The sequence below is a fragment of the Canis lupus genome, chromosome 4, assembly GCF_003254725.2.
Source record: "Canis lupus dingo isolate Sandy chromosome 4, ASM325472v2, whole genome shotgun sequence".
Taxonomy (NCBI): domain Eukaryota; kingdom Metazoa; phylum Chordata; class Mammalia; order Carnivora; family Canidae; genus Canis; species Canis lupus.
This window is the reverse complement of record NC_064246.1, coordinates 13,751,686-13,814,900: the sequence shown is the minus strand read 5'-3', so window position 1 is coordinate 13,814,900 and position 63,215 is coordinate 13,751,686. Positions and strand designations below refer to the sequence as shown.

The window sequence follows — 63,215 nt, the reverse complement described above, 5'->3', positions numbered from 1 at the left end:
AAAGCAAGCCCTGACGGCAGGCAACTGGTCTACCCAGCAGCAGGTTTTGTCATCTTCCTGTAGAACACCAAGATTTCACAGAACATAAACATCAAGCAAAGCCATTCTGTGAATCTGATGGATCAAGAAAAAGATAGATAGGATCTGTAATTATGTCTGAACCCGGAAAAAGATGTGAACATTGTCTTAACTGACCTAACAGTTCCCTATCTAAATAAGGACTTTATTAAGACAACCCATCATAGAATTAAACCCAGTTCCTGAGCGCATCCAATTAGAGTAAAGCCCCACCTTCTGAGCCCTCTGTAATTAGCTAACACAAGGCCACATCCTTTCTAGTAAGCGCTTTCTAATCCTTCTAATGCCTTCTTCCTGAACTGCCCACAGTTCTCAATGGAGTGTGCTCTCTGCCTAACAGACTAGTAAACCCAACTTGTTCAGCAACAATCTGTTCCCGTGGTGTTCAGCCAGAGGGTTTGACAGGCCTTAGGAGTGTCACATTTGTCTTCTCCACTCCTAGTATTACTTGTCTTGGATCATCGAAGACTGGCTCCCCAGAACTAACTTTCTTGGTCCGGGCAGTCATCGCCAGTGTTTACCAAGTACTTAATACCTTCCAGGTACTTTATGTGGATTAACTCATTTGAACTTCACAATGACTCTATGAATTAACAGGCTTAGCATCCCATATACAGATGAGGAAACAGAGGTACAAAGTTTATAGCAATGCTAAAGTGGCTGAGCCAGGACTCCAAGGAGGTCAGTTGGCCTGGCTCTAGGGCTCCAATGTCCATACCACCCTGCCTCCCACTGCCCTGGTACACTGTGCTCTTGCATGTCACTGAATAGTGTGAGGTCACAATGAAAAGCACTATAATAAGCAGTCCTAGGAAATCACTGCTGGGTTTCCTGTAAGGTGTAGAAGAATGCACACCCACAGGGGGAAAAAAAAATTGCCCTAATGACAGTATCAGAAATAACTGAGCTTCTAAACAATTGGATTTTTTTTCACCTAATGAGCACATTAATCATATAATTCAAAGTTTTCAACCTACTTTTAAGAAAGGTATGAGATGATCGTAAGTTGAATACACCTAACCAATATATTCCTTTTGTGTTTTCCTCAGTTTTACTAATGTGGTCAAGAGAACATTCCTGCTTGGTAGTAATATGGCTGGTATGTCTTTAACTCTCCCAGAAAGGGATGGTGGTGGAGGTACAGAGCCTTAGAAGGCAATAATTAATATCTAGTGAGATTTCAATAACTTAGTTTCATTATATTTTATTTGTTTTTGTAATTACCTTCCATCTCCGGCCTACTATCCTGGTTTTCCATGTAGAAGCGATGTAAAGCTTCATTTAAAAATTATTTCAGTAAAGAATTGAGTTCGTTTAAAGAAAAAATGTCAAATAAATAGTGGTCTGGGCAGGAGGAAACCAAACAAGGAAAGGAAAATCATGAAGGTGTTTTGGGAAACCCCAACTTAGTTTCCTCTTTTCCTCGGATGCTAGGAAGGCCAGAGTTTAATTCATTGGTCACTGGCCTGAAATACGCGGTTCACATCTGCACCAATTGCTCCCCTCAAGTCCCACCTCTGGCTTTATCTTCTCCGTCCTCCCTCAGTTTCCCCATCCGCCTCCCGGCCTTGCAGAAGGAATCAGTGGCGGGCGCGACCCGAGCTGCCCGCTGGCCCCGCAGTGCGGGGACGCTCTGCACCCGAAGCCCCAACCCCGGCCTGATTCCTCTGGGTCCCCGAGGGCTGGATTCTTCTAACTGCCCCGGAACAGCGTTTCTAAAACTGCTTGGACAGCGGATTCCCCGGCGCTCCTCCAGCTTGGAGTCACTATGACAGTTTGTCCTCGTAAGAAGTGTGAGGGGATTAAAGGCCCTCGGTGGGAAAGCCAGGGGGGGTCCCGCCCCCTTGGGTCCCGTAGCACCGCGCCCTCCAGGCCGCCCCATCCCTCGGAGTCCAGGAGTTTCGGGGACACCGCTGCGGGGGTGGGATGGGGTGGGGGGCGGGGATGGAGCCCGGCTCCCGGGATTGAGCGCGGGGTGGGCAGCGCTGGGGGGGGGGGGGGGGGGCGGGCCCCGGGCCCCGGAGCCCCGCCGAGCAGCCCCAGCCGCCCCGGAAAGCGCCGCAGTCTACGCGGGCTGGGTTCGGAGACTCCCCTCTAGGAGAGTTGTCAGGAAGTTCGGGGGAGGGGCGAGTGCTGTCTGCGGCTCCCCCGGCGCGGGGGGCTGCGGAGGCTCGGCGGCAGCGGGGCTCGAGCTGTCACGTTCCCGCCCACGGGCGGGCTCCGGGGCTCCCCAGCGGACCCGCGGGGCGCAGAGCGCGGGGGGCAGAGCGCGGGGCGCAGGGCGCGGGGGGCAGGGCGCGGGGGGCAGGGCGCGGGGCGCAGAGCGCGGGGGGGCAGGCAGGGCGCGGGGGGGCCGGGCGCGGGGGGGCAGGCAGGGCGCGGGGGGCAGGCAGGGCTCGGGGCGCAGAGCGCGGGCCGGCATGGACAGACTGGTCCTGCTCAACGCCCTGGCCACCCGGCTGCTGTTCGTGCTGCACTCGCTGGTCGGGGTCTGGCGAGTGACCGAGGTGAAGAAGGACCCGCGGTACTGGCTGCTCGCGCTGCTCAACCTCTTGCTCCTTCTGGAGGCCGGGCTCACCCTCAAGTTCAAGCGCGGCAGAGGCTACAAATGGTGAGCGCACCCCGGGAAAGGGAGGGCGCGCGGAGCCCTGGGCACTGCTCCGGCCGCCCTGCCAGCGACCCGAGAGCCCAGCTCCCCGCAGCCGCCGATTCCTCCCTCCGCTTCGGACCCTCTTTGTCCCTGCCCGGAGCTTCCGAGGAGCGCGGTGCCTGCGCATCTCTGGGACCCGCCCGGGGACCTCGGGGTCCCAGGGCAACACGGAGAAGGCTCAGTCGCCGCCCGGTGTCACCCAGTCCCAGGTTTGGCAACTTGGAAGATGTGAAAAAGGAAGGGAAGCGCTTGCTTGCCTGCCCTGCAGAAGGTGCTCCGGGCACGGGGTGGGGGGTGGGGGGCGGTGGGGGGTCAGTGGGGTGTCCGCGCGCCCGCCGCCTGAACTTGGGGTGTGTGGGTGTGCACTCGGATTTCTGTGCAGGCAGGTGTAGGGATGCGTTTCGCTGGGCACAAGAGACTTTTGTAAGAGCCGGTGTGTATAGAACAGTCTCCCAGGGTGAGAAGCCCCTGGAAGCACTTCTGTAGCGCTTTGCTCCCTGCAGCCTGGCGCCCTGACCCGGCACCCGCTTCAGGTGCCCCAGGTTGGTTCCTTCGGAGCTTGGTTAATGGTGAGTTCACCCGGTCAAAGAAGGGTTGCCTCGCTGGTGGAGGACCGGCACAGAGGGCTTCAGAGCTAACCTCAACCTGCTCTGTGTGATGTGTTATCTCCTCCCCAAGACTTGAGTGGAAATAGAAAAGTTGAGAAAAAGATTCTCTTGCCATTTACAAAGAGTTTCCATCTCCATCCCTCCACTCCTGGTAGATTTTCATCCCGGACTTCTCCAAGTTAGGCCTCTTCTTATATTAATTTTTAAAAACTATGGTCACACAAAAATGCAGTAAAAGGTATACTATACATTGATTAAAAAAAAGTAAAGCAATATTTGTATATATGTCAATACTTTTAAAAATACCTAATACTAGAAGAAACTATTATTAGTCAAATCAAGAATTACATACACAATGGCATTATAGTTGGTCTTCATAAGGGAGGAAGACCCTTCTCTACTGTTTCATATATTAAACTTCAAAAGGCTATGTATTTTGTGAGAGTCTAAGGGTGAGAATGTGTTACTGTGTCTCTTAAAATGATATAAATCTTGCTTACATTTTCCACTATTGAAAAAATTCTTTTAATTATAAGTGAAAAAAAAATGATTCATGTAGAATCCTCATGTGATACAATAAGGAGGGGAATGTTACAGCCCCTCCTCCACCCTGTGGTCAGCTCTTTAAGCAGGAGAGATTTGAGGTACTTTCCAATATGCCTTTTAAAAACCTTGAAGAGGGACTCCTGGGTGGCTCTGCGGTTGAACGGTTCTGCCTTCAGCTCAGGGAGTGAGCTTGGGGCCCTGGGATCCAGTCCCGCATCAGGCTCCCTGTGAGGAGCCTGTTTCTCCCTCTGCCTATGCCTCTGCCTTTCTCTCTCTGTCTCTCATGAATAAATAAAATATTAAAAAAAAAAAAACCTCAAAGAAAAAAAATGGCATTAGCTTCCCCAGTAAGCCTCAGGGTTAAAGAAACATAAGGGGAGAAAAGTGTTCACCCAGCAGGTCAGATGAGATTTATTTAGTTTTTACTGAGTATCTTTAAGATGCTAAGGTAGAAAATATCTTCAGTAATACAACCATGAGGTCTGAGGCTGAAAAGTGTTGTGTGGAAGGTGATCCTGTCACTGACCATCATAGCTTCTGGGACAACTGTCAACCTAGGAAGGAGAACCAACTCAATGGGCGGTGAAATATCCTCCCTCATGCTCCAAGAGTAGACCAGAGGCCTGAGCTCATGTTTAGTCAAAATTCCTGTCTAGTTTTGTAGAAATGCTGTAGCCAGTTGGAACTTTACCTTCATGTCTATACCATCGTTGGCAGCTGATTCTGACTGGTATGTAACCTACAACTAAGAAAGGAAAAAAGATTGGGGCAAAAATGAGTGATCGATATGTCAAGTTAAATAGGGACCTGGGGACATATTCATGTGTAGAGTGTGGTCTCAACATTAGAAGGAAAATGGAATGATCTGGGTCTTCCTCTTTATTTATCCTGAGGCATTGAACAAGTTACTTAGCCTCCCTGACTGTGGTTTCTTCATCTGTAAATACTTATAGGTTGCTATAAATTAAATGAAATAATACATTTGATAGTTGATGAATAAGAAAGAAATTTTTTTCTTAGATCCTAGGATTTTTCTTTTTCTTCTTATTAAAAAATATGATGTGTCAACTCGACACATTTTCTGTACAAGTCCAACAACTTTACTTGAGGGACTGGCCAATAAACCACTGGCTCACAATCGAAAAGTCGAAAAAAATTCTCACCTTTACTTCAGAACAGCCATGTTATGTACTGTACAATATAGCATTTATTGAGAAAATTGTGCCAGCTCAATATCTAGACTAATATTTGAAAATAAGCAAAGTAAATAGTAGATTTGAGGGACACCTGGGCTGGGTGGCTCAGTGGTTGAGCATCTATCTACCTTAGGCTCAGGTCATGATCCTAGGATCCTGGGATCAAGTCCCTCACGAGGTTCCCCGCAGGGAGCCTGCTTCTCTCTCTATGTCTCTGTCTCTTTCTCTGTCTCTCTCATGAATAAATAATCTTTTTTAAAAAGAAAATAATAGATTTGGGGCTTATAAATTTTCAGGAACAAATGAGTCTTTGTAAATGATCTAAATAGAAATGTGATTAATAATGCTTTGTTCTACTGATGTTACTAAATGCTTTGTTCCACTAAGCCTGCAAATGTGGTTACTTTTGTGGTGAACAAAGTTCACACACTATTCTGTCATAAGTTTGAGGGAAAAAAATCATAAGATGGGATGCTGAAAAAATATATATAGAAAATTATTCCCGTGGTAACAATTAAAAAGGATTTGATTTGGAACATATTTCATTTCTGGGTTAGTGTTTTCTGAGTAAGGCAAGGCATGATTTTTTGTTATTCTTGAGTGTTAAAAAGATAGTTTCCATCAGGATATCATGACTGATGAAATTTAAAAAAAAGCTAAGTAAATCTTATGACAGTATCTAGAACTCTCTATAGGAAAATGTCAATATATAGATCTATATGCAGAACTATATATTATATACCTTTTGATCCATTGATCTTACATTTTGGAATCTACCCTATAGAAACCAAAGTGGTCATATGTAAAGACATATGCACAAGAATATTAATTTCCATCTTATAAGTAAAAAATAAACCTAAAAACAACCTGATTATCCATCAACAGACTGGTTGAAAAATTATAAAATATACACATACTGTATATATTTTGTTGATATTAAAAATAACGAGCTAGAGTTCAGCTATTGACTAGAGAGATGCCCGTGATATGTTGTCAGGAGGAAAAAAAAGTTGCAGAGTTATGCATATTATAGGTTAATTTCTAAAGGACTTGTCAAAGAATTATCTTTTGTATCAATTGAATACATTATCCATTTACAAGTTAAGAAGAAGAAGAAGGTGAAACCTTCCCATACTTAAAACCAATCAACCAATCAAATAATGCTTGAATGGTAGATCAAGCTTTGTACACACAGGAGGTGAGAATTTCTTCTCTGGAACATCAGATCCATGAACCTCCTTTAGACTACGCTGGTCTACTTTGGACATTGTTAGTTTTACTAACATTTGCACCTAGCCCCACATAAATCAAACCTACAGAAATCATGAAATGATACATTGAGCTATAGAGGAAAATGTGAACAAAATTTCCTGAAACATAGCAAACATATTACACTTGTCAAAAAAATGTTTCTTTAGCTATCCTTTGGAAAGGAAACATGGAACTAGTGCAGCTGAGCTCAGCTGTCCAGGGACAGCAACATTACCTCAACACTAATAACTTGCAGTTGGAGAAGTTTAATTTGTTGGAATCCTATAGGATAGAGAGGGTAAGCCAACAACACATCCCTTGTTAAGCCTAGTAAATGTGTGATGGTACAATTTGTTCCTCTTCACCTGGTGTTTATTAATTTCATGTGCATGATCACTTACTTTCCTATGAGATGGAGATTAGCATCACTTGCTTTATTCTTTCTTGATTTTATTTTCTGAATTATCATTTAGGTAAAGTCAAACACAAAATAATGTTTCTGTTGCCTATTTGCTAATACTGATAAAATATTCCTTGGCGGTTAGACAAATAACCAAAATTGTGACATGTTTGAAGCCTGTTCCCTTGAAAGCAGGCGGTATCTGAAAATAAATAGAAATCTAAGTTGAATTTATTGGCAAAAGTACAGAATTTTAAACACCGAGCCTTCTTCATCTGAATTTTAAGAATATAAAGTAATATAATCGAGTTAATAAAATTCCTCACCTACTTGCCTGACTTTCCTCAGTATACCTCATTCCTTTTTCCTTTATTGCGTTTAATCAAATGTCGATTTGTTAAATTGCCCAATAAGTACATGTGGTACTAGGCTAGATACTACATGAACAGGCAGAAAAAACAGAAAACATATTTGAAATTTTTAAATAAAGGGTAGTATTTTGATTAAGTGTTAAATGTATGGGAATAAGAATAATTGTGACTATTCAGCATTTGTTGATGTCCAGGCTCTCTCAGATGTCTTACACAGATTATTCCATGTGATCTTGACAGTAGCTGCAATGATTTTGTTTCTCTGTTTCCCCCTCAATTTTAGATGAGGAAACTGAGACACAGAGCCATGAAATCATTTTATTTAGGATCACTCAGCTGGTAATTGAAGGAGTCCAGCAGTTTAGAGGAGAAAGTATGTGAGGAAGTGTGGGGGGGTAGGATGGGAAGGAGGAAGGGACATCATGGCATTTGAGCTGGAGCAGGAAAAATGGGTAAGAGCCAGGAGTGCAAAGGCTTGTCCTGAGCGAGGTGGGTGTAGGAAAACTTCTCTGGAGGAAGCACACAGTCTTATCAGTCTTCATTCAACAAAAATATGTGGAACAGCTAATATGTGTTAGACACTGTTTGAAGGTCAAGAATGTGGAGGTGAATAAAACAGGTAAAATCCTGCCCTGAAGGAACTCACATTTTAGTCAGGGACTCAGAAAATAAAGAAGTAAGTAAGAGGGGATCCCTGGGTGGCGCAGCAGTTTGGCGCCTGCCTTATGGCCCAGGGCGCGATCCTGGAGACCCAGGATCGAATCCCACGTCGGGCTCCCGGTGCATGGAGCCTGCTTCTCCCTCTGCCTGTGTCTCTGCCTCTCTCTCTCTCTCTGTGTGTGACTATCATAAATAATAATAAAAAAAAATTTAAAAAAAAGAAGTAAGTAAGAAACAAGTGGACTAATAAGTGACAAATGACTGATCTGAACTCTGGATGCCTAAGTGGTAGAAGTTACAAAGGGATGAAGGAACAAGGGGAAGATTCTACTGGGTGGTCAGAGAGGCCTTGTTGGGGAGGGGACATCTGAACTGAGTCTGTTTTTTAGAGCGGAGAAGGAGCCAGTATGGCAAGAGCCAGGGCAATGAAAAAAAGAGAGGGAGGAGTCAAGTGTTTCCTGGGACATTTCTGACATAACCCCCAGAAGACAGATAAAACTGGCTTTCTTTTCTATTCTTCTTTGTCTCTCCCATGTCCTTTGCCTCCAAGTGAAAACTGCCTTCTACGTTTTATATTGTTACCATATCTCATTTGAAACCCCATGTGTTAGACAATGTCTGGATGGCTCCCAACTAAAAACAGGAAAGACAAATTAGGAATCAGAAGAGATTCTATCCTAAACTGATTTTAAATTCAAACCAATTTTGTAAAAAACAAACACACAAACAAATAAAAACTTCAATGAAATCTGTTTAAAATGTTTTTTAAGATTTATTTATTTATTCATGAGAGACACAGAGACAGAGAGAGAGAGAGTCAGAGACACAGGCAGAGGGAGAAGCAGGCCCCACATAGGGAGCCTGATGTGGGACTCGATCCCAGGTCTCCAGCATCACGCCCTGGGCCAAAGGCAGACGCTCAACCGCTGAGCCATCCAGGGGGTCCCTGAAATCTGTTTTAAATGCTCAATTATATTTAGAAAGTTCAACAGCAGAAGTAGAAACCTAGACTTCCCAGAAACTGTATAACTGACTGACCCTGAACAAGTCTTGGGTAGTATAGGAGAATTCCTTTGTCTGATGTCATTCTGTAGTGTTTGATAACATGTGTCTTCCTTCATCAAAATTGTTTACAAAAATGCCAGTGAGAAAGTTGGGAAATAAAAGCACTCTTCCTTTGCTGATCTTTTTGGATATTAGAGAGGATGAGATGGAGGGATTTAGAAGGAGACCTTGTGATTTCCATATGGCCAACTCGGGCAATGGAAATTCTCCCGGCAGATAGACTATTTCTCTCACTGTTCACACTTGCTGTCCAAATTTCCTGAAATCTCTGTTTAGCTTTTAAGTTATTCTAGTAACACTTTCCACCATGCATCAGATTTATCAGCCATGTCTGTAGTATGTATCCAAGAGTTGTATTATATTCATTGTCTTCACATGTTGTTTGTGTCTATGTGTTTTATAGCCTGAGCCTTGAGCTCAATGCACGAGGATGACTTAAGTTTGCATCTTTTTTGGAAGCACACATTGAATGTTACCAGTAAATGACTTGGTTTTTAGGGATCTGAGTCATGGTTTAGGAAGAAGAGTCTTACCTTGACTTGGATTATTACTATGCATCACTCCAGGAAATAGTTGTACTTTCTTCTTTTATTTCACAGTGGACTTGGGATCAAAGCAATAATTATGTCTGCATTTAGAATGAGACCCCCAGGAAACTGAACCGTTAAGTGATGTCCATGCTGTTTCCATGAGTATATTCAATCAAGACACTTAGAACTAAAAATTTAAGGTTCTAATATTTTGTAACTTCTTGTACTTCACAGGGAGGAAAACAAAGTGCAAAATTGGTGTGGGCAGCTCCCATGAGCCAGTGTAAATATATCCTTACTTCTAAATTTCATGCATTTCTCCTTCTCATGCGGTGCCATTATTTGCATACAGCACCAGGACAAATCTGAATAGTTTAACTTCTTTTCCAACAATGGAAAATTCACTTTTCCATCAAGATTTGTTCTCCCCATGTGCATGTTCCTCATTACTCCAGAAATTCTTCTGAAGTCCTGGTATCAGGAGAGTTAGATCTAGGGTATATAAATTATTTTGTTAAAGAAAACCACTGTTTTGTTTTTAAATAAAATAAGGGTTTTTATATGCAGATATCAAAGTTGAAATTTCTTCGAAAGTCACACCGAAGTAATATTAAGGACATACAGATTATTAATATAAAATGCCAGGATGGGGACTGATTTGGTGTCTTTTATCAGAATATGAACCTATGGTAGTTATTTAGGGGAGGGGTGTTATATTTTATCATCAGTTTGTCTGACGGATCTCTAAGAGACAGCGGGTGTGCGACTGACTTAATGTTGTATGCTTATTAGAGTAAAAATTAGTATTCCTTAGGGGGAAAAATCTTCTCTACCATTAGTGCTGCTGCCAGCCCTGATTGGGTCCTTCAGTATTCCTTTGCTTTCTTTTTTTAAAATTTTATTTAGTTATGGGGAGAGAGAGAGAGAGAGAGAGAGAGAGAGAGAGAGAGAGAAAGAGAAAGAGAAAGAGAAAGAGAAAGAGAAAGGAGAGATAGGCAGAGGGAGAAAACAGGATGCCTGATGTGGACTCGATCCCAGGACTTCAGGATCAGGCCCTGAGCCAAAGGCAGACACTCAACCACTGAGTCACCCAAGCGTCCCTCCTTTGCTTTCTTATTTCCCCGTTTGAGCCTCCTGTCTCACACACCTGTTTTAACCAACCTCAAATAGCCTCTTTATACATTGGCTGTGCCATTTTCTGACAATCTGTTAATAGTAGTGATGAGCATGATGATGAAGGTGATGGTGATCGTGACAATGGATGTGGAAACAGTTATCAATTACTGAGTACTGACAAAGCTCCAAGCCTGCTTTATATCCATTACCTCAGCAATCCTCACGATGACCCTATGAGGTAGTTTTCCTCTTTATCACCATTTTATGATGAAGACACTGTTGCCCAGCAAGGCTCTATCACTTGCTTAAGGTTGCAACTAGTTATACTAAATCACATAAACAATTCCTAGCATCCGGTGAGCACTCACATTTATTGAGCCAGGAATGTACATTGCCCGCATTATCTTATTCACTCCTCACTAGAGCCCTGAAGGTACTATTCTTGCTTCTACCTGCACAGGAGGAAGCAAAATCTCAGAGGCTGTCCCTGTCCCAACACTGAACTCTGTCAGCTGATTTCTTGTGCTCTGCATTCAATAATGAGGCTGGGTTTTGTCTGTGCGAATTACAACTACATAGACTTCTTGGATCACGGATTCCCTATAGTGGGGAAAGGGTCATAGTTTTTTGTCATTTTCAAAATTGGGGTGACCTGAAAATGAACACTGGAATGATTTTGCTTAGAACAGAATGTAGAAGAGTCCAGACTACACGTGGACATGGCTCAGAGATACTCTTGCACAAGCAGACATGCTTGTAAAGCCAAAACAGGATGTAAAACAAAACAGAAGAGGGGGAAAATTCTCAAGTGCCTTTATTTTTGGTCCTAAAGGGAAGAAACTATCTCTTCCACAGAACAGAAATAAATACCACTGTCTTTTATAGAATGAAATGAGGTACAGCATTACATAAATAACATCCATCATGCATTTTATCCTCTCAGAGACCATTAAAATTCCTGTAGTCATTAGCACTTAAGTTCACTTAATCATTAAACAATCATTTATTGTACTAAGTGCTATAACGATGTTCTTGAAGGAATATAAAATACGTGCAGTTATATGAGACAGGAAAAAACAACACCCTGAGAACCAAAAAATTTTCCACAAATTAAGTCCAAGACTGCAGAATGTCTGCAGAATAAAGATACAATCATTATGGTAGGCTCGTTAGACAAGGAAAATGTCTCAGGTAAGTGATTTACATACTGGCCCTTGTAGTAGCTGGGGGTTTTACAAGAGTGGAGAGAAGAGAGAAGGGTTTTTCAGGTTGTGGTAATAGGATGAAGACAACACTCAGGGTTTTAGTTAGAAATAATTCATTTAAGAAAATGTCATGATTTTCTTTGCCTCAGAAATTTTATGAGAAAAACAGTACATAAATCCTAAAATTGTTGCATATTTTGTTCCTATAACTTGTTTAGTCATATTGAAGCATACTGTTGAGTTTTGAATGTGAGCAACTCCAAATTTAATAGAGCTTGTTCTTGCTTTAGATATTCTTTTGGAAAATTCTAAGTTCAGTGAAATATCTGGTACTAATGTTGCTGCCAGTTTCCATCATAATTTGGGAATATGACTTTGTTAGAAAAATAATTGGCAATGATAAACAATGAAAAGTACAATGAAGAGCTCTACTATTCATCTTCAGAAGTATTTGCTTGGCAAACCTAACTGTGGGCATTTGTTAAGGGCTTTCGAAGTATAAAGACTGGGCATTCCCAGTCCATTTGAATTTCCTCCCAGTGTCTTGTGTTCTTCTTCTGCTCTCCCATTAGATCATAGACAAGTCAATCATCTGATTTGGGGACCTATTAAAACATGCCCACCCCTTATGCAATTTTCCTTTCAGAGAGAGTTCTCATAAGCTTATGTCCAGCAGTTGTGGCCTCCTCCCCTCTCTGATGGGCAGGCACAGGCAAAGGCTCTGGGAAGGAGGTGCCTGGGAGGGTGTACTGGTTAAGAAGACAAATGGCTGGTATCTGGGGTTGGATTCACAGTTTACTCAGGCATCCAGGGGTTCTGTGTTCTGCAAAAGCATTTTGGAGGCTGTCATACTGGCCACTCCTGTCACTGTGGATAGACACAAAGCCCTGGCTGGGCAGCCCAGATGGAAATTGTAGATGTTAAGGCCCACTTAGAGAAAGCAGTCCGTGTGAAAAGAGGACAGACAATCCTTAAACTGTTAGACACCATTTGGGGGCTCATGAAAGGGTATCTTGACCTAGTTTCTTGATTTCCATGAAAATAGGCTTATTATTATAAAGTGCTCTGGAAATTTTATTGAGGACCCTCAAGGCAGTTTAACGTGAGACTGTGAAACTTGGGTCTAGTGTCCTTACAACTCCAATCTCCCTTTCTCTCGTAAGAAATACTGAGGAATGAAGTGCAAATAAAATCATGATCCACACCAGAGTAATCTTGGAACATTAGTTTTGATTCACTGAAATATTATCTATTTTAAGATCTATGCATATGATTAGAAGACTAGAATCCTCACTGCAGAAAGAAAAGCCAAACAGGGGAGTGGGTCATATTATGATTAATTTTTCTATTTGCTTATTTATACTGTAAGATGTTTCTAAAAGGAATGAAGCTTACTTTCTCTTTTTTTTTTTTGAACCTTACTTTCTCAATAAAAAAATGATAGGTGTCATTTTTAGAAAAAATAAAATGGCATTCTAACTCTAGAGTAATGGTGAGCCCAAGTAAATAAGATCCCTTGTGGAACTAAACTGCTAAATGTCATGACATAATCATTTTGTGAAAAACATTGTAATTTATTGAAATGACAACTTGGTATGATAAATAATATTTTATTTTTGGATGAAAAAAACTGAAAAAATGAGAATAGCTCCTTAAGAGCCCAGAACAGTGTCTAGCATATAATAGGACCTATTAGCATATTTAATTAGTAAACAAATGAGTACGTAAACAAATAGAAAAATAAATCCTTTAAGATGGTGTCCCTGCCATGTACGTTAGAGAGAACTAGTGGGTTGGATAAGGGGTTAAAAAGCAAAAAAAAAAAAAAAAAAAAGAACAACCAAAAATAACAAACTTCTGTGGAGAGAAAGAATATCTTTAGGAAGGTTTCGAATTGAAAAAAAAATTCAAGTAGTAATTTTGGGCACCTTCGGTTATCTGATAGAATAGTGGTAATTGGTATCATAGTACATCTGAGTCTCTAGGGGCAAATAGCTGATTAGTAACAGGGTTTTACACATTTTATTAAAACTTCCCACTTGGGCATGCCTTATGAATTTATCATAAGTTTATCAGTTTTTGTTAGCTTACTAGTAAATAGTATATCTTATTTTTAAAACAAGTATCCAGGAACCTGATTTGGGTTATTTCTGGGATGGCTAGAACCTTCTATTATATTAGTATTTGGCACTGACTTACTTCTGATGCCATTAAGACATAAAGACTAGAGTAAAACTATTTGGTAACTCCTAAGAAAAGGCATGCAATTTGATTAATTACACAGAAAAAGGTGGGATAAGGCCTACTCTTTAATTTTTAGACTTCAGATTCTCCTTGGTTCCAAAAATGAATTGCACTGACAGTGCATGATCAAAAATATGGCAAATTTTCAAACTAATGAGTAATGGCTAGAATGTCACCTTGAAATATTAAATCTTTCATAGTAGCAAAATAATATTAAATTCATATAAGAACAGCATAATTAGTTTCCTTCAGTAAAGCTTCTGATAAGAGTCAGAATTATGGTGATATTACAAGAAGAGGTTTCTAGTCAAACCAGCAATAGAGTGTCAAGAAAATAGAAACTTTAAATCAATCAGGGCCTTATGAAATCAATAAATATTTGTGGGGAACCCACCTTGTGCCAGGTACTGTGGGTGGAGCTGAGGGTATAATGATGAACACACAATTTTTGTGCTTATACTACTTACAGTTGCTGGGAGACACATAAATTATAAATTTTGAAGATCTATAGGATAAAAATGAAGAGTGCTAAAGGACAAGCATAATAAGATCTATTTAGACCAGAGAACAAGGAAAGTTCTCCCATGGAGTCTCATATATCTTATGTGAACTATGAGAAGGAGATAAGCAGGTGAAAAGTGGGGTTAGAGAGATATTTTGAGGGAGAGATATATAGGTGTGAAGTCCTGAGTTAGGGAGGCATATAGGTTTTCTCCAGAACTGGATGGAAAACAATGTTATAGGAGCACAGTGAGAAGAATAACAAACAACAAAGCCCAAGAGGTAGGCAGGGCCCTGACCATGCCACATTTTATAGGTCATCATGGGCGATTATACGACAGTATGACAGGAATTGACTTAACATCAGTTGTGGAGTTAGGGATAATGATGTCCTCAGCAGTGCAAACAATTTCCTTAGATTCAAGATGTCCTAAATAGGTTTAGCTTGGGGAATTACAGTTTAAAAATAGGATTGATTGTTAGTTATTGGAAGACACAGCCTTCTAACCTGGTATTCTCTGGATCCTCTGTAAGTGTGGCTACTGAATACACAGCTGTAAGTTTACTTGCAGGGTAAGGCAGCAGCGTACACGCGTTGAGCTATATACAATCAGGCCTGTGACACACACTGTCTCCTCTCATCCTCACAACCATCCTATGATGTGGATACTTTAATTTCATCTTATAGATGAAGACATTGGGTCACAGGGAAGGTAGCAAATTTCCACCACCTTGGAAGAGAAAAGATTCAAATTTGGGTCTTCTAAGTTTGGAAATTTCTACTGCAGTGTAGTAATTCCTCATGGGCCACAAGTCCAGGAGCATACTTGCTCCTGGATCTCCTGAAATGGGAATAAAAATGGTCCTTGTAGATGCCAGTACCTTCCATTCTCTCCACTTTCTTAGTCCTCCCTTTATTCACAAATTCAGGCACTCAAGCATTTTCTTAATAACAATTTAGTAAAGACATAGTAAGACACCTGATATCACTGAGAAGAAGAAAAGTGAGAAGAAAGAGGGAAAGGATATAAATACATTTAAGACAGCATCTGCCTTCAAGGAGCCCATATTAAGAAAGCTAAGGCTTACATGCTCATAACCATGAAATACTGGAGGACGTATTGGGTCACAAGAGAAATATAAGCTAAGATTAATTCCTGCTATGCCTCTGAGATACAGGTAAGATGTTGATGGGTAGAGAGGTAAAAGGAGAGCATTCCAAAGCAAGCAGTCATAATTTGGAGGGACATTTGCTCTAAAGTCATTTCAGAACCTCTCTTCTCAGATTAATCAAGCTGACAGAGCATGGAGCACTTTGTTCTTAACAGGGACGCACAGTCAAACAAAACATATGCTATATATGGCTGAAATGTATTCCTCATATCCAAAATAAAATATATTTAGGTATGTTTTAATACTTCCCTAGATAAGAGAGACATCTATTTTCTCCATAAGGTTTGTTGTTTTAACTTCTGCTGTACAACGACCACAGCTTGCTACAGGGAAGTTAGAGAGGAAGGAGAGGAGGAAACTCCTGATGCTGATTTGCTGTTGATCACTTTGGGGTGCTATCCATTGCACAGTAACTCTCCCTGGAAGCCTCCTGAAATTCCAGAAAATCCTCTCGGGTGTAAGATTCAGGGTGCAGGACATTTGGGGAGAAAGTCTACAGACTGAGTTGAATATGATAAATTCCTAGGCTCTCAGTATGATTGCTTCTTTCTACCCCCTCCTCGCTTATGTCAGAAAAGTCTATGGAGACAGATTGAAGTGAGGGGAACTTTATAGAAAACATTTTGTTTGTTTTGAGGATGTGCCACAGGAAGAGAAACGGGAAGCGGAAAGACTAGAATATGGAGTCTTTGTCAGATTACCGAATTTAGATTTTCTGTAGCAGGCAACAGAGAGAATCTCGGATCTTGAAGTGTGTTGTTTTTGGTTTTGTTTTGACATAACCAGATTCTTAATTAAAGGAAAAGCCTTGAGATCGGATAATATTTTTCCAATTATAGAAATAAGTCTTATGCATAGAAGATGTTAAGGGTTGTTTGCTTCATGTTTAACCTCTTTCAAGAGTTATTATATGTTCAGTCCGTGGCTTCCCTAGGTATTATTGTAATCGTATTTTTAGGGGAGTCAATCCCAAAATGAATTCCAAGAGTCAACAAAATTGCAGTCTAGACAAGATTGGACATAGTGGAACAAACATTTACGTATTCCCAATGTCCTTGCAACTGGAATTCATTTCCTTTCTCAATCTCACAAAGGAAATACTCTCTCCTGGTGTTTCCCTTGATATGTAAGGTCAAAGAATTAATTTTCCCTTTTCTTTGTAAGAGCATGTTCAACATGGGGGCTTTCACTATCTCTCTGTCGCTCAGCCATCTTCTAAGCCAGATTTCAATAATATCATGACCCATAACCTTTTGTTTCAAAATTGGTTCTTTGCAGGAAATCAAAGGTGGAGGAGTGTCTATATTAAATATTGATTTTTTTTAAAAAAAGACTTCTCTTTCTTTTGTTCTTTCTTCCTTCTTCTCCCCAGAAGCTGAAAGGCAATATTAGTGAAAGGGTTTACAGCCTTGAAAAGTCCATTCTAGATGTTCTCCTTCATTGAACTTTGCTCACTTTTTTCCCCTGCATTATAATAACAGGGTTTTAATACCATTTCATCTCAAATAATTCTATTTGTTGAGCAATTAACATTTCTATTTTTCAGGTCATTTTAAAACATCACATGCTATACTGAAAGTAATTTATTATTTATTTATTTATTTATTTATTTATTTATTTATTTATTTATTTATGATTTGATTTATTTATTCATGTGAGACACACAGAGAGAGGTAGAGACATAGGCAGAGAGGAGCAGGCTCTATGCAGGAGCCCGATGTGGGGCTCAATCCTGGAACTCCAGGATCATGACCTGAGCCAAAGGCAGACGTTCAACTGCTTGAGCCACCCAGGTGTCCCAATACTAAAAGTATTTTAATAAAATTATATTAACTTACAATTTTTTTCTTCGCAATGCCCCTATAAAGCAATAGTTCAATCTAAAATAAAGCATAATTTGAAGAAATAAATTTGGGAAATATATCATTTTTATCTTATTTCAAACTTTTTTTTTATTTCAAACTTCTAAGGACATATTTTCATAGCATAATGTCCTATAAAATTACTAATAGTAGTTATCTATTATGGAATACTCATGTCTGCCAGACACTGCTTTATAGAAAGTATAATAAAAATCCCTATGAGATAAATGTGACCACTATGGACTGAATCGTGTTTCCCAGAAATGTGTATGTTGAAACCCTAACCACCAGTGTGACTCTATTTTGAGACAGAGCTTTTAGGAAGTTATTAAGGGTAAAGGAGGTCATAGGGTGGGATCTGAATCTGATGTGCATGCCCTGAGGAAAGGCCATGTGAGGACACACAAGAAGGTTGGCTGTATATAAACCAGTAAGAGAGATCCCATCAAATCTGAATGGTAGTGGAACCTTGATCTTAGACTTAAAACCTCCAGAACTGTGAGAAAATAAATTTCTTTTGTTCAAGCTACTCAGTCTTGATCATTGGCATGGCAGTCCGAGCTGACTAATACAGTGACTGTCCCCACTTTGTGGACTAGGAAGCAGACGAGTCACTGGAAAAACTGATATTTGATTCTGAATATGAAAAGCCCACTCTTTGGACTGCCCTCTGCTTTTGAGCCAGGAAATAATGAAGATAGATAGCCTTTAAAAAAAAAAATACCAAGCACTTTATCTGTTGTTGTGTGTGATTTTATTTTTACTAGGTTTAGTAGATATACACAAAGTCAAGTTGATTTTGCTCATTCCTATTCATTATCATCTGATTTTTGTGTTCTAGCAGGATGTTACTATTTGAGCTTTCAGAATTCTAGGTTAATATTTTAAAATGTAGCCAATCTTCCTGAAATTGCAGTGTTGAGAAACCCAAGATTTACTCTTGCTGTATTTGCTTGTTGTAAAACATATTAAATACAAAATATCCAGTATTGTGCCTGAAACTAGTTGGCAGTATCCCATTAAATCATATTAAAATTAACTTCTATTAATTGGATTAGAAATTCAGTGAGAATGACAGCTGCTAGTGCCTTTTGCAGTTACTTTGTTTCTCTATAATCCATATGGCAGAAATCACATAATGCTTTCTTCCCCATTGAAATAATCACTTGAGATAAAAAGGTTTGACTCAATGTGATCAGGGTACATGCATTTGTTTTTATTTCTTTAGAAAAAGAAGTTTTTGTAAAAACTGAACTTTTGGGATGCCTGCGTGGCTCAGCGGTTGAGCATCTATCTGCCTTTGGCTCAGGGCGTGATCCTGGAGTCCTGGGATCAAGTCCCACGTCAGGCTCCCTGCATGGATCCTGCTTCTCCCTCTGCCTGTGTCTCTGCCTCTCTCTGTGTCTCTAATGAATACATAAATAAAATCTTAAAAAAAAAAAAACCTGAACTTTTTCCCTCTCTTTTACAGGTTTTCACCAGCCATATTTTTATATCTGGTTAGCATCGTTCCATCATTATGGCTTCTTGAAATGCATCATGAGACTCAGGTATGTCCCTTTGGAAAGTAGGAAACTGGAAGATTTATCAGGAAACTCCTTTCATACTATAATCCAATTTATTTCAGAAATGCATTTCTCAAAGGAATTGGAGTTATCAAGAATTGAATAAGTAAGAGGCCATTAGCAAAAGAAAGTGAATTCACGATCTATCAAAACCCATAAAAATGTTACATCTGTTTAAGAGTTAGGATTACATAATTAATCAATGATTTATGTTAGAGATCTTGTTCGTAAGCACCCCACCCCTAATAGAAATTACCCGGTGTGTGTGTGTTTGTGTGTGTATGTGTGTGTGTAAAAATTTGGTTTAAAACTTTGCAGATTCAGTGAGTTTCTATATTGTATTAAGAATGGGAAGGGATCAATAATGTAGTATCCTATAAAATGACATTTTTAAAAGTAGCAAAAAACAAAAAGAAACCCCATCATCTAGACTGCTATGTAATTGCAATCAAACCTGGAGGGGCTATTTGAAATAGTCTATCTTAAAAATACAGGGCTTCCAGATTACATAAGATTCCTTTTTGAGGGTTCCCTAAGCTGTTTTAGTGAAATAAGAATTCTACTCGGAGCCAGATGTGAAGGATAAGGGAGAGGAGTATGAGACCCACCATTGGGAAAGGTGGGATGTATGTATTAGGACCAAGTTGACTAAAAAAATAAACAGTGGCTTCTAATAAGAGTCCCTAACCTATAAAGAGAGAAAGATCTACTTTTTTTTTTTTTTTTTTTTTTTTTTAAGTGAGTTGCTTCTTACCTGGACAACCCTAGGTGGCAGGTTGTAGACTGGATTCACAATCCATTGCTTTTAGTGCTCCTGTACAACACTGTGGAGGGCAGACTCCAGCAGATTCCAGCCTGGACTTCGCATCTTCTGGGCTCAGGTTATGGGACTATGTTACAGATAAACTGTAGTTATGATATAATATTATTTTAGTACTTTTCACTGATACAGTGCTTTAGCCGAGATAAGAATTTGCCCTTATGGATTTCTTTGCTACAGTTGGTCATTTTATAGTCAAGTTAAGACTCTGATGTATGTTTCAGATATTCAAGCCTTATCTGGACAATGCTTGCTCCAAATTTTAGGCGCACACAGGGGAATTTAGCTCTGTGGACTATTTTTGAAGAATTCCACAAGCATATACCAGTAAAATAGGCATGAAGAAAACATTTATTTGCCTTAAATCCCCTATTTAAAAAATATTAAAGTCACAGGCTATCTCTATGACTGTAGCAAAATATTTTTGTAACACTAGATTGGCTGGTTCAAGTTATCATGGTTTTTAAAAACCGTACCATAAGGAGTTAGGAGACTGTTTCAATTTCCTTACTACTTACTACTTTCAGGGGTATGGAAATAAGCTCTGGTGATTTGAATCATTTCTTTCCTTCACATCCAATTCTATAACATGACTATCATCCACAATAACAATTCATTTCCCCAAATGCTTTTATAATATAAATGCGTTGCACAGTTAATTGATATACAGGTCAAATCCCATTACAACAAATAGCATGCAACCAAAAGCTCTCTTTTTAATAAAAAAAGATTTTTGAGCCCCAGGCGGTATTTCTCTAATTTTCATACTACAAAAGAAATTGGACCTTAAGTAGTAATGGATTTGACTCATTTTGACACTAAGAATTAAAATGAATGCCCAAAGATTGAATTGGGCAGAGTGGGCAGCGATGGAAGTAGAAAAAAGTAAGAGAAAGAGAGACAAACAATATTGAAATTGCATTTAAAGAAATGAGAAACAGCAGAGTAAAGGGAGGTACAGCAATTCTCTTAGTCCATTCACTTAAACATTTTTGGTTGTGGTAATAACTATTTTTCTTTATGCAGTCCTTTCTTTCAAAGTACTTTCAAATACATTTCCTCTTTTACGAACTCAGCAACTTCATAAGTTGGGCATGGTTTATGTATTTCTATTTTATAGAAAAGGACCCCGAGACTCAGAAAGGTTAAGTAATTTTCTCAAGGCCACACAGCTAATCCATAACAGTTCTGGGGCTTAGCACCTAGGGCTTAACCCCTGCTCTTTAAACCACACTGCCTTTCTAAGTTATGTGTTCTATGTTTTAGAGGGGTTCCCATCAAAATCACCTGATTTTTTTTCATGACAGGAGAGTAATTTAATTTCCTTTCACATTTTCCATTTATTGTACATCCTAAATGTTCTAACCTATGTCTTGCCATTAGGAAAACATCCTGACTTGTTTCACGAAGACATTCCTCCTAGGTAATCAGTTCTTTAACTTCATTTCTGCATCGGGCTAGGGCTACATGACTGGAAACAAGATGGTTATGACAATAGTTATGACCATAACTCTTTATCTATTTATGAAGTGGCACAATTAAAACAATGAAAACTTTCTGGTCTTGATGGTATTACAGTCTGGTCTGGCCCAAAGGAAGATTTTTGAAGCTAATAGGAATTTTTAAGACACAGCCCATGAAAAAGTGGCTTGTTGGTACCCAGATCATCTACATGAACTCCTCTGTACAATGCTAAGTGGAAATAATATTACCATAAGAACAATACAAGTCAGGTTAGGCTGTAAGAATCAAACCAGTTCTCTGCAGTTCTAATGCAGCTGCCACTTATAGGAAATTCTCGTCAATTTGTAACAAGTAGAATTACAAGAATGGTATGGGACTCAGGTTGTAATACCATAGTATGACTACAAAGCTATTTGCCACTGCAGAGCAGCTGACTTTTTTTTAATAAGATGACTATGGATTTTTGGTGCTAAGGATGTAAAAGAACCATATCAAAGTCACCAATTTTAATATATAGTCTGCTTTCATGCCTATGAATAAAATGGTCAGAATTGTTTCTTATTGCCCATATGATTCTCACAAAGCTACTCTGCAATGAGGATTCGTTGCTTGGTTCAAAGATTTGATTTTTTTATCTTCATTATCTTTTCTCTGAGCCTTTGCTGTACAGAAAAAAAAGTGTGCTAACAGCTGGATTTTTGCCTTAGAGATATGGCACATGGCCATTTTTCCTAATTATTCTTGTCATTTCACCCATAACACTAGTTGTTTTGATGGGGAGTAGAAAAAATAAAAAAAAAATCTTGACGGAATTTCTTTTTACTTTTCCAAGTAGCTTATAGAATGATTGATGCAGTATCCAGAATAATTAAGAAAAATATACTTCTTACAATGTTAATATTAAAAAAAATAGTTTCTCTCTACATCCAAATATGTGACCTGGATATGTGGTGGTGGTAGTGGTGGTGATGATAGTGGTGTATGTATATGCATGTGTATGTTTCAAAAATATGTAGGCCTGCAGATGTTTAAAAAAATCTTTAACTTTTTGGAAACAGTTTATGAAATTATCATTAGCCACACTTACATTTTCAAGTGCCACTCTTTTTCTCTCTTATATACTTTTTCTTTACCTCAGGTTCCCATGCACAGTTAAAAATCATACACAGTTCATTTGTAGAAATCATGGATAAAAATCTGGATAAAAAACATGCATGGTTCATTTGTAGAAATTTACATGCAAAACAAAGGAACAAGAAAGGAAAAACATTTAGTTTAGGTCTTTGTCAAAGTTTCCATAAAACTAAGTTAACCTCCAAACTGACACTAAAATGTATATTTTGATAGAGAAACATGTTAATTTGGGGGGTTGTTTCAGTTCTTAACAGGCAAGATTGAAGTTAATTGCATTACCTACTAAACAAATGGTATTTTGGGTAAAGAGCCTTCTGGACAAGAAATAAATTCTTAGAATGAATGTTTTGACCAGGATCATACGTGCTTTAATGCTATCATTGACTGTTGATTTGTTCCACAACTGTTTCAGGGTTCAAGAAAGGAACCCCAACTATCACTCCATGAATTGTATAGCTCTCAAATACCAACAGCATTTTTCATAGAACTAGAACAAACAATGCTAAAGTTTGTATGGAAACAAAGACTCTGAATAGCCTAAGCAATCTTGAGAAAGAAAAGCAAAGCTGGAAACATTACAATTCCAGACTTCATATTATGTTACAGAGCTGTAGTAATCAAAACTGGATACATAGATCAATAGAACAGAATAGAAAACCCAGAAATAAACCCATAATTATATCATCAATTAAATCTTCAACAAAGCAGGAAGGAATATCCAATGGGAAACAAACATAGTCTTTTCAACAAATGGTGTTGGAAAAACTGGACAGCAACATGCATAAGAAGGAAACTGGACTACTTTCTTACATCATACACACCAAAAAAATTCAAAATGGATGAAAGACCTAAATAAGAGACTTTAAACCATAAAAATCCAGAAGAGAACACAGGTACTAACTTCTTTAACGTCAGCTATAGCAAATTTTTTCTAGATATTTCTCCTGAGGCAGGAGAAACAAAAACAAAAATAAACTATCGGGGAAAAAAACTAAACTATTGGGACTACACTAAAATAAAAAATTCTGCACAGTAAAGGAAACAACAAAATAAAGGGCAATCTGGATCAGAAGATATTTGTAAATGACATATCCAATAAAGTGTTAGTATCCAAAATATATAAAGAACTTACAAAACTCAATACCCCCAAAAACAAATAATTCAATTAAAAAACAGGCAGAAAAATGACAGGAAAATTTCATTAACATTTTAAGGATTCCTAAATGATATGTATTTTAGCAACAGACCTGAATGTCTTATTCCTTACAGTCTTTGTTTAATCATTGGAGGCAAAGCCTCAGAGTGTAGTCCAGATGCTGTCATTAAGTACTAACTTTGAAGGGTAAGAGGAATTTAATGATTGCACATTTAGGTAACTTCTTTAAAATGCATTGGATAGGGGCACCTGAGTGGCTCAGTTGGTTAAGTGACTGCTCTTGATTTTGACTCAGGTCATGATCTCATGGTCTTAAGATCAAGCCCCGCTCTCATAAGTAAGTAAGTAAATAAATAATGCATTGGATAGCATAAAGAAAGTGAATGACACACCCATATTTCTCAATTCTCAGCTAAATGAATACAGTAGTCCCTTCTTCTCCATGAGGGATAAGTTCTAAGATTCCCCTGTGGATGCCTAAAAATGTAGGTGGCACCAAACTCAACATATACTGTTTTTCCTATACATATATATTATAATAAAGTTTAATTTATAAATTAGGTACAGAAAAAGATCAACAATAACTAATAATAAAATAGAACAATTATAATGATGTACCACAATAAAAGTTATGTGAATGTGAAAAAAAAATGGGTAGAAGACATGAAAAGACATTTCTTTAAAGAGGACATCCAGATGGCCAACAGACCCATGAAAAGATGTTCATCATCACTTAGTATCAGGGAAATACAAATCAAAACTACAATGAGATATCACCTAAAAAAAAAAAAAAAGAGAGAGAGAGAGAGAGAGATCACCTCACACCTGTCAGAATGGCTAAAGTCAACAACACAAGAAACAAGTGTTGGTGAGGATGTGGAGAAAAAGGAACCCCTGTGTACTATTGATGGGAATGCAAACTGATGCAGCCAATGTAAAGAATAGTATGGAGGTTCTTCAAAACGTTAAAAATAGAACTACCTTATGATTCTGCAACTGCACTTCTGGGTATCTACTCAAGGAATAAAAGAAAAAACAACACTAATTTAAAGGAATACATGCACCCCTGTGTTTATTGCAGCATTATATGCAATAGCCAAGATATGACAGCAACCCAGCCCAAGTGTCCATTGACAAATACATAGATAAAGAAGATGTGGTATATATGTATACAATGGAATATTATTCAGCCATAAAAAAGAATGAAGTCTTTCTATTTTCAAGGACATGGATGGAGCTAGAGAGTATAATGCTAAATGAAATAAGTCATTCAGAGAAAGACAAATACTATATGATTTCATTTATATGTGGAATTTAAGAAAGAAAACAAATGATCAAAGGGAAAAAAGAGAGAAACCAAGAAACAAGTGTCTTATTTATAGAGAACAACTGATGGTCACCAGAGTGGTGGTGGGTGAGGGGAATGGGTGAAATCAGTGATGAGGATTAAGGAGTGACTCGACTAGGTGATGTATAGACTTATTGAATCACTATATGGTACACTCAAAGCTAATATAGCACTGTATGTGTACTAACTGGAATTAAAATAAAAACTTTAAAATTCTACAGCTCTGCACAATGAACTACATCCTCACAGATTTGTGGGAAAATAAAACATGTATAGTTGACTTTCTTCTCATATTAATTGAAAAGTGGTTTCTATTAAAACACAATCTGAATTTTGGAAATATTTGTGCATACTGTGTAAACTCCACATACCTACTCATAGTCTCTTAAATAATTGAAGCCATTTTAAATTATAAATATTGTGCCATTTTTTTAACATATTGCCTTTTTACAAAATTCTTAGTATTGCAGTAGCCACTCTGAAGGAATGTCACAAAATACCAGCAGCAAAGAAAACGTCAATCAAACTCTGATATCAGGTGAACAAGCCGAGGGAACAGAGGATCTCATTAAGACGGTGAGAGCTTTTTCTGCTGTATTTTAAAGGATCTAGCAACTCACCTTTTCATTTGGTGAGGATAACATACTCTACAATGTTCAGCTCATTCTTTCGTAAGGACATTTGCCAATTATTTGTTTGGCTCAGGAATTAGCAAAATAATTGTATTTTTATTTATTAAACACATTTACCATGCATAATAGTCATATACATCTTATATATAAATAGATATATTTAACTTGCAGCATTAAGTAGCCTTTAACACTTAGGTCAGATAATATATGCACAAAAAGAGATACATATGATTTGTGGAGGAATGATATACTTAAAAGATTGGGATCTGGCCTATATATTTTTAGGTGTTTATATTAATACAATAGGAAAAATTTCCAGCCAAATAGAATCACTTCTTTGTTCTTCACATGCCTGATATTTGTCAAACTAACCATGGCCTATTATAAAATGGTATATGGGAGATACTCAAGGCCCAGGCCCCTACAATGAGCTACATTTTCAACAATAAGACAGATCATTGAATCTAAGAGGTTTAATTGAATTAGCCTGGGATTCTAATTCAATCTCCAATCACAGCTGACTGATATCACTTTGAACAAATCAGTTAATCTCTCTGTATCTCAGTTTTTCATCTGGCAATTGAAAATATTAATACTTACCCTGCTAGTATGCTTCCTGTAAGAATTAAGTAGGATGTATGTGAAGTCTCATAGAAGAAATATGAAACTGTGTAAATGAAAGATCATTGATCTTCATGCATGGCTTCAATCAGGTTAACATCCTGCCTTGCCTTTTATCCTCCCTCTACCTTCACACCTGACATCAGTAAGTAATCAAGAGGGGTAAATAGGTTTTGCACAAATATAGTTATTTGTATAAATCAGTTGGAATCAACTGTCCAAGCCATGAGAGACCTACACTCCTGTAGTCTTTAAAAGACTATAGCCTCTAAGGGCAAATAATATATCTCAAAGCTTATTTAGAAGTTACATGAGCAAGAGATATCTTTCAGAATAAGGAAAGGGATATAAATTTTTCTAAGAGTCCGAGATTAAGGGCAGAATAAAATTTGGTTGCTAGTTAATGGATTTTTCAATAGTATGTTAAATATTCAGAATAAAAAAAAGAACTATAGTTATTCTCTTTCTTTGCATTTAGGTAATGAATAAGCATTATTATACATTTTCTCATTTGATGTAGTAGTATTTCAAAGCAATAAAAAACAAGAGATTTGTACCATGTTAAAATACTCTCAGATTAATAAATTCAGACTTGAAATCCCTGAAAGAAAAATACAGGGATTTTTTTGTGATTTTAATATGGTATTTAAAAAGTTTTGCTGTATGTAATACTTTGTTACAGATAAGAGTAAAATGAGAAATGATCTTTAACACATCATCAAATTGGCTATATAAATATCAAATGCTACAATCCTACTATCAAGCATGAGGTTTAAATTACTTCTTGTTATAAGGTTGCCCCATTTTAAGGACCATGTTAGCCTTTTCCCCCCAATGTTCAGTTGAAAGGAGTTTTATTTTCTGTAGTGAGTGAAAAATCATTTTCTGAAAATGACCTTCCATAAAAGTTAAGTCTTGATTGAAATCTATGGTAAAGAAGGCATATCTCTCCACGGTGGTAGCTCACAATCCTTATCTCTGTATGATCTTTCTGTTACATAGGCCAAAGTGTTTGTAAGTAACTTATCTACAGTATGTGAGAAGGTTTGGACTTTGGGACTCCATCAGACGTTCTTGTTAATGCTCATAATTGGAAGATGGCTTCTACCCATTGGAGGCGGGATCACTCGAGACCAACTCTCTCAACTTCTCCTTATGTTTGTGGGGACAGCTGCTGATATATTGGAATTCACAAGTGAGACCCTGGAAGAACAAAGTGTGAGGTAAGCAGGCCTGCAAGATCAGGGTTCCCACACTTGTCTATTTGTTCTATTATTTATATTCTGCACAAATAAGGATTTTCAGTCTATTATACTTCCAAAAATAGAAGCATAGTTTCCTAATGTTCAGAGACATATTAGTTACTATCCTAATATCTATTATCTATCTATCTATCTATCTATCTATCTATCTATCTATCTAATATATCATCTATCATCTATCTATCATTTTCATCTGAACTTCATGCTAGAGAAAAGGGCAAATAGTATTTCCTTTGGGTGAGGACAGAAAAGCTCTACACTTCTGCATGGCCCCAAGTTAGGTGAGGCCATGGTTATAAGAAAACCTTCAGGAGGTGGAATGATCATCCATAGCTCCTCTTTCATATTCTCAAGTAGCCAATCATAAAATTTTCTTCTAGCATAGCTACAATTCCAGGAAAGCACCTAGAAAAGACATAGAGAAATCTCTCTTCTACCCATTTGGAAATTTATATTCCCTGGTGTGAATGGAGAATGGAGCAGATTAGGTTTATTTTACTAAATTTTATTTTTAGTCAGTTTTGTTCAAAGTGCCTAAAGGCCTTCTGGTGTAGATGCCTATAAATTAAAACTTATTGAGTTGGTACTTTTATTTTTGCCACAAGCAAATAAACTCAGAATCCATGATCACATCTGTTTATGGAACCACTTTCTTACCTTTAGGGATTTAAGTCTCAGTGCCTGAATGTACTTTCAGCTTGGGTTGTTTTGCACTATGCTATAAAAATAAATTGCAATGAAGCTAGCTTTTAATGCTACAGTTTACTTTATGCTGTGTTTCTCAAATAACGAAACATAAAGCTGAGCAAAATACACTAACTTACTGAGTAAACGTAATATTCCAATTATAGCACAAAGAATATCTATAACCAGAGGTTACCCTTACATCATCATTTCCTGTTTCATTTATACTAATTTTTCTTATACTTTATTAAGTAGACAGAATTTTTAAAAGAATCCAATTTAAGTTGATCCATTGTCCAAAATATTGGTATTAAATTTGTAACTTTAATACCTTATATTTGGTCAGTGCTGTACATTATATAACAAATTTTCAAATACTTTCTTTTAATACAAGAAAAACATGAAGAAATCATGATCAAGCACATAAAAACAATAAACTATAGGCACAACGGGCACAACGACAGGGACATAAAAATATAAATATGACTAGCTATACCTATAGAAATAAACACATAGATGCTAAATATCTAGGGAGATGGGGGGAATTAGGGTAGGAAATAGAGTATTCAGGAGGGATATGTTTCATGGGGCTGCTAATAAAAATGTGAGAAATGCCAAAACCAGCTATCTTAATGGTCTCTATATTAGGTCCATCCACAAATGACACCAAGCTCATTTTATAGATCAGTGTTTGCCAATAGATGTTAAATGTTCAATAAGTTAGGCATTAAAATTTTAATGTCCCAGAAAAAAATTGAAAATCATGAGGTATTCATTCATTCAGCAACTGTAGATTGATTATCTAGTATGTACCAGGCAGTGAGTTAGGTGGAGATTGGGGAGCAAATGGTAAGTGGTGAGAGAAAATCTGGACACATCATATTCTCCTAACCCAGGTGATTTCAATTCAGCAATTTCTTCTGCCACCTACAAATTAATTGAATGTTTCAAAAATCTTTCTGTTTCTCATTTTATACTTGTATTATGTCCTTTGAAGGAATCAAATAAAATATACTATGGTTATCATTTGCTTGTTTATTTATTTTCCTTTTTAAAATTTTTATTTAAATTCAATTTGCCAACATATAGTATTACACCCAAAGCTCATCACATCATGTACCCTCCTTAGTGCCCCCTCACCCAGTTACCCCATCCCCACACCAGTCTCTTGTGGTTTGTCTTCCTCTCTAATTTTTCCCCACTCCTTTCCTTTATGGTCCCCTTCACTATTTCTTATCATTTTAACATTTATTTTTCAGGCTTCATGGTCTCAGACTGGTCGTTTTATTTTTAATATAACTGCATTGTATCAGTGTTTAGTCTACACTCCTGCATGTCTCTATCACTACTCAGTTTCCAAAGTCAAGGCCCAGAAAGAACCTAGAATTTTTTTCTCCTTAAAACCCACCTTCACTTTTGATTTTGTCACTGGTCTCATCTATACTGCAAGAATTGACACTGCAAATGTCTGTCTCCTCAAAGGAGAGATGTAAACCCTCCCACTGTGGCAAAGCTTTCCCCTTTGGACTCAAAAAAGACAGTCATGAAAAATAAATGTAATGTACTCATAAAAGATGTTCACTTGTGATAGCAAAGGAGGCTACTTCATTATAACCCATTTAGCGTTACCTATTTTTACAATATTTTATTTTCTATTTTATTTTATTCCGTAATTTGGCCCGACAGATTTAGGAGAAAACCTTCAATAATGTGTACGCTGCAATGATGTCTACCTCTCTTTCCTGCATCCTGGCTAAATACTGCAAATCTATTTTTTTTAAACTTAAATCAATTTCTTTCCATATGCCCACTTTAGGTTCATTTTGCTCATTCTTGTGGTTGTGACTAATTTACATGGACTTGTGAGATAATGCAAATTTTTCTTAAGAGCTTGACTTTACACACCCTAGAATTCACTATTCTAATTCTACGGTTCAATGACATTTAGTAACTGTATGTGCAGCCATCATGAGAATCTAGATTCCTTGTGGCTGTTTGGAGTCAATTCTCACTCTCCTATGACAAACCCTAAGCAACCCCGGATATGCTTTCTTTCTGTACAGTCTCCTTTTCCAGAAATTTCATGTCAATGGTATCATGAAATATGTAGCATTTCGCTTTTCATTTAGCATGTTTCTAGGGTTCATTCACGCTGCTGTATGTATTGATGGTTAGGTCCCTTTTAATTGCTGAATAGTTTTCCATGCATATACCACATTTTAGTTTTTCATTCAGTAGTTGATATACATGTGTATTTCTTCTTGTTATTAAGAATGATGTTATAAACATGCACTATAATCCTTTGAACAGGTCTGTTTCCATTTCTCTTGGGTCTATACCTAGGAGTAGAATGACCGGGTTTATGTTAAGTACATATTTAACTTTTTAAGAAACTGCCAAACTGTTTTTTAAAGTGGCTGTACCTTTCTACATTTCATTTCTTCACATCCTCACCATTTCTTTCGAGTACTTTGAATTTGACCATTCTGTTGGGTTTTTGGGGTATCATATCGTAGTTTTAATTTCTGTTTCCCTAATGACTAGATGAGCATCTTTCCATGTGCTAATTAGCTAATCCTTTGTGTTCCTTCAGTGAAGTCTATTCAAATTGTGTCCATTTTTTTTTGGTTGGATTGAATTTTTGGTGTTGAATTATAAGAGTTCTTTATATTCTAAATACAAGTCCTTCATTAGATACATAAATGTAAATGTATTTTCCCCACTATACAACTTGCTCTTCATTTAAAGACTATTTTTTAAATTTTTTATTTAAATTCAGTTTAATTCACCTTTACTGCATTATTAGTTTCAGAGGTAGAATTTAGTGATTCATCAGTTGCATACAACACCCAGTGCTCACTACATCAAGTGCCCTTCTTAATGCCTATCACTCAATTACCTCATCTTCCCATCCACCTCACCCTCCACAACTTCAGTTTTTTTCCTATAGTTAAGAGCATCTTATGGTTTTCCTCTCTGTATGTTTTAAAAAAAGAATATTTTAAAAAAAATTGATAAAGTTCCATGTATTAGTTTTTTTTTAAGTAGTATATTTTGGGTGTCATATCTAAGAAATATTTTCCTCAACAAAATTAGAAATATTTCTCTTTATAATATTCTGACTTGACTCTTGTGTAGTGTGATATAAGGATCTAAATTTGTGTTTTGTTTTATTTTGTTTTGTTTTTGGCATTGTCTCAGAACAGTTTTTGTTCTAACTAAGACCAATGGTCTCTGTAATTTGTTGAAAAGACTATCCTTTCCCTATTAAATTGCCTTGATATCTTTGTTGACCACATATGTAAGGGTCTTTATAGACTTTCTATTGTATTCCATTGCTATATATATCTATCCTTATGCCAGTACCAGACTATTGTGATTACGGGAATTTAATGGTAAGTCTGAAACTATATTATTATAAGCCTTCTAATATTGTTCTTTAAAAAAAATTTTTGGCTATTCTAGGTCTCTATATTTCCATTTAAGTTTTATGATCAGCTTGTCAAATTCTACAAAATAATCCTGCTGGAATCTTGATAAGGATTGTATTAAATCTAAGCATCAACTTGTGAAGAAATGACATCTTAATTTTAAATCTTTTAATGTGTGAAGATGAATTATCTCATCATTTATTCAGATATTCTTTAATTTCTCTCAGCAATGTTTTGTAATTTTCAATATATGGGTCTTGTGCTGCTTTTCCTAACCTTATTTTTAAGTATTTGATTCTATTTGATAGAATTATTTTCTTAATATCATTTTATGTTTTTTATTACTACTACATAGAAATACAATTGATTTTTGTATGATGATCTTATATCCAGCAATCATGCAAGTTTATTAGTTTTCTAGATTCCTTAGGATTTTCTACTTATAGGATAATGCCATTTGTAAGTAAGATAGTTTTCATTCTTTTTAATCTGTATGACTTTAATTTCTTTTTCTTACCTTATTAGACTGGTTAGGATTTCTAGTACAATGTAAATAGAAGTATAAGAGTGGGCATTTAGATCTCAAAGGGTAGCATTCTGCCTTTCACTATTAAGGATGGTGTTATGTATAGGTTTTGCAGATATACTTTGTAGATGCCCTTGATCAGTTGGAGGAAATTCTTATTTCTAGGTTATTGACTTTCTTTCTTTCTTTCTTTCTTTCTTTCTTTCTTTCTTTCTTTCTTTCTTCTTTCTTTCTTTTTTCTTTCTTCTTCTTCTTCTTCTTCTTCTTCTTCTTCTTCTTCTTTCTTCTTCTTCTTCTTCTTCTTCTTCTTCTTCTTCTTCTTCTTCTTCTTCTTCTTCCTTCCTTCCTTCCTTCCTTTTCTTTCTTTTCTTTTCTTTTCTTTTCTTTTCTTTTCTTTTCTTTTCTTTTCTTTCTTTTCTTTCCTTTTCTTTTCTTTCTTTTCTTTTCTTTTCTTTCTTTTCTTTTCTTTCTTTCTTTCTTTCTTCTTTCTTTCTTTCTTTCTTTCTTTCTTTCTTTCTTTTCTTTCGTCATTGAATTTTGTTCAATGTTTTTCTATTTTTATCAAGATTATTATGTGGTGGTTGTCTTTCATTCTATGAATATGGTATATTACATTAACTAGTTTTCAGATGCTAAACCAACCTTGAATTCCTGGGATAAATCTTATTTGATTATAGCGTATAATGGTTTCAATGCATTACTGATATGGGTTTGCTAACATTTTGTTGTTAATTTTTACATCTACACTCATGAGCATATTAATTTATAGTAATATTTTCTAATGATCTCTTTTTCTGGCTTTAATATTAGGATAATGCTGGATTCAGTGAATACCTCAGGAAGCATCCCTTCTTTCTTTATTTTCCAAAAGACTTTGTAAAGGTGTGGTATTATTTTTTCTTTCAATGTTTTATAGAATTTACCTATCAAGCCATCTGGGCCCAGGCTTTTCTTTTGGAAAGATATTTTATTACTAATTCAACATAAGTATTTCTTTATAAGACTATTCAGTTATTCTATTTCTTCTGAATTAGCTTTGATCACATTTTTCTTTTTTTATTTCTAGGAATTTTTCCATTTCAAATAAATTATCTAGTTTTTATATAAAGTTTTTAATATTAGTTTTTATATTATTCCTTTAAACTTGTGTCAGTTTCTACAGGGTCACTTATTATCCCCCCTTTTATATTCGGAGTTTGTCATTTGTGTCTTCTTTATTTTGTTTTGTTTAGATTTATCAATATTGTGATCTTCTAAAATAACTGACTTGGCTTCATTGATTTTTTCCCATTGTTATTCTGTTCTCCGTTTCATTGATTTGTGCTCTGATGTCTAATTTTTCCTCCCTTCTGCTTGCTTCAGATTTAATTTGCTCTTTTTTTTTCCTACTTTCTCAAGATGAAAGCTTAGATTATTGATTTGAGATCTTTCTGCTTTTTGACATGCCATTAAAGCTATAGATTTCCCTCTAATCATTGATTTATCTGTGTCCCATATGCTTTACTTTGTTATTTTTTTGTTTAATAAAGTTCAGAATATTTTCCAGTATCTCTTGTGATTTATCCTTTCACCTATGGATTATTTAGAAGTAACCTATTTAGGGATCCCTGGGTGGCGCAGCGGTTTGGCGCCTGCCTTTGGCCCAGGGCGCGATCCTGGAGACCCAGGATGGAATCCCACGTCGGGCTCCCGGTGCATGGAGCCTGCTTCTCCCTCTGCCTATGTCTCTGCCTCTCTCTCTCTCTCTCTCTCTCTCTGTGACTATCATAAATAAATAAAAAAAATTAAAAAAAAAAGAAGTAACCTATTTAATTTCCATATGGAGATTGCTCATATTTCTTTCTGTTGTTTTCTATTTTAATACTGTTGCAGTCTTTAAATTATTTTAATCCTTTTAAATATATTGAGACTTATCTTATTGCCTAGCATATGGCCTACCTTGGAGAATGTGCTATATATGCTTGAAAAGAATGTGTATTTATCTGTTGTTTGGTTGAGCATTCTGTAAATGTCCACTGTGTCATGTTGGTTATTAGGTTATTTAATTCTTCTGTGTTCTTACTGATTTTTTGTCTAGTTGTTCTACCAATTATTGAGAGTTGGGCATTGAAATCTCCAACTCTAATTGTTGAATTGTCTATTTCCTTTTTCAATACTGTCAGTTTTTGCTTCAAGTATTTTGAGGCTTTGTTTTTAGATGTGTATACATTCATCTTTTTAAACATCTTCCTGATGTAATAACTATTTTTCATCATGAAATGTCATTCTTTTTCTCTAGTAATACGTCTTGTCTGAAAGTCTATTTTGTTTCTTATGAACTTAGGTACTCCTCTCTTATAATACTGTTGGCATGGGATATTTTTTCCACCCTTGTACTTTCAAACTCTTTGTATTTTTGCATATAAACTGTGTCCTCATAGACTACATATAGTTGGATTTGCATCTTTTTCCCTAGTCAAACTTTGTCTTTTAATTGGAGCATATATTAGTTTCCTGGGGCTGCCATAATGAAATACCACAAACTGAAAGTCTTAAAACAACAGAAGTTTATTTTCTCACAGTCCTCAAGGTTGAAAGTCCAAATCAGTGTCAGCAGGGTTGGTTTCTACTGGAGGTTCTGAAGAAGAAACTGTTTGGTGCCTCTTTCCTGGACTCTGGTGGTTGCTGGCAATTTTTAGTGTGCCTTGGCTTATAAGCACATCACTCCAATCCATGCCTCTGTCTTCACATGGCATTCTCCCCAGTGTTTCTGTTAGGGTTTCCACATTTTCCACTTCTTACAGGGACACCAGTCTTTGGATTAGGACTCAAATTAATCTAATATGACCTCATATTAATTTATTTATATCTGCAAAGGCTATTTCCAAATAAGATTATATTCTGAAGTCTAAGCAGACATCACTCAACCTATTACAGTATATTTATTCCATTCATATACAATGTAATAATTGATTTGGTTGGATTTCTTTTTATCTGCCATTTTGCTATTTGTGTTTTTCTAAGCCTTAGTCTTTTTTATTCCTCATTTACTGCTTTAAAAATATTTTTAGGGGATCCCTGGGTGGCTCAGTGGTTTAGTGCCTACCTTTGGCCCAGGGTGTGATCCTGGAGTCCCAGATTGGAGTCCCACGTCAGGCTCCCTGCATGGAGCCTGCTTCTCCCTCTGCCTGTGTCTCTGTCTCTCTGTCTCTCTCATGAATAAATAAAATCTTTAAAAAAATAAAAAAATAAAAATATTTTTAATAAATAATTTTAATTGATTTTTGTATTATTTTATTGATGGTTACTATAGGGATTACAATAAGTATTCTAAATCTACATATGCTATTCTAAGTTGATAGCTCCATTTCTTCCCCCTCTTTTTTGCCATTGTCATTATATTACATCTTTATATGTTATAACTAAACAATACAGTTTTATAATTATTGTTTCCTAGCCTTTAAGTTTTAAAGAAATTAAGAGAAAAAATATGGCTGCATATTTATGTGTTCTCTTATATTTGCCCACAATTGGAAGAGCCTCTTTATTCCTTCTTGTGAATTTGAGTTACTGTCTGATATCATTTCTTTTCAGCCTGAGAGATTTCTCTTATATCTTCTAAGGCAAATCTGCTACCAGCGAATTCTCCTAGTATTTGTCTAGAAAAGTATTTATTTTGCCGTCATGTTTCAAAAAAAGTTCTGTTGGATAGAGAATTCATGGTTGTCAATTTTTACATCAGCATTTTACATATATCATTCCACTGTCTTCTGGCCTTCATTATTTCTGTTAAGATGTTACCATTTTTTGTTGTTACCCAATATAAGCTGAGTTGTTGCTCTTTTCAAGATTTTCTCTTTCTCTTTGACATTGAGTCATTTGACTGTGATGTGTGTAGGTGTAGTTCTTTTTGTCTAACCTTACTACAACTTTACTGAACTTGGATCTGTAAATTATGTTTTTCCTCAAAGTTAGGAATTTTCAGCCATTATTTAGTCAAACATATTTTCTGGTCCATTCTATTCCTCCTTCTGAGACTCCTATTACGAATAAGTATGCTTACGTGTGTTCCATAGGTTTCTGAGACTGTTTTTTTCTCCCATATGTTTCTTTTAATCAAATGGGATAACTTTCATTGATTTATTTTCCACATCACTGATTCTTTCTTCTGCCACCGCACGGCTATATGTAGACTCAAATTGTAGTGTATACCTACTGAATTTTTCATTTTGTATCCCATATTTTCAACTATCAAATTTCTATTTTATTATTTTACAGCTTATATATTTTTTATTTAGATTATCTATTTGTTAATAATTGTCATCATTGTCATGATATTTTTTTAATTTATGGAACATAGTTTTATTTTATTCTTTGAATATATATTTTATAGCTGCTTTGATGTCTTTGTCTGCTAAGTCCAGCATCTGGACCCCATTATAGTCAGTTTCTATTGATTTTTTTTCCCTGAGTATATATCAGTCATTACAGTTTTTTGCATATTTCATATTTTTGGTAGAAACCAGACATTTTAGATTATATTTTAAGCTTCCCCTGTACTTTAGGCTTCTTGGTGGTGGTGTTTTTGTTATCTCAATAAATTGCTTGAACTTAATCTAAAGAATCTCTTTCCCTTAGGTTGTAGCCACTGATGTTTCTGCTGTGTGTGTGTTTTTTAACATTTTATTTTTGTTTTATTTGACAGAGAGAAAGAGAAAGAGCACAAGCAGGGAGAATGGCAGGAAGAGGGAGAGAGAGAAGCAGACTTCCTGCCAAGCAGGGAGCCTGATGCAGGGCTCAATTCCAGAGCCTCGGGATCATGACCTGAGCTGAAGGCAGACATTTAACTGACAGGGCTACTCAGGTGCCCCTCTGCTTTTTTGAAAAAAATCTTTTTGTTAGTCTTTTTTTTTTTAAGATTTTATTTATTTATTCATGAGAGACACAGAGAGAAAGGCAGAGACACAGGCAGAGGGAGAAGTAGGCTCCATGCAGGGAGCTGGATGTGGGACTCAATCCCAGGATTCCAGGATCACATCCTGGACCAAGGCAGGCACTCAACCACTGAGCCAACCAGGCATCCCTGTTGGTTAGTCTTTAGCATGACCTATTAGGATTATACCTATAACTACATAGCTTGTGATTAGCCAATGATTTGGATAGGATTTGTGATCAAACACTTGGAGCCCTTATGATCTTCATCCTCTGTCAATGGATCTGTGTGTGGGTTGGATAGCACATTAAATTCATAAAGTTTTCATATATACTCAGGTTCTAATTTCCCCTGGGTTTTCTGGTTTTCTTGGCTCTTCCTGGCACATGTCTGGCATACATGGTGACTTATCCAGCCCTTCTAAGTCTCTCTTATTTTCTAAATCTCTCCATTAAAATTCAAGTTAGTCTACCATTCACCACAACTGGGATTGTGACCTCAGGGTAACAAGGCTTGAGCTCTCCCATTCATTTCCAACCAAGTTGATTACTCTTACTGACCATACATCTACGCATAAGATTTTACAATCCACTCTAAGTCACGTCAGCACACTGTGGCCATGAGGGGCCTCTGGTTTTCACTGTCAAACCAATCCTGGTAAAACTTCTACTCTGACTGGCCAAGACAGCCTTAACATTCCCTTCAGTTTAACTAAACATTAAGAGGTCTATTGCTGAGTATAGGTCTTTCACCTCTCTTTCCTTATGGCATTTACTTTAGAAAACTTGCAACTACAAATTGTTTCTCTCCCCCTTTGAGATTAAGTCTTCTCCCAGCTTTCTTGTTTTACTACTCAGGAATCTTTCTAATGGATGTAAGAATCCTCCCTTTGAAATGCGATCATCAAGAAAGATAGCACCATCTCTCCATCTCTTTGAGATGTTAGAAGCCTAACTCACATCAGTGTCATTAGCAAACACAAATGGTCTAATCATTTTTTTTTAAATATAGCAAATGGTCTAATTGTGTTGACCAATCTTTCCTCTAATGTCCTCTCGAACTTTTGAAATAACTTGCTCCATTGCTTAAAAACTCTCTTGCCTTTTGCTTCAGTAGGGGTGAACTCAGCATTTCTTTTCTTTTGCAATAGTCTTGAATAAAGTATTCCTTGCCTATTTAACTCTGTCTGATGAATTTTTCTTTGACATATTCAAGCTGGAGGGGTGTGAAAATATTCCATGGACAAGAATGTCTCAAACTCCTACTCTTCTTAACTGAAGTTCTACCAGTTTCTCATAAATAAATGTTACTCAATTTGTTATTTGCCTTTGGTTGATTTTCAGAGATATGAAGTGGTTATTTTTGACAATTTGTCAAGTATGTATGTTTTCATTCTACTATAGCCATCCTGCAACATTTTTAATAATTCTGAATTTCAGTATTGTTGCCAGTAGAGTTAACTGGCTATTTACACATTTAGAGATAATTTTTAATATGCAGTTTTTTTTTTTTGGAGCACAGATCATTTATTAAAGAGAAAAAAATCTGTTCTCATAACATTACTATGTTCTCATAACATTACTATTATTTCATTGTATTTGACCACCAAAGGAATTTTCCTATGTTTATACTGTGTTTTCTTTTCATTTAGCTTTTATTGCTTTTCTTCTAGGCTAGGTTAATATTTCATTAATATTTAATTTTCTCATTTTCTTTTTCTCTTCTTTAATTTTTTTTCCTTCTCTGAAGAGGTTCGTTGAATGCTTTTCTAAAAAGTAGGTGAATTAGGGGAGTCTGAGTGGTGCAATCAGTTATGCTTCCAACTTGTGGTTTGGGCTCAGGTCATGATCTCGGGGTTGTGAGATTGAGCCCCACATTAGGGTGCTACAGTCAGCATGGAGTCTGCTTGAGTTTCTTTCTTCCTCTCCTTCTCCCCCCCTCCCGCACTCTCACACTCTCTCTCTAAAATAAATAAATAAATCTTTAAAAAATAAATAAATAAATCTTTAAAAAAATAAAATAAAATAAAAGGTAGGTGAATTCTATCCACTGATTATCTCTTATCTACAGGAACATTTACATGTCCAAAAAGAAATAGTTAAGCGAATTAGCTATGACTTTATTTTTACCTTTCACCCAATAAATTTGGTACACTGTTACACCAAATTACAGTCTTTTATTCTCCTAATTTTCCAAGTAGAGAAGTGATACTCACCTGTATAATTATATTTGTCAAGATCTTTTGTCTCTTTATGAATAGAATTCATTGTCTGCTTATATGCTTCCCAGTTGACATTTATGAAGACACTACACATGAGAAAATGTAGTGAGAGAATTAGGGGAGAAAGTTACACAATGGAGATAATGTTGGATAAATTCACTCCAGAATTCCTTCACATTTTGAGTGATTGCCCTTTAAGCTCAATGATTTATTTGCTTTCTTTTTATACTTCCTGAATAACTTTTACTATCTGACTGAGTACAAATTTGTTTGCTTCAAAAACTTTCTGGCCATTTATTCCAGTTTTTTTTTTGATAAATTTACTAATATATTTCTCAATACTCACATTTTCCTATATTTTGTTTGTGCTCAAATATTTGCATATGCAGAAAATAGATGTTCATTATTGTAATGTTAAAATTTGGCTTTCTTAGCACTAGGGTTTATTATTTATCCTTATTTTGTATAATTATAGAATTAAAACATAGAGTTTAAGAAATATGTGCACATAATAAAAATACTACTGCTATCATTCCTGGTGCTGCTGCAGCTTGCTACTACTACTAGATAATGTTTATTTATCTCTTGCTGTGCTTCAAGTACTGTTCTAAGTGTTTTAGTTGTAATAAATTGTTATTTTTACAATATATAATGAGGTAGACTATCATTATCACCATTTTATAAGCTGAACTGTGGCAGGCAAGAGAAGTTGGGAAAATCTCAAGGTTACATGGTAATAAAAAAATAATGCCTAACTTGCATAATTAGTCTGTTTCAAGTGCTGTTCTAAGAGCTTTATATGTTTAACTTATTTTTACAATATACTAATACAATTATCATATAAAATCCAGTAACTATTATTATTGGTATCCTCATATTGAAGATAGGTAAACTAAAGCATATAGATGTGAAATTACTTGTTCATGTTCATGTAGTCAGTAAATATCAATCTGGGATTGGAGGCCCAAATCCTGTCTCTCTAGTGAATGTTGGAGCTGCTATTTGAACTCCAGCAACCTAACACCAGACCTCATGCTTTCTGCAGCCTGGCAGACAAATTGCGCATGAGTTTTTGGTTGAAATATTGAAGTTTGGGATTAGAAGAAACTTCAGAAGTAGCCATCTATTGAATAATCTATTTTACATCTGTTGCAAAATCCTCTCCAGAATTTTCTCAACAAGTTTTTGTCCAGACTTTCTTTGAAAATTTTCACTAATAGAGACTATACTAACCCTGGGGCAACTTATTCCATTTTTGAGTTGATATTATTAGAGAGTACTTTTCTCTATTGTGATAAAATATGCATTCTTATAGGCACCACTAAAATCCTTTGAATCTGAATTGGCCCTCTGAAGTCACAAGAAATAAGTTTAATGCCTTTTCCACGTGATGGTCTTTTAAATATGTGGAAAAAAGTTTTTAGGGACTCTTCTCTTAGTTTCTTGAGCTATCCCACATTTACCATGGCTCTGAGATCTCTCACCATCCTGGCCTCTCTTTGGACCAAAACCTTTATAAATTTTCCTCCTTTAACATGAAGCACAATACATAATATGTCAGATATATTCTGAACATTGTTAAATACAGCAGGGCTAAAACTTTCCATTTCCTTTATGGAAATAGTATAGTACAGTGGTTAAAAGGTTGAATGCTGAAACAAGCTATCTAGTTTTGACTTCTGCTTCCAACATTTATAACCACATTACTTCGGATGAGAGTTTTACAACTCTGCTTCAGTTTCTTCACTGGTCAAATAGGGATAAGTGTAGCTATTTTGTAAAATTGGTATGAGGATTGCGATCATAGTTAACCCTTAGAAAACTTCCTGAAAGAGTATGAGCTCAGAAACTGTAGGTAAAATTATTTACAAATTCAGGCACTCATTGATGATCTATTATATATAGACATTGACATTGCAAAGTTGGAAAAGTAATAGAATGCATTCCCTAGATATTCCACTTTAAATTCTAGACTTTATACTTCTTATGAAGTGACCTATGATAGCCTTTGATTTTGGAAAGTCATAAATCCATGTCATACTGATTAGATAGTGATAAAGGAAAATCCCTGAGCCTTTTTTATGGCAGCTTCTGTGAAATGCTACCTCTTCTCTTCTATTGTAGGCCATCTGGTTACATCTTGTCAAGATCTTTTGGGATCTTGATTATGTCTTCTGGGGTAATGGTTTCCCATCCAACCTCCATGCCATCTGTACATATGAGAAGGCTTCCAACAATTTGGCAACCAAGTCATTGGTGAAATGTGAAGTAGAATAGAATCAAAGGCAGAACCTGCAGCAACCCTTAGAGAGCTCCCTTTGGGGAGTCATTTACACAGTTAGGAATCCACCTAACTGTGCTTACACCCAGAACATTTCTTAATCTTGCTAATAAGAACACTGTGGGAGGATTTTTCACAAGCCTTATTTAAACCCAAATATCTAATATTAATTTATATATCATTACTTGCTTGATAGTCCTAACTCTATTGAAGAGAGAGAGAGAAGAAAATCTCAGTATGCTGAGTGTAATTGTTCCAAGTAAACTGTGCTAATTCCTAGTAATTATTGTCTTCTACAAGAGCTATCAGAAATATTCTAAATAATCACTTATATAACTTAACTAGGGATGAATAGTAAATGTGCCTTTTGTACTTTAAGTTACAATTCTGCTTCATTTTGAAAATTAAGACATTTTTTGTCACTACACTTGTCTCTACCATTAACTACCAAGATAATGATGGCTTAGAAACATTGCTTACAATTTCCCTCATAGTTTTTGAGATATAATTTTTCAGGGCCTCATACGTGAAGCATTTAAAGATATCTCTTAAAACCATCTCATTTATTTTGGTTTCAACTACTCTTCCCTGATTCCTTTCTATCCCACTTCAATCTGAAAATCCCTCTTGATGGAGAAGTTGCCAGTAAAATCTGCTATTATGCCATTAATCTCAAATTGATAACTTCCTTTGTGTTTTTATTTATTTTTTTTTTATTTATTTATGATAGTCACACACACAGAGAGAGAGAGAGAGAGGCAGAGACACAGGCAGAGGGAGAAGCAGGCTCCATGCACCGGGAGCCCGATGTGGGATTCGATCCCGGGGTCTCCAGGATCGCGCCCTCGGCCAAAGGCAGGCGCTAAACAGCTGCGCCACCCAGGGATCCCCTTCCTTTGTGTTTTTGCTTTAAAATATTAACTATGATATTTCTTTAATACCCTTTCAATTTTTATAACATCTATTTTATCTGACTTCAGTCTTCAAGACCATTCTCCTAGGTAGATGACATTTGCATATTCGTATATTTGCCAAGTACAGGCCCTTCTTTCATACATCCAGTAATTCCTTCCACAAATATTTGTTGAGTGTCTATTATTTGTTCTAGGCACTGGGGATACAATAGTGAATGAAGCTGTTATATTTCTTGACTTATATCCTAGTAAGTGGTGTAAATTTTTGATTGTTGGATTTAGCTCCCCACTCTTTTTCCCAACTGAAGATAATTTTCTTTTACATGCTAAACTTTTCATTGTTGAGCATCATCTAGTCCTTTTGTGACATAGTTTTTAAGTTAGGGTTTCCTGATCTTAGAAAAAAAGTTTTCACTTTTTCTCCTTGAAAATTCTTGAAATCAACCCTCTGAATTTTTCCTAGCATTTATCTCCAATAATGTTTCCATGATTTTGTAAAACTAAAGACAACAAAATGGGATAAAGAGGCTTTGCCATAATTTACAGATGTTGGCACATGTGGAAGTTGGATTTTAAGTCTTGGATTTTTATTTTTTTACTTCTTTATTATTCCATTATAATCATGAATGGATTTTTTCATGGGTTTCTTCTATCACCAACGTATATAATCTTAAGAGATTTATTATGGTGTACTCAAATATGAGAAAAAAGAGAAAATATTTCTTTAAAAATTATATTTTTATTACTAATTTAAAATTCTATCTGCATTCTAGGAATAGTCCTGCCCTTGTCTATGCCATACTTGTTATATGGACCTGGAGCATGCTGCAATTTCCACTTGACCTAGCAGGTAAATGTCTTGATGTTTGTTCAAAAAAACAGAAAATTATAACTCTTGATTATAAAGTATAATCAAGCTAAGGAAGCATTTGAGAGGATTATCATTTTTATCATTTTGATATTCCAATGTTAGTTCCAGTTCAGTTTAGAAGAAAAGTCGACTGAAACTTAGGAAAGCCACTAGTGGATTCATTCTGGGACATGGTGAGTCTGAGATAGTTGAATGTACTGGAGCACAGCTTTACATTCACTTCAAATCATGTATGAGTTGTAAAATCTCCTGCAAACTAGTTAAGACCTTTGTGCCTCAATTTTTCACCAATGAAATGGAACTAATTATCATAGTGGCTAGAGTTAAGTTCTTGTGATGACCAAATGAGATAGAGTGTGCAAAATTAGCACAGTGCTGGGATACAAATGTGACCTCCTGATATTTTCAGGGCTCATTTTCAGTCTTTTGTCAGATCTGTGTATTAGAACATCTCAGGGAATAAGAACAGTTTTGAAGCCACATGGAAAATTACAATTTTCCTCAAGGTAGTGGCCCTTCCAATTCCATTGATCTTATTTTAATAAATACATAAACTCTGAAGACTTTGTAAGAAGAAACTGTTGTCCAAGCATATCATACTAGTGATGATCTAGAGCTGCACTGTCCAATACAGAAATCACTAGTCACATGTGGCTATTTAAATTTAAATTAATTAAAATTAAAGAAAATGAAAACTTCAGTTCCTCAGTCACACTAACCACAATTCAAGTGTTTAACTGCCACAAATGGCTGCTGTAAGAGGCAGTGCATTAGGCAGAATGTTTTTACCTCACAGAAGGTTAAATTGGACAGCATGGATCTGGAGTCATCCTTTAACTTCTAGGAAAGATCCCTAGAATTCTTATTTGAGAATTCTCCAGGATTCCACTTTACTCTGAAGAAATTCTAGGATCTAATAATTACATATTCCTTACACCTGACTTCTTTCTATGGCACCCCACCCGATGGCATCAGAATTAGAATTAATCTATAATAGGGATATTTAATCTTTTCTGCATCTTTTTTTTTTTTTTTTGGTTTGCTTTAATAGGTCCAGAGCTTTCAGAGGCAATTTTAGAATTTAGCAGATACTTTCTGAAACAAAACTGTCACCAGAATAGATGGAAAGAGTAGCTGTGGCTTTTTAGAAATACCCCAAATCTAATTACTAGTTAATAATTACAAACAAATGTATGCCAATAACACACACCCCCCCCACACACACACACACATACAGATCTTGTCGTAATGTGCTCGATCTATACCGATTGATCAGGTAGTGTCTCCTAACAGAATATTGGTTACCATCACTTTAGATATTGAAGAACACTCTCAGGCGGTCCCCTTGGAACTATTTCCTGACCCTAACTTCTTAGGAGAGGCCACTACTGAGGTGCCTGGGTGGCTCAGTTGGTTAAGTTGCTGACTCTTGGTTTCGGATCAAATCATGATCTTAGCGTTGTGGGATCGAGCCCCATGTCGGGCTCTGTGTTTAGCAAGGAGTATGCTTGAGATTTCTCACCAACTCCCTCCTCTACCCGCTGACCTCTCTTTCTCATATAAATAAATAAATCTTAAAGAGAGAGAGAGAGAAAGAGAAGCCACTATTGATCGTATGTTGGTTTTACTCTTGTCATTCACTCTGCTGATCTTCACCCTCCCATATCTTGTGGTTTATAGCCTTGCTAAGAAAATTTTTATTTGGGAAAGAAATTTTGTAAACTTTCAGGGGTGATAATGTTATGCAGCTGTTTGAAAAACAAAGACCAAATGTTACTTCTGACTAAATCGCTATTGTATTTTCCAACAAACAGTACATTATGTTCGCCCATATCAAAGCAGCTTCATAATATTTGCAGGCTCCAGTAGACGAAGGCATCCTTTGTTTGAAAATTCCAAATGGAAGGCTTCATTATTATAAAAGATTATTTTATGCCCTTGACCTTGAATTAAATTAGCACTTTAGAAATTAAAACAAAAAGTTTGTTGATTGGGCCTCCTTTTGTTCAACTGGAAAATCGGTAATTATATCCAGTGTTTCTTATAAACTGTGAAATAAAACCATAAGGCGTTAGACAAAATAAAGTAACAATGGCAGTTATTTGGGCTTTTGTCCCCCTACCATTAGAAAAATATTTAACGTGAATTAAGTTTGAATTTGAATTGTAAACACTTGAATTTCCACAACATAATTCGCACGTATGGCTGAGTGAGTCAACCAGGAAACAGGTAGGTCCCAAAGGGAGGATACAGAAGGATCTGGGCCATATATTTATACTGTTCCATCTCCCAAACTCAGCAGTCACATAAGTCATTCAGTATCCCAAGGGAAAGAGAGAAGTGAGAAATCAGAGAGGAGCCAGGGTTTATGACTCTAATGGAAACAAAAAGATACAGTGAATAGGGGCCCCTCTCCTCACAGACATCACTGTTACCTCAGCTCTCAAAGAAAAACACTGGGGCCCAAGGAGGTGAAATAACTTGCTAGCATCTTGCTAGAAAAAATGAGGCAGCCAGGCTACCTGAGTCAAGGCCTTGAGTGCTGTGCTGTCTCTGTACCCCGCAGACCCCAAGGACAGACACAGTGGTTTCTCTGTTTCTTTATTCTCCCTAGCTGAGTTGATCATGCTTTCCCCAGGGTGGGGACTAGAAGGTGACTTAAAATTTGTGACATGGAAGGAAACCCCAGGGCTGGTTTTTTTTTTTTTTTTTTTTTTTGGTGTCTTTTACTGAACTTATAACAGAATCTTGATTTTAAATATACAATGGCCAAGGATGTGAAGTGGTTAAGGGGTGGCTAAGGGTGGTGTTAAATGTGAAGGGTGGTTTCACCTGTCTCCTGCCCCCCCGAATTAAATTATAGAATCCCCCCCCCGTGGTTAAGCAGTACCACAGCACCCACTGTTGATGACCTTTCCCCTTTTCATTCTGTCTTTCACATCTCAGAGGTTCGCTAACTGGTCTGTCTGTGTTCTCAGTGCAGCATGTCGTCTGCCCCTTGTCCGTGGCAATGAAGGGGTTCCTCAGCCTCTTCTTTTGCCAATACAGTGCCGACCTGTGGAACATTGGAATCAGCATCTTCATACAAGACGGCCCTTTCCTTGTCGTGCGTCTCGTGTTGATGACCTACTTCAGAGTGATAAACCAGATGCTGGTGTTCTTTGCGGCGAAGAATTTCCTGGTGGTGGTGTTACAGCTCTACCGACTGGTGGTGCTGGGGATGGATGTCCGGGCTGCCTTGCGGAGCCCGCCGGGAAGCCTGAAGGCAAAGCACCACTGCCCGTGTCAACCGGTCGTGAGTGGGCTCTCACCTGGAGACACGGAGAGTGACTCTAAGGGGAGCATGGATGTCCCTTTGCAGGCCTTGCCCGTCACCCGCGAGGACTCTCCCCTCACGCCGTAGCTCCTCACTGACAGCAGCAGGGAGCTAGAACATTCGACTCTTTGCTTCCTACAGACAGAACCTCCTCTCCCCCCTCCTTTTTTTTTTTTTTTTTTAAACTCTAGCATATCATAGTTTTCAAAAGAACACAGCATAAAAAGTGATCTTAAACCAAAGCTGAGGAATTTTCTTCCTTCAACTGAATGGAAAAAACTTTGATTAGTGGCCATCGCCACAACTCCTGTGCGATAGTATCAGATGTTACAGTTGTTCAACGACTAAGTGATTTGTTTGTCTTGAACCGTTTGAAAAGCTATGGACAGGGTCACAGTGACATGCCCTCAAAAGATTTAGTGCAGACAAACTGTCACGGCTGTTACCTGAAAATAGAGAAGCTTTGAACCTTGGCTCCATTGTCAGACTATCTCATCTGATCTTTTCTGCAATGTCCCTGACATCAAAAAATGTACATTCAGTGAATGCAGAACAAATGAAGGGAAAAGCGCTTTTAAAATTACCTCGCTGTGAGCTGGAAGCAGTGAAAATCTCTGCCCGGCGTCCATAGCACTGCGAGGCCTCCACGTGGCCGCACAGGCCTTCCCGGGAAAATCATTTTTCTGGGCTGATGCGGTCGTCTGTCCTGGCGCATATGCTCCTACAGAAATGTTATTGCTCTTGGCTCCGGCGCTGCAAACTTCACAGCAAGCCATTTCGGTTGTGAGGCAGGAAATCCTGGTAATGCTAGCAAAGTCACAATTTCCACTCTGAAACGCGATTTGCGGCGTTCGGCAGTATTTCTCTTAACTCTACCATCTTCTGTGTCGCCAAGTCGGAGGGTGCGACTCGATGCCCTGAAGCAGGAGGTAAAGGTGTTTCGGGCCCTTTCGGGGTTGCCGTAGTTGCTGGAGTCCGCCCCCACTTGGTGGGACTCCTCTGAACTGCCACTACCCGAGCCGGCCTGGCCTTCCGTGTCCAGGAAGGTGTCAGGGTCGGAGGCTGGCATCTGCCCGACAGCCCTTGAGCGGTGACAGGGCACAGAGTCCACCACGGTGGGGTGGAGAGCAGGCCGTTGGCTTTCCTTCCCTGCACTGACTTCACTTCCCCGGCGTGGAAATAGCCAGACTTTCCCCTTCCACACCTCTGTACTTTCCAGATGGAGGTCATTCGGACCATTTTAAAATGATTTTTGCTTTTAAAGGTACAATGTGAAAATCTCCCTGACTCTATAGTAGTGATTGCATTTGAGGCAAGCAGTTCCAGAACTGTTCTTTTAGGATTCAAAGCCTAATTCCAGCTTGTTCTTATGCTGACGGATCCAAAGGGACATGAAAGATTAAGACTGAGGATGACCTGGAATTGAGCGTGACCCTTCGACATGCAATCCGGACAATTTTATCTATAAATCTGTGTGACATGATATCTGTTCAAACTATCTGATAAAAAGTTTTTTAGGCAAATTCTATTTTCATACAGAGAAATTAATTTTTTTCCACTCCATGGCTTTTTCAGTGCCTGATGGCATGTTTCTATTTCTTCCTTTTCTTCCTCGTGTTTCTAATTTTAACCATATGATGATTGTAAAATTGCACATGAGACAAGTGGAATACATTTATAATTTTCATAATAATTTTACGAACGCTAAGATCAGGAAATTATATTTATATAAAGTAAAGAACTTGACAACTTTTAAGGGCATGTTATTTAAGATGCTTAGCAATTGGAAGCAAAATAATAAGTGCTACTATTTATAAAAACGCCTCAGCAGAATCTGTTTTTCTGTTGACTATTTTATGTTGAATGTTTTCCTCCACAACATGTATGTGCTGCTTATTATTGCAGATTTGCTCATGGCATACTTTTCATGTTTTAATTTTTTTCTTCCAGCAAAACAAACACTGAGCATCTATAAATAGATAAACTATAAAGTAGTACGGCTGTTGCAAGGATATTTTTAAATGCTTTCAAATCTGAGACTTGGCTTGGCTTCGTGAATGAGTTCCTAGTGTTTAAGTAAAGTATTTTGTAATTAGCACTCCTCCAAAGGCCTGGGAAATGGGAAGTCCAGAGTCTGGCTTTATTTAGCATGCCGGAAAGGCAAAGAGCACGGGGGACCATCTCAGCCAATGAATAGTGGCAGAAATAGACACACACACTACAACGTTTTCCAGGAAAATCTGCACAGGGCAGCATTTATTAACTTACTGCCGGTATCTCTACTCTCTCAAACTATTTTTATAGCACACACGCAAAAAAAAAAATCTATAGTCATTTAGCTTATTTAAAAACAAAACCTAAATCCAAGTTATATTCCTTGGACCCCTGATGATGAGAAGTGTTAAATTTGTACTCAGTTAATTGTCTGTTTTTATTATAGATTGCTAAGCATTGTAGTGTTTGAAAAAAGCCCAGCATTTTCTATAAAGTGGCGAGAGCAGAAGTTACAGGCACATACTGACATCCTGGGACTTGCTTCTGTGGTATGTGTGATCAGATAACTGTTCAGATCATCTGCACCATGTGCTGCCAGACATACCTCCCTACCGTCCCTTACAGACACACAACATGCCAATCCCCAGCCACGAGAGACAGTGGCTCGTTGGCAGTGCTGTTGTTATTGTTGGTAGTTGTTACCTAACTGCTTGATGAAAGTTCCATCAAATGTCCTTCCTAAAAATATATCCTTCTACTGGTGAGGAAACACAGTGTACACGTTTTAATGATGCTGCATGGAAACATACAACAACCGCTTGGGTTTTCTTTTTACCCTTACTAGAGGAGTCCCAAAGGACATGACTTCACGTTGCAAGATACATAAACTCTCTTTATCTTTTATTATTCTGTGAACTTTTATTTAAGACTGAACTGATAACATAAGAAAATAAAAATGTGTATGGGCCACTAACATTGTATGTAATCTTCCAAAATGAAGACTCTTACACAAAGTTACCAGTTGGACTTGCAGTGCTTCCATTAACATGTGGCAGCACTTCGGGTCTTATAAGATCAGAAAGACACAGCCAAGAAGCATTGGAATTCACAATTGAAATATTAATTGTGATTCCGTGATTTAATAGAAAGCTTCTAAAGCCCTGGAAAGGCATGCATTGTAGGGGCACATGGTTTAGGTTTCCTCCCAAGTTTCAGAGTCTAACACCTACTTCTATTCCCTTTGACACTGAATTTCAATGATTCTTAATGCATTCTCCTGTTAAAAGACGGAATTGCAGAAGGCCCAGTGTCTATCCATCCATCCATCCATCCGTCCATCCACTTTTGCTCTACTTTGGCACTGGGCAAGTGAAATGCTAAAACATGTTACAGAGCCTTAAAGATGTACATTTTTAAAAAAATCTTGAATTATAGGAAGAGACTATTATGTTTTTTGTTTTCATTTTGTTTTTTACTAATTTCTTTTTACTTAGTGACCATTTTGATCCACTCTCTCAAATATCTGATTTGGGGGTAAGGCAAGGCAGCTGGAGGACATTTATGGCATGAGCTTAAATAACATTCCATATGATGAGAGGAACTTTAAATAATGCTCGAATAATCAACTGCTGCAGCCTTATATTTTATATGTGTCCATCCTCCAAGTCATTCTTTCTAGAATATTTTGTAAGAATTTTTTTCTGAATTAATTATATTTATACTATTTGATATGAATGGCCTTTGTATTTTATTATATACATTAAAGAGTTTGTGTACAACGTTATCTTGATGTCTGTTTTTTGTCTGCATGTCTTTGTTCTCTACTGTCATTTGTTTCATTTTGTTTTTAGGCTTTGATTTTAAAAAAACAGATCTATTTAGAATGTGACTAAAGTGGCATTTCAAACTAGTGAGGAAAGACTGACCAATTTTATAAATGATGTTGGGGAATTTTGTGAACCATCTGGAAAAAATAAAGTTAGATTTTTATCTCACGCAATATATAGAAATAAATTCCAGATGGATTAAAAGAACTAAATATAAAAGTGAAAACTATAAAATATTAGAAGAAAATACAGGATATGTCTTTAGCATTTGGGGAATGGGAAAGACCTTCCAAAGCAAGACATGAAACCTGGAAGCTCTGAGAGAAGAGATGTACAGATTTTCCTATGTAAAGTTTTAAAGTTTCTGAACGGCTGAAGGTGTCAGAGATACATCACTATGATTCTCTTTTCTGGGGAAATGTGTCAGTGCAGTTATACAAGAGAAATGAGAGGTATAGAAGTTAGAAGAGTCAAATTTATCATTTAATTATAGAAGATTGAGTCTTGAACATCCAAGAAAAGCATATTATTATTAAAAATGATAATCTAAAACAATGCCAAAATCAATGCTTTCTATTGATAAACATTACATAAGATATGTATTAAAAGGAGAGATTTCCATTGTGACATTAACTAGAACCATAAAATACACAGGAATAAACTTAGTAAATGTACAAGATCCATGTAAAGAAAACTTCAAAATGATTTTTGAGGACCATCAGTGAATAATTTGACAAACTGAAGGTTATATTTCTATTGGGAAGTGGTTAGATGCCTTGGTATTTTAAAAAGTATTAATTTCTCCTAAATTTATCTTATGAATTTAACACAATGACAGCAATAAGATTTTAATTTTTAATGACTGCCCATGTTAATTCTAAAGATTTTATGACAAAATAAGCATGAAAGAATACCTGCCAAATATTAAAACTAACAAAAAAATTAGAAAGACATTCAGTTATATTTAAATAAATCACAGAGCTACAACAACCAAGAGAATTCAATTCTGTCAGAAAAATGGAACAGAATAAGGTAAAAAAATAGAGTGAAGTACTGAAGATTTTGATATACAATAAGTCATGAGTGGGAGGTGATAAGTATTATAAGTGGTTTAAGGTTTTTAAAATATCAAATTGAATACCTACCTCAATCCTTATGTCCAAAACATTTCAAGATGGATCAAAGAATTAAACATCAAAAGTTAAAAAAAAATAATTCCAATGATGAGAATGTTTTCAAAGCAAGGTACTAAACTAGACACCATAGGCAATTAATAAATTTCAACTTGTAAAATTAAATATTTTTAGCATTATAAAAATACCATAAGTGGATTCAAAAATTGAACGATGAACTGGGTAAATACTCTGCGACAAAAGTAAGAAAACATTAGTTTTCTTAATGAATAAATAGTTCTTACAAATAAGAAAAAAAATCCTTTGGAAAAATAAGCAAAAGATATATGATTCAATGCAAAAGGAATAGTCAAGGAAATGCAAATCAAACCACAATGACATACCATTTTTCAAATGCAGACAAAACCACAAGATACCATTTTTCAATTATCAGGTTGGCAAAGATTCAAAAATGTTTTAGGATGCTGCATTAGAGGGGCTCAAGGGAAGCAGGAATTCTTACTCATTGCTAGTGAGGATTTAAATTGGTCTAACTCTTTTGGAAGATGATTTGGCAGTATCAGTCAGTATTAAAAATACATTTGTCATCTGACCCAGCAACTCAACTTTCAAGGAAGTATCCCACAGATAATGTGCACAAAAATGTGTGTATGCGACCATTCAAAGCAATATTTTCTATAGAAACACCATCCTCTCCATCCATAGGATCATTATTAGATTATGAAATAACCATACTACATAATACTTCATGACTCTTTCAGGGGATAAAGTAGATGCATAAGTTCTGATAAGGAACATCACTTCAATATTTTGTTAGGTAAAACTAAGGGAGCAAACCATGAGGTTAGTTTGTCACTTTTTTAATAAATGGTATCCATACCCTTACAAGTGCTGGTAAACCTACAAAATGATCCCCAAGTTTCTGATAATTATAGATGTTCCCACCTTTTCTGTTTTTTTTTAGCTTTTATATTTTTGATAGTTTGAAAGTCTTAAGTATTCATTACTTTAATGATTTTGAAAATAATTATTAATAAAAAGAAACCTTATCAACTTACAGAGCTTTCTGCCATGTATAGACACTCTGATATCATTTTGCAAATAAAGCAAAAGCACATCAATCATTTTCAGTCGAGAAAATATAGGCTTTGTCATTATAACTAAGAACAGTCTTTAGACACTTTAGATGAATCAATGTTTAAACCATGTCAAATTCTGCTTGCCTTATGAAGTGTCAAACGTTGGGAAATTAAGTAATGAATAGATCTATAAGACCACAGAAAAATCAAACTGACCAAAACGATTCACTGGGTCTTGATAAGTACCACGGAGACTACTTTGCAATGGCTAGTCTGACATTTTCATACCCCCTTACATTTATGAAGGCACCAAAACAAACCACAGAGGAATTTCACATTGAATTACAGAGTCAAAAACTGATTTTCCCAAGAGAGATAGAGAACTGAAGGAGCCCTGAAAGAAAACTCAGAAAGAATCTGTGCATCTGTTTCCAAGTCCACATTCGTAGTCCATTTAACTTGTGTATATAAGCCTTCTAGATTTTTGTCAAATATTTACTAAACTTACAATTGATTGTGTAAGTGATCAAATGGATCATATGTAAATCTGATCACATTTTTGAAAAAAAAAAAACAAAAATTCCTAAACCAACCATATGTCAGATATCATATAGTCTTTGTATCCAAACTAAGAATTTTGGGCAAGGAAACTCGAATCTACAAGATGAAATATGTTTTCTCTGTGGATGCTGTTGTTCAGCGCCTGCCAAGTACATAGCCGAAGAATTCAGATGGTTGTGGTTCTGGGATCTTGGGGATTGTTTCCATCTTCTGGCAAAGGATATTTTTCCCTATTATTCAAAGTTTCCCATATGATCTGAGTGACAGCTAATGGCTGGATCAAACGCTATAATTATTTCATCAGCTTTCCTGGTTTCAACTTCTTTACCTTGTGGGGTGTTTTGGTATCTAACTTCCACCTCTTTCCTGAACTCCATGCCTGGATTTTCACCTCCTCCAACTGCTCTGCAGGCATCTCAAACTCAGTCAATACAGAATACGTATCCAACCACACCCTCTTCCCAATAGCCTCCCCTCTCTGTGTTCCATACAGTGGCTAGCAGCATAGCCGAACACTCAGGCATCCTTGCTAAACCTGGAGATATCCTTGACCCTTTGCTCTTCTTATCCTTCCTACCCAAGTAATCCCCACATTCTTTCGGTTATGCTGTCCATAATTTCTTTAAATCTTTAACCTGCCTCTCTTTTTCAACTACTGCTGTCCTCATTAGTGCCCCACCATTTCTTGCATCAGTGACTGTTGTCATTTCCCAACTGCCCTCCAACCTCCTGGTTAATCCCCCATAAATATTCCAAACTGCATTCAGAGCTGCTCTAAAATACACAATGGATCTTGCATCTCTTGTATTCAACATGATGTTGCTTCATGGCCAATAGGATCAAGCATGAAGTCCCAGGAAAATCATTGAAGACCTTTCACAAGCTGGTCCTAACTTGACCTTTCAACTTTGTTTCCCAACACAATGCATGCGGGTCCACACACACACACACACACACACACTTTCCACTGTAACATAGTTCTCATGCTCCTCTGTGATATGGTATACTTGCCATTGTCCTTTACATAGCAATGTAAAGTTTGCATATTTTGCCCTTTCTTTTTTCAGCAATGCCTTTCATTGCTACCACTCTATTACTCACTCTTTGTCTACTCACCCCTAACCTGTCTCAGGTGGCTCATTTTGCCATTCAGATTTGATGGCTAAGGGAAAGAAGAATGTTCCCATGGGCCAAAATTGTTTTGTACCCTATAGGAACTCTAGGAGAGTGAGCACAGTTATCATCTGAAAGTAGAGAACGTTCCAGTGTCAAGTCTCTGATCTCTAGGGTTTCCTTCAAAGACACATATTGTTTCTATGTAGAGCTGGGAGATTCATCACTTATCATGGTCCCAGACTAGAGATCACAGGAGAAGCAGCATGTCAGTGATTTTTCAGAAATTTTCCTCTCTTCTTCTCATGTCTTCTCAGCTTCCAGAACTAAGTGACTCTTCTCCCTTACAGTGTATTAATAGCCCTTTGTACCTGTCTCTGTCCCAGTGTTTATCATAATATATGTAATGATTTGTTTATGTGTCTGTCTCTCCCATGCCTGTGAGCTGTTTGAGGGCATAGGCCATGTCTTATACTCTATCATACAACCACACAACTCCAGACATACTGATTTTTTTCCTGTTCCCAGTAAACACCAATTTATTTATTTATTTATTTATTTATTTATTTATTTATTTATTTATCTATCTTGAGGACTTTGTTCTTGCTGGCGCTTCCAGGAACCCTCACACTGGCATTTATTTATTTATTTATTTATTTATTTATTTATTTATTTATTTATTTTTAATTTGGATTCCAGCTTAAATGCAAGGTCCTCAGAGAGCCCATCACTTTTAGCCTTCCTCAATAATCTCCATCACATTGATCTTTATTTTTTTCCTACCATTTTTCACTAGGTGAAATTATTTTTACTTTATAAGTTTATTTAATGTCTATCCTACCTATAATGAGAATATAAAAGTCAAATGTGTCTGTCTTGTTCACCTCTGTGTCCCCAGTAGCTAGCAACAGTAGCTGATCGGAAGCTACTGTTGAGTACTTTATTTTTCTGTCCTTATTTGTACCTTTAATTTTTTTAAAAAAACTAAAATTATACTATTTATATACATATATATCTGACTTTGTTCATTGATTATCATTTCTTGAGCTTTTCCTAAAGTGAACTATTCTTTGCAAACATAATGCTTACCTACTTCTCTGTGTGAATGCAGAAAAAAACCTTATTACTGGGGTGCCTGGGTGGCTCAGTAGGTTAAGTGTCTGCCTTTGGCTCAGATCATGATCCTAGCATCCTGAGATTGAGCCTCACATCAGTCACCCTGCTCAACTTGGAGACTCTCTCCCTCTGCCATGCACCCCCACACGCACTAGTGCTTGCTCTCTCTCTCTCAAACAAATGAATAAAATCTGAAAGAAAGAAAAAGAAAAAGAAGAAAGAAAGAAAGAAAAAAGAAAGAAAGAAAGAAAGAAAGAAAGAAAGAAAGAAAGAAAGAAAGAAAGAAAGAAAGAAAGGAAGAAAAGCCTAATTACCAAACACCATAGACTTTCCCAGCCATCTTCCTCCTGACACTCTGCCTTTAGTGCTGTGGAATACCTCTTCTTTCTGGCTTCCTCTACTCCTATGGTGATATGAGACCTTCATCTCCAATTCTCAAATTCCCTCATTGTTGGTTCCTTCTCCATCTATGGGCCCATGGACTCTTGCATTCTCTAAATGTGTAAGTTCTATCTTGTCCACCTGGGCTCATCTTCCCCTTTGCAATTTCACTCCCATCAATGATCCCTTAAGTCTATATTGCCAGTTTTCCCCCAAACTTCTCTTGCACATTTCCATGTAGAAGCTCTTCTGGCACTTCCATATTAACATGTCCACAATTGGATTCTAAACAATCTCTCTTCTAAATTAGTGCCTTTTCTTGAACCTTCTATTTCTGTTAATAGAACCATGATCCTACCAGCCAGCCATTTTTGCTAAAACTAAGTTTTCATCTTTGATTGACTTTCCTCATTCACACATTTGCTGAATCCTCTTTTCTTTTTTGCATAATGAATATAATTTTATTACTTTTCTCTGATTATATGTCATATGTGTTCCATATAATGATGTCAAACATTCAGAAAACTAAAAGGAAGAGGATAAAAATCACAAGGAGCCCCAGCCCCTTAACTACAATATCCATTATTAATAATTTGGAAGCCATTTTTGTGAGTCTTTTATTTCAGATAAAAAATGATAGATAAACAATATCTAGATAAATATGCTTACATTAATAAGTAATAGACTAATTAAATCTTTAAAGGTGAAAACTATTGAAAGAGTTGCAAAAATCATCACTTTATTTAACTTTGTATGAGGAACAACCTCAGCCCTACGTCTCGCCAGTCTCACCTCTATGAAGGCGAATGCAATCTCATGTGCAAAAATAAAAAATGTCTATGTTTTAGGCCTTTTGTGAATTGGAAGCCTGGACCAAATGGTGCCCCTGTGGTAAACTCTGGAATTGGGACCTTATTTTATTCATCTTTTTACGCCCCATGGAGACTCTCATGGTACATGTGGAGCAATTTTTTGCTCTGTGAATGATCAATGGCATCAACAAATATCTTTTAATACCTACTATACACAAGCCATTGCTAGCTATGTGAGAGATACACACATGAATAAGACATTCCCCTTGCTTTTGAGGAAATTTATATCCATAATATTTCCCCCAAAATGCCACTATAACCTCCATAAACTTCATTCCCTCCCACCTATCTTTATGCCTGTGAAGGGTTCCTTTTGGTTCTCTATGGGTTTTCTGTAGAACCTGAAGTCCTGGGCCTTGCTCCCAACACATACTTTGAAATAGGAGAGGGGATGCAAAAAAGAAAGGAGATCTGAGAGAACTGATTTAAAAGGAATGAACGTTGTTTGTTTTTTGAAAACATGTTTTGTAGGTTGATGGCTCTTGATCACTGTAGGATGGCCACCGTGGGATCCCTCATACATTGCAAGAGCTCATCATGGTCATATAATGATTTGGGCTATAATCTGCTGCCTTTTTTTTTTTTTTTCAAAGGATGTAGCTATTCTGCAGAGGTTTCTGTCTGAACTCAGCCATATTTCTAGGCTCAAAGTGGTGGGACACCATTCATGTGAAAGCACCATAGGAGTATTAAAAGCACCACCATGTGGACCTTAGGGACAGTCTAAAGCATATTCCTAGCAGACGTCCAAGGTAGAAGATGCTCATTTGTTACATATAAGAGAGCAGTGATATTTATTTTTACACATGCGCTGGCCTGAAAGGAAGAACCCTCGGGGCCATCATATCCTACCCATCTCAATTACAGCAAAAGTCTTAAAAGGAAGATATGCTTGCTTTACACTTGAAGATCATAATATCTCCTTAACTCTTTGCAAACACTTTGCAAAAAGTCTAAAGTTTTACTGAAGCAGTATATGGCATGAAAGCCTTCGAGAAAATGCTAGCTAGGAGAACATGTCAGTCATGTTTAAGAGCAGATGTCCACTTCTCTCTTTGGGGGAAGCAGCCCATGAAGCCGCATGCTGCTGAATCAGACGTGACAAAACGTTCAGTCAGCCCAGTTTATTTTGGCTTGAGAGTCAGCAGCCATGAGTGGGCAATGGCTGGTATTTCTAGATCTGCTGTTGCTTCTACTTTCGAGACTGTTGAGTCAGACCTGGCTGAACTCACAGACATCTCTGGTTCTGCCGCACATATGTGCGTCTTCACGGCCTGAGTGCTAGTGATCTATAGCATCCTGGCAATTTGTGTTTTAAAATTGCACACCTACCTGCACAGATGTAAAATCAGCACCAAGCAAAATAAGCTTACCCTTGAATCTTTGTATTCTGTGTTCTTCCATAGAAGACTAAACACTCGCGCTGATCCATTTATTATATGGTACATGTCATCTCTGGGGGTGACAGCCACATTCATCAAAGCTCCAATCCCTCGAAAGGGATAATGTTCAGGAAATATTTGTACGGCTATCAGAGAATTCATCCTTGCCTTATGGCTTTTCTAAAACTTAATAAAAATCCTGTTTTCAATCAGAATCTTCCAAAGAATACAAACCTCATTTCTCCAACTTCTTGGAGATGCCAAAGCAAACATCAACTATTATAATTTCTATATTTTAACTTCAAGTGCCTCACTTAGTGTCATACTGTTGACTTCCTTGCAGCTGTTGTCCACACAGGGTTTTACTCAAGATAGATTCTGCTCTATATTTGTACTTTGAGTCATATACCTTTGGGGTGTCTGAGCTTGAAGCCATGTTTGATCTCCTTACTTCTTTGAAAGTGAATAACAGAGGGAAGAAGAACAGGGTCATCCTAGATATACTCTAGTGAATGGGAAATTTGAGACCAAAATGGTACAAAAAAAGCAAAATACAAACACAAATATACAACAAAACAAAAAATTAAATATGCTTACTTTTCAAATAATAGTTAATATCTATAATACCCTACAATAATCTCACCTGCCCAACATTTTCGAGTTTACACAATGATTTCACATCAGCTGTTTTAATATTCACAGGTGCTCTAGAAACAAATTTTTTTTGTCTTAAAGAAATGAAGAAATGAGCACTCCCAGTGGCCAGAATACTTGCAAAGATCAGGATTTGGGGTCTGCACAAGGGCTCAGGTCCAAAGGTTCTGATTCCCAGGCCAGAATTCTTTGTGAAATGATTCTATTCCAACAGTGAGCAGCACTTCCCATAAAACAACTTTAAAAATCTAAATGAATTTGCTTTTCCCATTGGTTTGCAATTCTCCAAACTTAGCTTTGACCAGTCAAATTGTCCTGATGTCGCTGGAAATGGGTCCAAAGCCACATCCATTAGATGACAGCTTCTGTCAGCATAATCAGAATGGGATTAAATTGCTACTCTATTTCTTTGGTCCCTAAACTTGTTTGCTCCCAGCAGCTTCCTTCCACAGGAGTATTCAAGTAACGTGACTTCTTCCCAAAGAGAGATTGGTATTGTGCATATTTGTTCAAAGACAACTGTTGCTGTTGTTTTCTGTGGTACTGGGATTAATTATGTCAGAGTGTTTTCATTTGATTGTCTCCTTTCCTATATTTAATGGAGCTGGGAAAGATAAAACTCAGTTTTCCTTTTTCTATGTTTTCTAAAAACAATTAAGATAATAAGAGAAAGACACAGTGACAGGGAAGATGTGGGGTTCTTTTACAGAAGACCCTTTGTTTTTCCCTGACAGACTTCTCGCTCCCCTTCTATCCTTCCTTTTCCCTTCTAGGTTTTTCTCTTTCATAAGCACACTTTAGGTCATGAGGACAGGACTCAGCAGCAGGTAAGAGTGGAACTGAAACAGTACATCTTTCTTTCTCTTCTTTCTATGACTTCTTCATTTACATAAATTAAAACCCATTCTAGACTAGCTTCTTTCCTTTGACATGGAAGTAAGTTCTTCAGGTATTCATTAAATGCCCAGTCATCTCATCCCGTTTTTGCTCCCTTAACTTTTTGTCCCTCGACTTCTCATGGACATCTCTTGTCAGACTGGCAGGATTTTTTTTTTTTTTTATGTGAAACCTGAATTGATAACCTTGGAAAGTCTGAATTGCATCCAAAAGGAATTCATTACTGAGTGGGGGGTGACTTTGACTTTCATGAAAATGAATGCTCGGAAATCATCAGCTTTAGAAAATAATTCATTATACTTTTTTTTGTGGTGGTGGGGTGGATAAAGTACCTTCATAAAAGCACCTCTTGTATGAGTATCCTGCGTGACCTATCTCTTATGAAAGAAAATGTTAGGACAGCCAGCTATTTGGAAACATTGTACGTGCAAGCTTTTATGCTGACTTTCAGTGAGAACAAGATGAATCATGAATACTTAAAATTCTTTCCCCATGGTTCTGCTTGAATTCTGGTTTAATTGTTTCAGAGTATGCACCTGGGAGACGCTGTATACAATAGGGGTTTGGGAATTGGAACTTCTAAAACTTGTCCAGCTTAGTGGCCAGTGGGAATGTAGTTCCCTGGAAATTTCATCTCAGAAGTCTCCTGTCTCATTATTTGGGCAGATACTTTCATGACTCTCTTTTCTGAAGGCATACTGACCACTAGCCTCCGTATGTTGAAGATTAACAAAAGTTTTAAGATTTTTTCCTTAGTTTAGAAAAATGCATAAAACGATTGAGGATAAGATGCATGGATCTAACACACAGATAAAAATAATTTTAATATTTTGCCATATTTGCTTTAGATTTTTTCATGTTAAATACATAAGTAAAGTGGCGATTAAGTAAGAACCTTTTTTGTACTCCTACTCAATTCTTTCTCTCTCTCTAGAGGAACACACTTTCATAAATTTGGGATATACCTGCCCAGTCCATGTTTTTATATCTTTACTACTTATTTTTAAACATTATATAATATTTGAAGGAAATAATTCTAATTGTCCACCTAATCATTGTCACATTGCTTTTTACCATTCTATCAGAATCTTAGTCCTTTCCAGGAAGCAGTGGGTCAGGAAGGTCTATACACACACACACACACACACACACACACACACACATACCAGTCTCTGGTGCAGCTAAGGGAGGGAGGGATAAGTAGGGAAGAATGTGACTTAATTTTGGTTATGAAGCTTTATGCAGAAATTTAGAAAGTGGGATTTCTGGAAAAATCATTGTTTTCTTGGTAAAAGAGGTTATATTCAGATCTGAGGCATGGATGCAATGCATGAAATGGAAACAACTTGGGGATGGAAGAAAAAGAGACTGAATGATGAGTCTTTACCATATTTATTAAGCTTCTGACAAAAGGGGAAATTAAAATTTAAAAATATTAAAAAAATAGCATCAAGTGAGTAAAAAAAGATTTTGCTTTCCACCAACCAGCTCTATGAGAATTCCTTCTGTAACATTACTTTTGGTCATGAAACTCTACACCAGGAGTTTTCAACCAGAGCACTATTGACATTCGAAGCTAGACCACTCTTTGTTGCAGGGCTTATCCTGTGCATTGTTCAATGTTTAGTAGCCTCTCTGGCCTCAACTCACTAGATGCAATTAGCACACTCCACCCCAATTGCAACAATCAAAAATGATTCTAGACATTACCAATGTCCCTGGGGGTGAGGGGTCTACAAAATCACCCTTGGTTCAGAACTACTGGTTGAGAACTACTGCTTTACAGCAGCTAATTTGTGTGGTATTTGTGAACAAAGAATCCCATGGAGGCAATGGCAGACCACACAATTTTTTTAATGGCCATTTTCAGCCCAATAAAGAAGACTACTATAGTACTGGTTTCAGTAAACCTATATTTTCAGCCCATAAGTTGGGAAAATTAATGTTGGATATTTATAAAACCTTTGTAAAATAAATAACAAGGAATAATAATATAATTACATTTATACCATGCGGAGAATTTTTCTAAATATGTTAGATATGCCTGCTTGTGTAATCTTCACAACCTACTTGTGATATAGGTATGATAGATGAGAAAACTGAGGTGCAAGAAGGTTATGGTTTGTTCTAGATACATGCGATTACCACCATGTTATAGATGAATAAATTGAAACAGAGATTAAGAAAGCTAACAAAGATCTCATATTATTAAACTCTGAGGTGATATTCAGTATGGATTAATATGGTTACATCCATGAACATGATAAAAATTAAAGCTATTTGCTGTCAAAGCAGCATAGCATTAGGGATATAGATTCCTTAAGAGGAATTTAGTTACCTCTTTTGCAAATACAGGAAAATAAGACTTTGTAATCTGTCAGTAGAAGATTATATTTAGACATAAATATAAGTTTCAACGGTTCAGTTTTCTTCCTCTTTCTTTTTCCTCTCTACCCCTCTCCCCTTTTTCCAGTAAGGATTTAAATAAGGCATCTAACAGATATATAAAGCTAACTAACTATAATATGGCATATTATAGTTATAGAATATATAATAAAACCTTATGGGAATTTAAGGTGAATTCAGAAATTATAACAAAACACATCCTAGAAGGACCTACACATTACCATGAGAACACTACACAGCAGAAATCAGCTCTTTCTCAAAGAAAAACTGGGTAGTTACATAATTCTGACAGTCCATTAGAGAAAAAAACAAACCCATTACTCAGAGGAAGTGTACTGTTCTTGGTGCTAAGATCAGACAGGAATTTCTCCCATCTTTGCCTGACAAAGTTACATGGTCCATAGTGTTTTTAATAGCATCCTCAACAGCATTCAAACAATAAATTCAGGGATGAGTTTCCTGTCTGGATAAGGCTAGTTCAGGAAAGTATGTTGTCAGTTATTCGTTGTCCTTTTTATGCTGACTATAATTTGATTCTCTCATGAAGAAATCAAGAATCATCAAAGTATCAAAATATCCAAGAATTTTATACACAATCCTGACTTACTGTATTTTTTCCAGATTCTTTGGAATCTTCATTAATTTCCATTTGACACCTCATTATAAATATTTAGACAAATACACTTATTTTTAAATGTACTTTCTTTTTTAAGTTTTGAAAATTCCTGATGCCTATTCTCCCAAAACTACTATATTGAGCCATCTTAGGGTCACTATGGTTTATGCTACTAACTTAATAGCGATTTATGTAACTTTATTTTCCAAGCCTGCTCAGTTGCTTATATGCTGTAAGGCTCAGGGCACTTTATAAATTAATAATTTTTAAAAAGCCTACAATAATAGTTGCAAAACCAGCAAAACCCGCAGTGGGCAGATTTCACTTTCTGTTTCAAATTGCCAGCAAAGGTCTATTAACAACCAGAACAATGGTGAGAGTTATAATGGTTTTTCTTGCATTACACCTTTAAAAGAAGATTCAGCAGGGTAGGTCAACAGGAAAATAGCTGAAACTTCTAGTTCCTGTTGTAATTCGGAAATTACTAATATTTGTTATTAGTAATATTAATATTATTATTATCATTACAAATAGTGAAAGCAGGAATGCATAAATAAAGTCTGCCCCAGG

General features: G+C 36.9%; 1 protein-coding gene across 1 annotated transcript; it reads left to right on the top strand.

The window, feature by feature from the left end:
- The first annotated feature begins 2,473 nt into the window (after positions 1–2,473).
- Positions 2,474–50,392, top strand: TMEM26 (transmembrane protein 26). Its single transcript, XM_025435245.3, has 6 exons — positions 2,474–2,689; positions 18,928–19,006; positions 25,406–25,519; positions 27,199–27,419; positions 43,201–43,277; positions 46,277–50,392. The coding sequence occupies exons 1-6, from the start codon at positions 2,499–2,501 to the stop codon at positions 46,699–46,701; spliced, it is 1,107 nt and encodes a 368-aa protein (XP_025291030.1). The 5' UTR covers positions 2,474–2,498; the 3' UTR covers positions 46,702–50,392.
- Positions 50,393–63,215: the final 12,823 nt, after the last annotated feature.

Excerpts from the sequence above, each read along its gene's own strand:
- TMEM26 (XM_025435245.3), top strand. The coding sequence starts at position 2,499 with ATGGACAGACTGGTCCTGCTCAACGCCCTGGCCACCCGGCTGCTGTTC. Across the intron at positions 27,420-43,200 it reads CTGGAAGAACAAAGTGTGAG|GAATAGTCCTGCCCTTGTCT; the intron begins GTAAGCAGGCCT and ends TCTGCATTCTAG. Across the intron at positions 43,278-46,276 it reads ATTTCCACTTGACCTAGCAG|TGCAGCATGTCGTCTGCCCC; the intron begins GTAAATGTCTTG and ends CTGTGTTCTCAG.